Source organism: Suncus etruscus, chromosome 19 (genome assembly GCF_024139225.1).
Source record: "Suncus etruscus isolate mSunEtr1 chromosome 19, mSunEtr1.pri.cur, whole genome shotgun sequence".
Taxonomy (NCBI): Eukaryota; Metazoa; Chordata; class Mammalia; order Eulipotyphla; family Soricidae; genus Suncus; species Suncus etruscus.
Genome location: NC_064866.1, coordinates 29,638,514 through 29,710,602, shown reverse-complemented (window position 1 = coordinate 29,710,602; position 72,089 = coordinate 29,638,514). Strand labels below are relative to the sequence as shown.

The window sequence follows — 72,089 nt, the reverse complement described above, 5'->3', positions numbered from 1 at the left end:
CTGCCCATACTGACATCTGGTTCATCTGGCATCCCAACTCTGTGCGCCATCAGAGGGAGGGTTCTCTTGTCCCCAATATCAAATGATACTCAGAGGGCATCCAATGCTATCATTAATCCCCTTTCTAAGTTGAAACCAGTGGCTGCCTGTCCTGACAACCAGTTCGTTTTCCATCCCAGCACAGGTGAGTTAACAAGAGAGGGATACCCAGTCCCCAATTTCAGTTGGGAGTCTCCAGACTCCAACTGCCATTACAGGTCATCCCTAAGGTGTAGCCTTAATCTGCCACCATAATGACATCCATTTGCTTTTTCAACCCAGCTCAGGTGTATCATCTGAGAGAGGGACCTCCAGTACCAAATTTCAGCTGGGATTTTACAGGCTCCCAGTTCATCATCGGTGCCCCCACCCTCAAGATATAGTCATAGCTGGCTATCTGTTGACATCTGGCCAGTCTACCATCCCAGCCCATGTGCATTTTGCAAGGGAGAGACCTCCATCCCCTGATTTTAATAGGACTTTACAGTCTTCCAGCACCAAAGCTCATTCTCCACATAAGTGCTAGCCTCAACCAGTCATCAGTCCTGACATCTATTCCATTTGCTGTCCCAACTCAGATGTATAATCTGAGGGAAGGACCTTGGTCCACAATTTTACCTGTGATTTCAACTTGGACTCTTCAGGCTTTGCTATTGCCTGCCCTTCCCAAGCTGTTATCCTAGTTGGCCACCCTTCCTGGCATCTGGTCATTTGCTGTCCCAATAAAGATGCATCTTCTGAAAAGGAACACTGGTATGATTACAGCTAGGATTCTCCAGGCTCCCAGCATCACTGCAGGTGCTTCTTCCTGGAAGTTTTAGTCTCATCTGGCTGCCTGTCCTGATATCAGGTTGGTGTCAATCCTAACTCAGGTGCAAAAGGAGGGATATCTGGATTTCAATTGGGACTCTTCAGTCTCCAGTATAACCAATGGTACCCTTCCCACAAGCTGCCTGTTCTTCCCACATTCAGCTTCCCACATTCAGCTGCCTGTTCTAAAATCTAGTCAGTCTACCATCCCAATTTAGGTGTGTGATCCATAGGATGAACTTCTGGTCCCAGATTTCAGTTGGGAGTATCCAGGCTTTTAGCACCATGGCCAGCCTAAATTCCATTTTAGGAGCGAGGGCTTTTTGGTTCCTGGTTTCAACTTGTTCCCTCCAAGTTCTCTCCACAACCACCAGTACCCTCACCAAGGTGTAGCGTCAGCTAGCCACCTGACCTGGTAATTTGGGCCTGTCTGCTGTCCCAACTCAGGTGTGTCATCCAAAAGGGGGACCCCTGGTCCTTGTTTTCAACTTGGACTCTCCGGGCTACCAGTGCCAATGCTGATTGCTCCTCCCCCAAACTGTCACCTCAGCCAGCTACTCGCCCTGACATTCGGTCCATCTGTCCAATTCAGGTGTGTCATCAAGGGAGGGAACTCTAGACTCAATTTGCAAGGGGACTCATAGCTCTCAGTGCCACCATGGTTCTGCCACAAGCTATAGCCTCAGTTAACTGCACATTCTGAGATTGGGTCCTTTTGGCATCTTAACACAGGTGCATCATCTGAGGTAGGGACTTTTGGTCCCAGATTTCAATCGGGACTCTAAAGGTTTCCAGTGCCACAGACACTCCGTCTCCAAGTTGTAGCCACATCTGGCTTCCAATCCTAACATCTGGTTCATTTGCTGTCCCAACTCAATGTATCATCTAAAGGTAGAACCTCAGTTTCCCAATTTCAATTAGGTCTTTCCCTCTGCACTGGTCCCCTCTCCCTCCAAAGTATAGATCAGTTGGCCTCACATTCTTACATCCAGTTCATCTCCATCCCAACTCAGGTGCCTTATCTGAGAGCAGTACTTCAGGACCCCAATTTTAACTGGAATTCTCCAGGTCCCAGCACCATAACAGTTGACGCCAAGGTGTTGTCTCTGAGCCAGCTGTCCTGACATCTATTTTTACTATCATCCCAACTCAGGTGTGTTATCTGAGGGAGGAATCTTCAGTTCTCATTTTCATCTGGGACTCTACAGTCTTCCACGTCCACCACAATTCCCCTGCTTCCAAGCTGTAGCTTCAGCTAGCCGCCCATCCTGACATCTCCTAACTCTGGTGCATCATTTGAGTGGGGGACCTCTGATCCCCAATTTCAAATTGGACTCCAGGATCCCAGTTGTACTGCTCGTGCCCCCACAACTGTAGCCTTATTCAGCTGACCATCCTGACATCCAGTCCATTTGCTCTCTCTTGGATCATTCCAATTTATATCTTCCATTTCCAGGTAGATAGGCTCTAGCACTTCTTTTTATCAGACAATATACAGCCTCAAAACTCAGTCAACCAAATCAATTTATTATTAATGGCTCACCTGCAACTCCATTCAATTCAATAAATGCAAAGAACATGGGGAAACTATGAAGGACAGCTGCAATTGGAGAAATAGAAGTCTGCAATATGCCTGACCTTGTAGATGAGGATGTAATACCAACACTTAATATTATAACACCAGAAACCAAGGAAGTGCTAGCCTGTGAAATTATGCAATATGTAGATAAAAATTTCAATAAACTGAAAAAGAACTTTCATAAGGTGGGAGAATCCATCCAAGTGGAATTGAAGGAACTAAAAAACATGTTAGAATCCAGAGTAGCAGGTTCATAGGTGGAGAACCATATAGATGAACTTGAAGACAAATTATAAGCCAGTATTTGTAAAGAAGTAAAAAGAGACGTAGTGGGGAAAATGTAAGATAATTAATGAACAAAGACAAGAGAAATAATCTCTGAATTTAAAGAGCACCAGAAGGGGTGGAAACGGGAAAATGAAGAAGTGGTGAGAGACATATTAGCAGAGAATTTTCCCACTCTCTAGAAAGGCCACTGTACAAGTCCAAGAGACAAAAAGAGTGGCAAAATGGACCCTTAGAGCACAACACCATGATACATAGCAATCCAAATGACAAGAAATGGAGAGAGATGGACTCTTTAAAGCAGCAAGGGAAAAGAAAATAGTTAAGTATCAAGGAATGAACATAAAAATAATACCAACTCATCCATTTGAAATGACTCAGTCAAGAAAAGAGTGAAATTACATATTAAAATTACTGAAAGAATTTTCAACCTAGACTCCAGTACCCAGAAAATCTCCATTTGTATGAGAGGGAGGGAAAAATATTTTCAGGCAAATAAGGACCTTAACAATCGTGCTAGCCAAACCAATTCTATATGAACTACTCAAAGATGACATATAAATCAAAAGCCCAATGTAATTGCAACCCTACACAATATAATGGTACAGCAACCTTTTTTGTCAATAGTTTTCCTGAAATGTTAGTGGACTAAACTCCCCCCTCAAAATACAGAGAGTACCAGGTTGTATCAAGAACCAAAACCTAACTATTTTCTGCTTGAGAAAATACACTTAAAATCTCAGACACAGGATTAGAGTAAAAGGATGGAAAACAATTATAAAAGCTACGGAAAATTAAAGCTGGGATAGCCATACTATGAGGAAGGGTCTTCCATCCTCAAAATATGTGAATATATTATCTTCTAGTGCACATAGTATGATCTCTAGGGCAGATCACACTTTTTTTTCAAAATGTCAATATTTATTAATATCTAAGTTTTCTTAGCTTGTTTCATTAGCTTGTTGAAAATTGAGTATCTATTCTGTTGTTGTTGACTTTGGGTTTGGTGTTTAAGTCTGATCCTTTTTTATTTCTACTCAATGTTCATGCATCTGTTTGTTTCTGGTATCACCAATTTTCCCTCTCAATTTATGAGGCAGAACAAGATGATTCAAGTTATGTGGTTCTGTTTGAAAAAAAAAAGAAAAGAAAAGAAAAAGCAGAAACAAACAAAAAAAAATCCAGGAGAGTTCATCTACAGGTTATAAATATCAATTTATAAAGAAGAAAGGGGAAAAAAGAAGAAAAAAATTTTAATAAAAAACCAAAACACCAACAAAACAAAACCAATAAATAAACAAAAGACCAAAACTAGCAACTACAGAAAAAGCACCACAGCAACAATTACAACAACCAAAAATAACTATGAGAACAAAAGAAAAAAAAGAAAAGAAAAAAGGAAGGAGGGCTAGTGTGAAAAGCTTTTTTGTTTGTTTGTTTTTATTTTTGCATAGGCACAGATATCAAAAAATTAGAATAGCGGGGAAATTAGGGAATTCTCTTGGCCTAAAAGATACAGGGTTTCTCTGCCCTTGAAATATACTGTCTTGGGAATAACTACAGGCTCTGTACAGGCTCCTTTTTATAGAAGGACTTTTCATGGTGCCAGGAAACTTTCCACTCAGTTGTGGATGATAGAATCAGGCTTCTAACTAGAGATCTTGGTATTTGCACAAGTCATAGGATGAAGCCTAGGATAGAGTTTTTATGATTCCAGCAGTTCTGCTCCATCACTGTTATTGTAATCAGTCTTCAGTAATTGGTAATTGGTCTTGGTTTTGCACAGATCCTAGGACAAAGCCTAGGATAGTCTTTTATTATGTTTCCAGAAGATCTGCTCTGTCACAGTTGTCAAAGTCAGACCTCTGGAATTAGAGATCTAATTATTAGATCTAATTAGAGATCTAATTATGATTATTGTACAAATCCTAGGCTGAAGCCTAGGCTGGGATTAGGGAAGATCACATTCTAAGATGTCAGTCTAACTTAGGAAAAAATTCATGAACATAAGATTCATACTAATGGGGCCAGAGCAATACACAGTGGAAAGGCATTTGCCTTGCATGTGGCTGACTCAGATCAGATCCAGATCTGATTTCTGGCATTGCATATGGTCCCCTGAGCCTGCCAGGAATAGTCTTCTGAGTGCAAAGTCAGGAGTAACCCTGAGCGATGCCAGATGTGCCCACAAAAATCAAACAAAGAAAATTCTTACTAAGCATCCTATCATAACAATGCCACAGAGATAGAGATTGATTGCAAAATTAAGATATGGAGAAACTAATACCTGGAGACTAAACAACATTCTGCATAATACCAGCTGTATCAAAATGAAAATCAAGAGAAAGAAGAGATTTCTTGAGACTAATGATAATGAAGAAACAAATTACCAAATTTATGTGACAAGCAAAAGCTGAAACTCAGAACTATACATGTTTATATCAAAAAAGAAAAAAGATAAAATCAGTAACCTACGGAACATTTTAAATATCTGGGAAATCAACAAAAGAACCCATGGGGCCAGAGTGGTGGCGCAAGCAGTGGGGCATTTGCCTTGCATGTGCTAACCTAAGACAGACCACAGTTTGATCACCTGGCATCCCATATGGTCCTCCAAGACAGGAGTGATTTCTGAGCGCATAGCCAAAAATAGCCTGGCATCACCAGGTAAACCCCCCCCCCAAAAAAGTAACCCAAACAGAAATAGAAGAAAAATAAACAGCAGAAATCAATAATAGAGAAACATAAAAAACAATATAAGAAATTGATTAAACTAGGAGCTGGTTTTTTGAAAGAATAAACAAGACAGAAAAAGAAATGAAAAGATTTAAAAGGGAAACAAGAGAAAATGCTGAAATAAATTGGATCAAAAATGAAAGTGGAGCCCCACTGAGTTTCCAGTCACCTCTGGCCAGAAGACCCTTGTTCCGTCAGCTAAGATGAGCTAGAAGCCCTCTTCATTCCAACCTTGTGATCTTCTTCTGTAGGAGTGGGAGGCAGGGAACCTAAAGGCAGGATTTAAATCTGGACCACATGTAAACACTGTGTCTCCAGCTGCCAGCAGCCAGAAGCCCATACTCCTGCTCAGGACAAGTCAGTAGGATCTGTACACACACACTGTCATAGTCCCACTGTCACACAAACCTCACTAGCACTTTAGTCTATATCAGACAATCCTAGGCAGATCAGGCCCAACTTCTTTCTCCCTTAGGAAATATACAGCCCCCAAACCAGAAGAACAACACAACAAACTAGTTTGCAGTATCTCTACCATACTTGAGTAATCTCACTTACCTAGAATAAATAAATCCTAAAATAAATATACCTCCAACCACCTTATACAGACCAGTTTTTAAAAACACCAGCACCCCAACCCACCTCATGCAAAAAACAATGGGTGAAATAAGGAAGACACCAGCAGCTGGGGATATGGAGAGATATCATAGCAAATTTCCAAGTCCTCCAAAGCACACGAACCCTATAGCTAAGGATCTAAAATCAGTACTTAATGTCTTAGCAATGGAATTCAAAGAATCACTAACCAAAGAAATTAAGAAAACCACAATCAAGCAGTTCAACCAACTCAAGAAGAACTCTATTAGAAGATGAGCGAGTACATACAGATGGAACCAAGGGAACTTAAAAACATGCTATCAAGCCACAGTAGCAGAATTACACACAGAGAGAATCACACGGATGAACTTGAAAACAAAATGCAAGACCGTAACAAGAAAGACGTTAATAAAGAAATGAGAGACAAAATATTGAAAGAAAATGTAAGATACTTAATAAACAAAGACAAAAGAAAGAATCTATGGCTTATTAGAATAGCAGAAAGGAAGGAAAAAAGAAAAGGGGAAGAACAAGTAGTGAGGGAAATAATAGAGAATTTTCTCACTCTCTGGAAAGAGGCTGCTTTATTTAACCCACAGTATTCTGCACTTTGTATGAAACTGACAGCAGTGATGATATCTGCGAATTCAGTGATGATGACAATGTCTATGTTGATACCCTCACATCAGATACAGCTAAAGCTCTGTTTGGATATACAGATGAGGAAGAGGAGAAATCCAGTTTTGAAGGATTTTAACCTTTGTGATTTAGCGTGATTACATGTTAAGCTATAGTTTCCTGCACTTTATTCAAAGTTTTAAAGTTATTATTGCTAGTTTACAGTTTTTCTTTAGCAATAAATATTGAAAAACATTTAACCTACTGATTCCTCAATTATTGTGGTTGTTTTGGGTATATATTTTTATTTTTGAAACTTACCAGTGTCTACTGCATTTTCCACCTTGGCTTATACTTGAGTCACTAAGTTTTTCCAGTTTTTTGTTTGTTTTTGTTTGTTTTGTTTTTGTTTTTGGGTCACACCCGGCAGCGCTCAGGGGCTACTCCTGGCTCTATGCTCAGAAATCACTCCTGCAGGCTCAGGGGACCATATGGGATGCCAGAATTCGAACCACCGTCCTTCAGCTTCTAAGGCAAATGCCCAACCACTGTGCTATCTCTCCGATCCCGTTTTCCTAGTTTTTAGGGTAAAATTGGGGGACAGCTATACTCATATCAGCTTATACTTGAGTATATACGGTACTCAGACATCATTTACACAAAGTAACACCAATTGTAATAAAAATAAGCCTTTACAATGTAACAGCACAACACTCTCTGCCAATAATCTCTTTAAATGTCAGTGGACTAAACCTTTAGTCAATGGACTAAAAGAGCAGAGGGTTGGATTGGGAAGCAAAAACTGGTTATCTGCTATCTGCAGGAAACACAAGTAAAAGATGAGGGATTATGCAGGGTGGAAAACAGCACACCATTATCACCACTAGATGGACCCACTAGGCAGTACACTAGCAAAAGTAAGAGGCCTAAATGAAAAACTAAAAGAACTAGGACTAATCGATCTAAACAGGGCTCTTCATCCCCTGGAAGAGGAATACACATTCTTTTCAAGTACACATGGATCCTTATCTAGGATAGACCACAATTTAGGATACAAACCTAACTTACATAAAGTCACAAATGTAAGAATTATACCAAGTACCCTATCAGACCACAATGCAACAGATATCAAGATTGACTGTAAAAAGATCTGGATATAATCTAACACCTGGAGACTAAGCAACATGCTACTCAACAACAGCTGGATCAAAGAAAAAAAATGGTTCTTAAAATAAAAGACAATGAAGAAACAAATTGTCAAAATTTTGGGGACACCACAGAAGCAGTAATTAAGGGGAAACTCATAATAATACAGGCCTGTGACAGGAAAGAGGAAAATGACAAAATCAACAGTTTACAGGAACACCTTAGGTGTCTAGAAAACCAACAGCAAAGAAACCCAAATACAGGTAGAAGAAAAGAAATAATACAACCAGAGCAGAAATAAACAACAGTGACACAGAAAACAATACAAAAAATCAACGAGACCAGGAGCTGTATTTTGAAAGAATAAACAAAATAGACAAACTGTTGGCAAAACTCACAAGGAAAAAAGGGAAAACACCCAAATAAATCACAAATGAAAGTGGAGAGTTTACAACAAAACCTCAAGAAATACAACACATCATGAAGGCTTATTAATCAGTTAAGTTGAAAACCCTGAAGAAATGGACAGATTCCTGGAAAATATTATTGTCTAAGACTTAATAATGAAGAAGCAGAAACCTTAAACATTCAAATTCAAATGTAATGAATTTGAAGCATTATTAAAAAAACTCCCCAAGAATAAAAGTCCAGAAACCGATGGTTTTACACGTGAATTCTATCAAACATTCAGAGAAGAATTACTAACATTTATCCATAGACCTCCCAAAACATCAAAAGGACAGGAATCTTGCCTAATACTTTTATGAAGCTAATATCATGCTCATTCTCAAAGCTGACAAAGATACCACCAAGAAAGAAAACAACAAAAAAAAATGTTACTAATTAACATGGATGTAAAAATCCTTAAAAAAAATCTTAGCAAATCAAATACAACAGCACATCAAAGATTATTCATCATGACAAAGTGGGTTTCATCCCATGGATACAAGAATGGTTCAACATACGCAAATCAATCATCATACACCACATCAACAAAAAGAAAGATGAAACCCACATAATCATATCAATCGACACAGAGAAGACATTTCACAACACCCATTCATGATGAAAATACTCAGCAAAATAGGGCTGGAAGGAATCTTCCTCAAGATAGTTACAGCTATCTATAAGAAGCCCACAGCCAACATTATCCTTCATGGTGAAAACTGAAAGCATTTCTACTAAGATCAGGTACTAGGCAAGGCTGTTCACTCTCTCCACTATGTCACTAGGTCAACATTGTATTAGAAGTCCCAGAAATAGCAATTGAACAAGAGAAGAGATCCAGAGGAATTTTAATTGGTAAAGAGGAAGTCAAATTATTGCTATTTGCAGATGATATGATGATATATATTGAAAGACCTAAAGATTCCACAGAGAAACTCCTGGAAACAATAAATTAATACAGCAATGTGGTTGGCTACAAAGTCAATAATAAAAGACAGTGCCATTTATATATGCAAATAATGAGACAGAGGATAAAGAGATAAAAGAATCCATCACATTTAAAATAGTATCTAAAAGTATCCAATATCTATCTATCAACCTAATAAGAGAGATGAAAAACCTATACCACAAAAACTTCAAAACACTTCAGAAAGGAATTGAAGAGGACCTAAGGAACTGGAAGAATAGAATCAATATCATCAAAATGACCATCTTAGCTAAACTACTATATAGATTCAATAAAATACGTATTGAAATTTTCTATTCAAATTCAGACATCAATTTTTAAATACATTTTTATTGTGACCAAAGTGCATTACAAATCTTTCACAGCATTATTTATGGTACATAGTGACAATGAATGAGGGACATTCCCACCACCAGTGTTGACATCAATTTTTAAGAACATAGAACATTTATTAAGTTTGTGTGGAACCAAAAAGGATCTAGGTTAGCCAAATCCATATTGAAAAACAAGAAACTGGGTGGCATCTCTTTACCTAACTTGAAGATTTACTATAAATTCATAGTGATTAAAACAGTGATTAAAACTGGAACAAAGACAGGCTCTCACCAATGGATCAGAATGGAACATCTAGTGATATACCCCCAAATATGCAGTCAAATAATATTTGACAAAGGAACCAAGAATTTGAAATGGAACAAAGACAGTCTTGTAAATATTTTAGGGGATTATTATGTTACTGACCCTACCCTGATCGGTGATTGTGCCCTGGTGTGACCTGGCATTCTGCCCCCACCCTAGGGTGGTACCTGATTCTGCTTCCACCATTGGGTGGTATCTGATCCCACCATTGGGTAGTACCTGATTCTGGGGGATAAAAACAAGGGTCTGTGGAAGGCGAGAGGCTTTTGGCTGGAACTTATGCTGAGTCTTTGGACTTCAGTCTTGTCTACCGAATAAAGCTAATATTTCCACAAGCCTGACTGTCTGCGAGCTGTTTACCCGCTGTTTCACCTCAGAACCGTCAGCTGGACAGGTTGGCAGACGCGTGCTTCGAGCTGGAGGGGAAAGACCTCATCCTCCATCCCTCCATCAGTCAACCTCTTCATGGGCTTACTTGCAACGAGTCTTTTCAATAAATAGTGTTGGAACAACTAGTTAACCACATGTAAGAAATTAAACTTTGATCCATACCTCACACTTTACACAAAAGTCAACTCAAAATGTATTAAAGACCTTGAAATCAGACCTGAAACTATAAAGTTTATCGAGGAAAGCATAAATAGAACACTCCAAAACTTATACCTCAAAAAAGTATTTGATGATAGGATACCAAGGGCAAGAGCTATAGAATCAAACCTAAATAATTGGGACAAAATTAAACTAAAATATTTCTGTATGTCAAAAGAAACATGGGCTAAAACTGGAAAACTGCTAATGGAATGGGAAAAACATTTTGTACTTAACACACAGATAATGGTTTGATATCTAGTATTCAAGGATGGTTTAACATATAAATAATCAAATAATATATCATATCAACAAAAAGAAAAATAAAAACCACATGATCATATCAATAGATGCAGAGAAAGCATTCAATAAGGTCCAACACCCATTCTTGACAAAAAAACAAACAAACAAACAAAAAAAAAAACCTCTCATTAAGACAGGAATGGAAGGAGCTTTTCTCAGTATTGTCAAGTCCATCTACCACAAGCTATGGCAAATATTCTCAATAGAGATCAACTAAAAGCCTTTTCTTTAAAATATGGTACTAGACAAGGCTGCCTTTCTCACTACTCCTATTTAACATAATGCTGGAAGTTCTTGCCATAGTAATTAGGTAAAATAAAGATATCAAGGGCATCCAGATAGAAACTGAAGAAATCAAGCTCTTACTGTTTGCAGATGACATGATAGTATATTTATAAAACCTAGGGCCCAGAGAGATAGCACAGCTATCTTGCCTTGCAAGCAGCCGATCCAGGACCAAAGGTGGTTGGTTCGAATCCCGGTGTCCCATATGGTCCCCCGTGCCTGCCAGGAGCTATTTCTGAGCAGACAGCCAGGAGTAACCCCTGAGCACCGCCGGGTGTGACCCAAAAAAAAACCAAAAAACCTAAAGCCTTTACCAGAAAGCTTCTAGAAACAATAGATTCATATAGAAAAGTGGTAGAGTACAAAATTAACAAAAATCAATGGCTTTCTTGTGAAGCAATATGATAGAGAACAAATGGACATTAAAATCAATCCCATTCACATTAGTGTAACACAAACTCAGATTTCTTGGAGTCAAATTAAAGTGGTGAAGAACCTATGCAAAGAAAATTACAAAATCTGGGGCCGGGAAGGTGGCGCTAGAGGTAAGGTGTCTGCCTTGCAAGCGCTAGCGTAGGATTGACCGCGGTTCGATCCCCCGGCGTCCCATATGGTCCCCCCAAGCCAGGAGCGACTTCTGAGCGTATAGCCAGGAGTAACTCCTGAGCACTAAACGGGTGTGGCCCAAAAACCAAAAAAAAAAAAAAAAAAAAAAAAGAAAATTACAAAATCTGTTTTAAGAAATAAAAGAGTAAACAAGGAAATGGAGATACATGCTCATGGATTGGGACAATTAAAATAATTAAATGCCAATACTTCCCAAAATATTATACAGATTTAATGCAATCCCTCTAAAAATACCCATGACATTATTCAAATAAGTGGATCAAACACTCCTGAAATTCATTTGGAACAATAAACACCTGCAAATAGCTGGAGCAATCCTTGGGAATATGGGAGGCATCACTTTCCCCTACTTTAAATTGTATTACAAAGCTATAGTCATTAAAAAAGCTCAGTACTGGAATAAACACAGACCTTCAGATCAGTAGAATAGACTTGAGTATTCAGAAAATATTGCCCAGACATACAAGTAATTAATTTTTGATAAAGGGGCAACAAGTGCAAAATGGACCAAGGAAAGCCTCTTTAATAAGAGTTGTTGGCCTTAACTATATTGAGAAATGTTACTTTAATTCTCATCTTGCTGCAAGTTTTTATCAAGAATGGGTGTTAGAACTTTTCAAATGCTTTCTCTGCATCTATTGATATGATCACATGATTTTTATTTTTCCTGTTGTTGATGTAGTGTATTATATTGATAGATTTATGGATGTTAAACCATCCTTGCATTCCTGGGATGAAACCTACTTGATCTTAGTGAATGATCTTCTTGATGAGGCATTGGATCATATTTGCCAGGAAATTGTTGAGGATCTTTGCATCTGTGTTCATCAGGGATATTGGTCTGTAATTTTCTTTTTTGGCAACATCTCTGTCTGGTTTTGGTATCAAGGTGATGTTGGCTTCATAAAAACTATTTGGAAGTGTACCCATTTTTTCAATTTCATGAAAGAGCCTATCCAGGATTGGAAGTAATTCCTCTTGAAAGGTTTGAAAGAATTCATTAGTGAATCCATCTGGGCCTGGGCTTTTGTATTTGGGCAGACATTTGACTACTGTTTTAACTTCCTCAGTGGTGATGGGGGTGTTTAGATATACTACATCTTCCTTATTCAACCGTATATCATCCTCAATGGAGAAAAACTAAAAGACAACCCTCTAAATTCTGGTACAAGACAGGGATGTCCTCTCTTACCACTGCTATTCAACATAGTACTGGAAGTACTTGCTATAGCGATCAGGCAAGAAAAAGATATCAAGGGAATCCAGTTAGGAAAGGAAGAAGTCAAGCTCTCACTGTTTGCAGATGACATGATACTCTACTTAGAAAACCTTAAAGACTCCACCAAAAAGCTTATAGAAACAACAGATTCATGTAGCAAGGTGGCAGGCTACAAAATTAACACACAAAAATCAATGACCTTTTTATACCAATAATGATAGGGGAAAAAAAGGACATTAAGAAAACAACCCCATTCACATTAGTGCCACACAAGCGCAAATATCTTGAAGTCAACTTGACTAAAGATGTGAAGGAACTATACAAGGAGAACTATAAGACACTGCTCCAAGAAATAAGAGAGGACATGTGGAAATGGAAACATATACCCTGCTCATGGATTGGCAGGATTAACATTATTAAAATGACAATACTCCCCAAAGCATTGTACAGATTTAATACGATTCCTCTAAAGATACCATTGACATTCTTCAAAGAAGTGGATAAAACACTTCTGAAATTCATTTGGAACAATAAACAACCTCGAATAGCTAAAGCACTCCTTGGGAAAAAGAATACTGGAGGCATTACTTTCCCAATTTTAAACTGTATTACAAAGAAATAGTCATCAAAACATCATGCTATTGGAATAAAAAACAGACCCTCAGATCAGTGGAATAGGCTTGAGTACTCAGAGAATGTTCCCCAGATATACAATCAACAAATTTTTGATAAAGGAGTAAGAAATCCTAAATAGAGCAAGGAAAACCTCTTCAACTGGTGGTGTTGGCTCAACTGGTTAAATACTTGCAAAAAGGCGAACTCAGACCCCCCCCAGCTAACACCATGTATGAAGGTAAAATCCAAATGTATTAAAGACCTTGATATCAGACCTGAAATCATAAGGTATATAGAACAACATATAGCTAAAACACTCCATGACATTGAGACTAAAAGCATCTTTAAGGAGGAAACAGTACTCTTTAAGGAGGAAACAAGTGGAAGCAGAGATAAACAGATGGGGATATATTACAATGAGAATCTTCTCCACCTCAAAGGAAATAGTACCCAGGATACAAGAGCCACCAACTGAGTGGTAGAAACTCTTCACCCAATACCCATCATATAAGGGGCTAATATCCAAAATATACAAGGCACTGATAGAACTTTACAAGAAAAAAACATCTAATCCCATCAAAAATGGGGAGAAGAAATACACAGACACTTTGTCAAAGAAGAGATACAAATGTCCAAAAGGCACAAGATAAAAATGTTCCACTAAGATGCCCTTCTACAGACGAATGGCTAAAGAAACTGTGGTGCATATACACAATGGAATATTATGCAGCCGTCAGGAGAGATGAAGTCTTGAAAATTTTCTGTACATGGATGTACATGGAATCTACTATGTTGAGTGAAATACATCAGAGGGAGAGAGATAGACACAAAATCTCACTCATCTGTGGGGTTTAAGAAAAATAAAAGACATTGTAATAAAGCTCAGAGACAATGGAGATGAGGGCTGGAAGGACCAGCTCACAATATGAAGTTCACTACAAAGAGTAGTGAGTGCAGTTAGAGAAATAACTACGCTTAACAGCTCTTGTGACTATGTTAATGAATGAGAGAAGTAGAATGCCTGCCTTGTATATAGCCGGGGGTTGGTTTGGAGACTGGAGACATGGGTAATGGGTATGTTGCACTGTTGAAGAAGGGTATTCTTTTTAAGACTGAAACTCAACTGTAATCATGTTTGTAATCAAGGTGCTTGAAAGCCTCTTCAACAAGTGTTGTTGGCATAACTGGCTAGCCATTTGTAAAAAATTGAACTTAGACCCCCAGTTAATTAACCTCATGTATGAAGGTAAAATCCAAATGGATTAAAGACCTCTATCAGACCCGAAACCATAAGATATATAGAACAACACATAGGCAAAAAACTCCAGGACATTGAGACTGCAGGCATCTCCAAGGAGGAAACTGCACTCTCCAAGCAAGTGAAAGCAGAGATTAACAAATGGGAATATATTAAACTAAGAAGCTTCTGCTTCTCAAAGGAAATAGCACCCGGGATACAAGAGCCACTCACTGAGTGGGAGAAACTATTCACCCAATACCCATCAGATAAGGGGCTAATCTCCGAAATATACAAGGCACTGACAGAACTTTACAAGAAAAAAAAAACATCTAATCCCATCAAAAAATGGGGAGAAGAAATGAACAGACATTTTGACAAAGAAGAAATACAAATGGCCAAAAGACACATGAAAAAATGCTCCACATCACTAATCATCAGAGAGATGTGAATCAAAACAACTATGAGGTACCACCTCATATAACAGAGATTGGCACACATCACAAAGAATGAGAAGAAACAGTGTTGGCAGGGATGTGGAGAGAAAGGAACTCTTATCCAGTGCTGGTGGGAATGCTGTCTAGTTCAACCTTTATGGAAAGCAATCTGTAGATTCTTCCAAAAACTGGAAATCGAGCTCCCATACAATCCAGCTATACCACTCCTAGGAATATACCCTAGGAACACAAAAATACAATACAAAAATCCCTTCCTTACACTTATATTAATTGCAGCACCATTTACCATAGCAAGATTCTGGAAACAACCAAGATGCCCTTCAACAGACGAATGGCTAAAGAAACTGTGGTACATATACACAATGGAATATTACACAGCTGTCAGGAGAGATGAAGTCATGAAATTTTCCTATACATGGATGTACATGGAATCTATTATGCTGAGTGAAATAAGTCAGAGAGAGAGAGAAAAATGCAGAATGGTCTCACTCATCTATGGGTTTTAAGAAAAATGAAAGACAGTCTTGCAATAATAATTTTCAGACACAAAAGAGAGAAGGGCTGGAAGTTCCAGCTCACCTCATGAAGCTCACCACAAACAGGGATGAGTTTTGTTCGAGAAATAACTACATTTTGAACTATCCTAATAATGAGAATGTATAAAGGAAATAGAAAGCTTGTCTAGAGTACAGGCGGGGGTTGGGTGGGGAGCAGGGAGACTTGGGACATTGGTGATGGGTATGTTGCACTGGTGATGGGTGGTGTTCTTTACATGACTGAAACCCAAACAACATAATCATGTATGTAATCAAAGTGTTTAAATAAAAAATATATTTTAAAAAAAAGAAAAACCACAAAAAAGAGTCCTGAAAAAGCTTCTAGAATCAGAAAATAATCAATACATCAAAGTTACTGCTTTCAAAGTCAATACACAAAAAATAGTTAAAAGTTTTTTAAAAAAAAATAATGACTCAGAGGAGAAAGCAATCACAATCTATCCCATTTATAATAGTATCAAAAACCATCAAGCACCTAGGAATCAACTTAACACAAGAGTTGAGAGACTTATACAGAAAACTTCAAAGCACTTAAGTAAGAAATAGAAGAAGACCTAAGAAAATGAAATAACATTCCATGTTCATTGATTGTAAGAATCAATGTTATCAAAATTACTATCTTACCCAAAGTACTATATAGATTAAATGCAATTACTATCCAAATTTAGACAACATTGTTTAAGGACTTAGAACAGTCAAGTATAAAGTTTGTGTGAAATCATTAAATGCCCAGTGCGACCCCCCCTGTCATTGGTGGCAGTGGCGTACCAAAGGTGGTAATTTCTTCATAGAAGGGCTGCTGGGCAGAGTATCAAATCCAGCATTCCCCTTAGGCAGAGTCAGTCAGAAACAGGTCCAGCAGGAATGGTGGGCTGAAGGACTGGAATGGTGGGTGGGTAACACAGAGGTGGCAGGAGGGTTGACAGGCTCTTTTGAGGTGGATGAAGACACAGGGGTGACAGGCTCTTTTGAGGTGGATGAAGACAGGACTGCGGGAGGCTGCGGGAGGTCTATAAGAAAATTGCTTGGCAGGAGGCAAAATGGTTACTTGGGTTTTTTTTTTTTACAATAAAATTTTCCATGAATTTAATTCTTCATATAAAAAATAGGAATTTACTTAGTCTTCTGGCCTTGGTTTACAGGCAGAAGACACTAGCAATTTACATTACACAAATTATTTTTGAATATCACGGGAATGCCTCCTGACTTCTGTCAGACTTCAGCATTCAAAAAATTTTATAATTAACAATCGCCAATTTTTCAAAAACTTTTAAACTGAACCTAAATGATTTTTCTTAAACTTCTTAGTTATTATGTTAAAGCTAGATGCTTCTATCTCTAGCCACATATCCATATTTTTGTGGCCTTAACTTACACATAGCAGGAAAGCTGGGTGATTGCAAAGTCCAGAAATTATCCAGGGAAAATTTATCCCCGATAGCCATTGAGAAATCTGGGGTTTACCATCCCCTACACCTTCTGCTATACTGAAAAACAAGAAACTGGGAGGCAACTCATTACCTAATTTAAAGCTCTGCTACAAATCCATAGTGATATAAACAGCATAGTATTGGAACAAAGTCAGACATTTGGACAAAAGGTAGAATCGGTTATCCAGTGACAAGACCCCTACCTAGTATATGGTCAATCTTTGAAGAGGATCTGAGAACATGAAAATGAATAAAGACAGTCTATTAAAAAATGGTATTGAGAAAATTGGATAACTATTGTTTTAATTATAAAATATAAGCGTCTAAAGTCCTAGTGTTGAGCTGAGGCCTTTCTCTGCAGGACACCTTTACTCCTTCTGCTGGCGGGTCTGGAGAAGGGTAGGGTAGTATTGGTGAAATAATTTCACAGGCAGTCAGTGAAAGTTTCATAGGTGTCAGTTTGGTTTATTCTATGGTCTTATCCACATGTGTAGATTCTGTGCCTTGTCTGCCTAACTCATCTCTCTCTCTCTCTCTCTCTCTCTCTCTCTCTCTCTCTCTCTCTCTCTCTCTCTCTCTCTCTCTCTCTCTCCATGCTTCTTTGCTGCCTTTCTTTCTGCCTCCCTTTCCTCCCAGGCAACACCTTATATTCTTTATTCCAAAACACAGACCCACCCCAGTGTGGGTGGGTCTGACCACCCAGGTGATATTAACATAGGGCATTGGTGGGGGGGTTTAACCTCACAGATAAGCACATCTATGAAATTAAAGATTGATCCATATCTCACACCTTACACAAAAGTGGATCAAAAACATTGAGATTAGACCTAAGTCCATAGAGTTCACTGAGGAAAACAGACTGAATACTCCAAGAACTAAACCTCAATGAAGTCTTCAATAATATGATACTAATGGCAAGGCTTTAAAATCAAATATGAATAAATGGCACTATATCAAAATAAAAAGTTTCTGTCTGGCAAAAGAAACATGGGCAAAAACTGAAAGAAAGCTGGCTGTGAAAAAATATTTTCACTCAATATATCAGATAAAGGTTGATATCTAGGTTATGCAAAGTATTCACAAAGGTTAACCCCACAATACTTAAAATCTCCATTAAAAAATGAGAAGAAATAAACAAACAAACATCTTGCTGAAGAAGATCAACAGCTGACCAAAGGAACATGTCAGTCTTAATTTACCTAATAGTGAGAATACAATATCATGACTCTATTCCTTTGCAATATATTTAAACATTTTTTCATAAACTGAATTTTAGAATTTTAGACGATCTAGAATATTTATATTAATTTCATACTGCCATCACTCAGCTTATTCAAATACCACTTCAATATTTTATAATTTTTATTCATATAAAATATTATATCATTACTTCTCTTGGTTTTCCAAGTTGTATAGCCAGATGCCTTTTTGATGACTTTGGGTTTCTATATAAACACCTTAAAACTGAAACATACTGGGGCTTATAAGTGCATATTTAATTTTTTTTCTTTTTTTTTTCTTGTAAGAATTTATTCAAGAGACAAAATTGATTAACATAATGAGGTAAGCTAACATAACATAATATAGTGACATAACATAACATATACTATAATTGATATAATAATAATACATGTAAGTCAAAGAAAGTTTCTGATTAAAAACCTATTTTTTTCCATAATGGCTTACATATCTTTCACAGTAGTGTTTTAGGTACGTATTAACATTGAATCAGGGGCCGGGCGGTGGCGCTGGAGGTAAGGTGCCTGCCTTGCCTGCGCTAGCCTAGGACGGACCGCGGTTCGATCCCCCGGTGTCCCATATGGTCCCCCAAGAAGCCAGGAGCAACTTCTGAGCGCATAGCCAGGAGTAACCCCTGAGCGGCACAGGGTGTGGCCCAAAAACCAAAAAAAAAAAAAAAAAAAAAAAAAAACATTGAATCTGGGGAATACCCATCACCAACTGTGTCCTCCCCCCATTCCAGTTCCCTTTCTACAACCCATATACACCACCATCACCCCCCGGGCTGCTAGACTAGGTGGACCCCTCTTTGTCTGGCTTATTATTAGTGATCTCATATCTGTTTGGTCCTGGAACCCTCGTTTCCCCTTCTATTTTAGAGGCAGAGCTAGAAAAATCGAAGTATGTGGTTTTGTTTGAAGGCAAGAAAAGCAATAGAATGGGGTACAAAATAAGAGGGGAAAAAAAAGAAATCAAAAGTCAAATATGCTGAAAATGGGCTGAGTCCCTCTAGAGGCTTCCAACCTCAGTTTGAGAGAGGATGTGAAAGAGGTAATTGAAGTACCACAACAATACAGAAAAAAAATTATCGAATTAAATAACCGGTGAGCACTACAACAATAAAGATAGGCACCACACAATAGTCTCGGTTGTGAAATCAACTCATGCTCGAATGCAAAAAGAAAGAGAAAGACAAGACAAAATAAAATAAAATAATATTGGAGACATCAACCGTAATCTCCACACCAAAATAAAAACGTCAAAAAAATCGATCAATCGATAAATAAACATGTGGAAAAATGATTGTTTTGTGCTTTTCCCCCCCTCCTTTTCTTTATCCCCCTGCATAGGCACAGTAACTATTGGGGTTATTGTAGAGGGAATTCCCTTGACCTAGGAGATTCAGGGTTTCTCCACCCCTGAAGTATACTGTCATGGGATTAACTCTAGACTCCTTGCATGATCATTTACTCTCCCCTTGCTGTGGTGTGCGGAAGACTTCTGCTTTGTCTTGGATGGTAAAATCAGACCTCTGTTTCTAGAGATCTTGGTGGCTGTGCAGCTCAGGGAATGGAGTTTATGAAGTCTTTCTTTGTGGTTCTAGCAGTTATGTTTCTTCAGTGTCGTTTTAATCCATCTTCTGTAGTTGGTGTTCTTGGTCGTTATGTTGCTCTTAGACTGGAACCTGGGATAAAGTCTTTCGTTATGTTTCCAGAAGACCCGTTCAGTTGCGGTAGTCTCAGTCAACCTTCTGGAATTGGAGCTCTTGTTTGTTGAACAGATCGTATTCCAAAAGCTAGGCTAGAGCTTTTTGTTGCTGTTGTTGTTGTTGTTGTTGTTGTTGTTGTTCCCTGGATGTGTACTGTTTAGTCTTGGTTGCAACATCCAGTATATAGCGATCTTGGCTTTTGCACATATCAAAGGGTGACTTGTTTTCTGATTTTGTCTTATTGATAGCTGATGAGGGAGGACAACTTGCTCTTAGATCAAGTTGTTCCCATTGTCAGGTTATCAATTTAGGACTGGCTCATGTTGGTGTCAGAGCAGCATTGTAAATGCCCTGGAGGGGATTTGGTTCCTTGAGCTGTTGCTGAGAATTCTGTCATATCTATGTCTGGGATCCAGGAGTTAAGGCTGAACGGTCAGTGTCTAGTTCCCTGGAGCCTAAGTTGTTTCCACATGACATACATTCAGGGTGGGAGATATCCCTGTGTTGTAAACAAGTATGAGTTCTTATCCCTAGTAGATAAGAGCTTGTTTTTATACGTACAATTTCCCCTTTGTTTAATATGTCTTTGCAGAAGGAAGTGGTGCTACATTATATTGCTGGTGGATTTGGGGGGTGGAGAGAAAAGAAACCAGACTCCCGACAAAAACTAAGAATATATATGCTCACACATATCTAAAGGAAAAAAAGTTTCTTAAAAAAAAAAAGGAAGATTAAATAAAAGATGTAATTAAAGGGATAAAGTGGGGCCAGGAGAGATAGCATGGAGATCAGGCATCTGTCCTTTCTGTAGATGGGCAGGGGCTCAGAACCTGGCATCCCAAATGGTCCCCGTGCCCTCCAGGGATGTTCTCCAACCATAGAACCAGGAGCATCTTCCGAGTGCTGCCAGGAGTGACCCAAAAGAAGCAAAAACAAATAAAATCCAATAAAAAAAATTAAAACAAGGCAAAACAAACAAAAGAATCTAACAAGAATAAAAAAGAAAAGACAGATAAAACAGAGAAAAGGGGGAAAAGTGATACAGGAGATCTCTTTACATTTGGGGAGAAACAGGATAAGAGGTAGTGATATATAGGTCTATACTTATGATGAAAGAATAGGATTCCCCCTTGTCTTTTGAGATTTTCTTGTGAGGTGTGGGGTCCAGGCAGGGAGGTCTTGGGTAGAGTTCTTGCAGTGGGGGTCCTTTGGAGCTAGTTCCGATATCAAGCCACAGTCCAAATTAGGGAGAGGTGATTAGGAGTCTGTCAGGGTGTTGGTTTTATTTTCTTGCCGAGAACGAGGTGAGAGCTTGAGTGGGTGTCTCTTCACTTGGGTAGTGGGTACTGGATCGTTGTGGTAGGAGGTCTTTCTTGGTGCCTAGTGGATTAAGAGCTGAGGGTGAAGAGTTAGAGTGTGGTGGGGATATCGGGGGTGGGATTGAGGGATGAAGGGATAATAGGATTTTGGAGGAGGGAGAGGGGATAGTATTTGGGAGGGGTTACATAGGGTATAGGTATGAGTTGTTTGTGGTTTAGGTTTGTCCCTTAAGGAGAATTCCTGTCTCTGTGTGCTTTTGCACACATATAAACATTTAGAAGTTAGCTTAGGTGTATATTAATGTAGAGAGGTGTGGAATGCAAGAGGTGCTCTGAGTACTAAGTATTTACTTGTAAGGAAAGGAAACTTTTAATAGATCAGCTTTTGGGTATGTATAGGTTTTGTGTCTCGAGTACTGCCCATTATGTTAGTGAGGTCTATCTAGGTGTTTACCCTTTTCAGTTTTGTCCACAGCACCCTATGTGTCCGCATTCCTTTCCTATAGAGGAGGTAACCATGTGGTTTTTATTTGACATAGTTTGAGTTGATGATAGTGAGGACGAGAAGGTGGAAGAAGAGGGAGACAAGAAGAGAGAATAGGAAAAACAAGACAAAACAAAACAAACCAACAATCAAACACCCGAAGCAACAAAAATACAAAGTGATGAGAAGAGAGGCTATAAGAGCAAGGCATGTTAGTTTGGTTGAAAGGGTTCGATGCTTGGGCCCTGTGGTAAAAATTCGTAGGTCTTGGTTGTTGCTTTGGTGATTTGGCTGGTCCTGTGCTTCAGGTCCTAAAAGAAGGCATAATCTAGAAATAAAGGGCATGTTAAAGAGTTTTATCTGGCCATTTTTATGCTTCAAGAAGAGTATGGTGCCTCGGGTGACTGAGCCCTGAGGTACCCCCATAGGATGTTCACACTTTGTATCCAGGAACCCCTGGTGCTGCTTCTAAGGACTTCACAGATGCGACAGGGGGGGGGGGCGAAGGCAAAGGGCGCATGTTTAATATTTTAAAAATTTGTCAAACTAGGCTGAGTGATAGCACAGTGAATAGGGCATTTGCCTTGCACCCAGCTGATAAGGGTTTGATCCAAAACCCATATGATTCTCATGAGCCTGCCAGAAGTGATTTCTGAGAACAGATCCAGGAGTAATCCCTAAGAGGTGGTGGCCCAAAACAAATAAAAGCCCAAACAGAAACATTCTAAGATATTCCAAAATTAAATTTAAATCCAATTTTTTGACCCACACCGAGTCTCCTAATTTAGAGATGACAACCCATCATGCATTTCACAGACTAAATTAACTTGTAGTCATGTAATTCTTGATAAATTTATTCACACACTCAATATAGACTAGTGTCTCTACTTTTAAGTATCCCAAATCTGATCACTTTTAATCTCCAGTGCTATTCTGGATTACAAGAGTCCATGGCTAAAGGTATTTCATTTCTTAGTACTCAATACAAAACTTAGTGTAAAAGCTGAGTAGTGATCCAAGATAAGCAAGCCAGGTTAAGCATAACTCTTAATCTTCCCAAATCTACCTCATATACTAATATACTTCACTTTTATTTAAATTTTTAATAAGATGAGTCAGAACAATTTTCTATTGTTAGTTAACTTACTGCTTCATGATTAGAGCCTTTCAGAAAACGAATTTTTTCTATAGATTACCTCTCTGATCTTAGTTCTCTTATTCTCCATTGTTGAAAGTTTACATTATTCATTCAATTTTTGAGCATTTCTGCATTTATTACTTCCCTGCTATAGTTGGGTCTCTTTATTTGTGTTTACTATGGCTTTTCTTTCCTCAATATGGTAGTTGCTATCAATTTACGTGTGCTTGCTTGCACTTTCCACTCTTAATAATAATTCCTCATTTGTCCAAATTAGTGTTCCTCACCTTTTGCCAAATGTGTTTCCTTCGTACATGGTTTCCTTCCCATACACATCCTTACCAGTTAGTCCCTTAATCTCTTGCTATGTGTTCCCTCTCCCCATTTACGTAAGGTTCACCTGACCCCGTTGGATTATTTTGTTTGGATATCCTTGGGATATTGATATAGTCTGTGGTTGAGAAATGCTGCTTTAAATAATAGAAGCTTAGTTTTTCATAGTTCAGGGACTATTTTAATGCTTCACTTTTCATAGCACTTATTGTCATCTATCCTCCAAATCAAAAACATTCAAAAAACATATATGCACATCTATGTTCATTGCAAGCACTGAACAAAATCCAGGATATGGAACATCTCAACTGTCCAACGGCACAAGATACAGTAGTTGTATGTAGACACAAAAGAATGCTACACATCTCCAGCAAAAGATGAAACGTATTATTTGCTGCATCATAGATGGAACTGGAGATTATTTTGCTCAACTAGAATTTGAAAAAAAATAAGTCAGTGGGAGAAGAACAAATATCAGGTGATCACACTTATCAGTGGTAGATAGAGCAATAAGACAGTGCTTCTCAAATAGTGGGCGTGCCTCCCAGGGCAAGTCCTGAGGCTCCATAAAGGGAGGGGGTGCGTTTGACTGTGGCAAACACTGTCATAACAAGCTAAGCCCCGTGCTTATGTCTCTGTATGTCTCTGGAGCTGAGAATTGCTGTGTCCTGCTTTAAACCCCGCTTTGAAAAGCTATGCATTGCAAAACGTGCTCATTGTAGCCATTAATCCAGACATCACCTTTGATTAAAAAATCAGCTCAAATCATTTTATATATTTTTGTTTTGCAGGTTAAAGTTTTTTTTTTAAATAAAGATACTATTTACAGTTGTGTGGGGGGCACAAAATATGTTTTCTTCCTAGGGGGGGCATGACAGAAAATAATTGAGAAACACTGCAATAAGACAACAGAATGGAAAGTATCAAAAGAATGGGCCTTAGTATAAGCATAGAGAATGTCAAGAAAAGTAGTGGGGTGTTGTAGTGGACAGGAGATACCATCAGTGCATTGATTGAGGGTCTTAGACTTTATGATAGTTATATTTTGGGGATAGCAGTGAAGAGAGAAAGACACTGATGCTGGAAGTTTTAAAGCACATTTTTACTCATGATAAATACCAAATTTATCATATAGCAAATATCCAAATATGTGTAGGAGTATTTTATGGTCTTTCAGGTTTCCTAATAACAATCTTCTCATAGTATTAACATCTTTTTGTAAACTTTCTCTTTAGTATAGGTCATATCTTTTAAATTTATTTCTGAGAAATAGAAAATATCAACTGATGTTATGGCTCTTCTGAATTAGTTTGTTTGAAGTACTAAATTATTTCATGGACATCTTGCTATGGAAGAAACAAGCTGCCCCATTATAAAGAAAACTTGTGAAAAGGTTCACAAGACAAGTACTTGAGGCCTACTATAAAAATACTTGGAAGGCCTTACTTGGAAGAAATCTTGGAAAACTATTTTCTCACTGTTATTGTTGCAAGCAGATAGATAAGGGAGGTCCATATAAGGAGTTCTTTTTATTTATTATAAAACAAAGAACTGCATAGTCTCCAGCCCTAAAGTAGACCAAAGGCATGAAAACCACATTCCTTTGAGATGCAAATACTGATCTCTTGGAGATAGAGAAAATTAACAACCACCATGCAAATAGAAAAACTAAGGCTACTCAGAGAAAGCTGAGACCCCTTTAGAAAGGAGAAGTTTCAAGAGGATCTAATGTTCATAATAAAAGGAACATTAGAAGCCCCAGAGTTAATTTGTGGTAATGGCCAGTTAACTTTTATATATGCAGAGAACTCTGGGTCAAGGTAATTTGAAGAAAATTTATATATAACCTACACCTAAAAGGCTCTAAGGCTTTACCTCTCTGAAAACACCTGGGCTCTCTCTTCAATCCATCTGTTCCTATCTCCTCTCATTTTTCTCTAAGTAAATTTTTCTAAATAGATCTACTTTAATTCACAATTTAATCTCCTCCTGAAATTATTTTATGCAAGGGAAGGTGACCATCCTGAAAATGTGCCAAGTTTAGGACAAAATTTTTTTCTCCTACAAAGAGAAACTCCTTACTACTGTGAGAGTTCACGGCACCCTGGGAACTCAGGTGTTGAAGACCAATTCTCAGGCCACGTACATCAAGTATATTTTAGTTATATTTTTACAAATTTTTTGTTGAGCTGGTGGGACACAAGCATTTCATGTCATGTCGGCTCTCAGAGCACATTTTATGAGTCCAAACCCATTCAGGCAGTTACCTGGGTGACTAAAATGGATTGAGCATAAAGATGCATTTACTCTTTTCTTGAAGATACTTCCCTTGCTATCTACCTCATGCAAGTTACCTGCAGCATTTAGTGTGATTGCCAAGAATTGTTGATCTGTAACACTGCTAACTGCTACATGAGAGAATTGGGAAGTTTGAAAGTTTTTCCTAGCTTATGTCTTGAGGGGAGTGTTGTGATAGACCATGAAACAGTAGCACTCAGCTAATTTTTTTTCAGATACATGATTCTCAAAAACTGTGAGATAATATTCTCAGTCAATACTTCTTTAAAGTTTTTATTGAAGCCATTGTAAATTACAAGTCTTTCACAGTTGTAGTTTTGGTGTTTAGTGACAGTGAATTAGGGCCATTCCCACCACCAGTGTTGACTTCCCTTCTCCATAGTTCCCAGCATGCATCCGGTACCTCCACCCTTGGCCCCTTGGACAATAGTGTAACAGGTCCATTTTGTTGTCAGCTAATTATAGTTTGAGACTCTTGATTCTATTGTCATTGACTTTGGCTTAGATACTTAGATCTGACTTTTCTTTTCACTCAATGTTCCCGAGAACAATTGGTCCCTGAACCCCAGACACTTCTTTTTCTTTCTCAATTTGTAGGAAGACATAAAAATATGAGACAGAAAGAAGTGGTTCAAGTTCTATGGCTCTATGGAAAAGCAGGAGCCCCTATCTAGAATATAAGTAAAATTAAAAGAAGAAAATAAAGGAGGAGTAGGTGTGGCTTTTTGTTTGTTTGTTTGTTTGTTTGCTTCGCATCGGCATATTAAGCGTTGGGGAAATTAGGAAGAAAATTCCATTGGCCTAATAGATACAGAATGTCTCCACCCATGAAAAATACTGTCAAAAAATACTGTCAAAACTGCAGGCTCTGGACATGCTGGTTGTCCAATCCGTTCCAATGTCTCTCTTATGGTCTTAGAAAAAGTTCTGCTCAGTTGCAGTTGACGAAGTCAGTCTTCTATAGTTAGAGTTTTTGGTTTTTGTAAAGATCCCAGGATGAAGCCTAGGATAAATCAGTCAATAAGTTTTGAATTGATTTATTTGTATCAATAGTCAACAAACATAATTGGCTTCCTGGCAGGACAATAAATGCTTAACTATGGAAAGTATATTTGGGTTATAAAAATGAAAATGTAGTGATTAAGATAAAAATTATTTATGGAAGAGTTAGAATCTTACATTAGCAAAATCCTATCTGAAAAATAACTGTAATTCTTCTGAATATGTATTATTATTAAAACCACCAGAGATAACATATCCTGCTTAGTTCCCTCCCATGGTTATGTAAATAATGACTAAGAATATGGTTGAAGAACAAATAGAAATCCTAGGGTAATTTCTTCTGGGATAATGTAGTAGGATTAGTCATTAAGGCCCTTTAATAACAAATTTAAATGAAACCTCATAAAAAATTAATGAAACCTCATAATAAAATTTATTCTTTAGGTATAAGAGTTCTCAGTCAAAAGAAAACAGAAGGCTATAATCACGAAACACTGAATTTGATCCCAGAACATCTCTTCTTTTGCTTAATTTGTAGAATAAAATGTTTAACAATGGGAATATACAAAATTTCACATTCCAGGACCACTCTTAGATCTTTTTTTTTTAAATCAGTTTTTCTTGGTGTCTCATATCTGAAAATGTACAGGTAGTAGTCTCTATGTCTTGAGGAATGTGGCTGGTCTTGAGTGAGAGAATAAAGACTTGCTGCCTGAGATGCAAATGACTGGCCAACACCTTCTTTGATGGTTGTATAAACGATGACCAAAGTGGGAAGAGATAGAGGGAAAAAAGACTCCAATCCGGAAGATCATCATTTTGTACTTTATGTTATGGTTGTTTTCGATTTTCAGAGATGAAACAAGTCTCTCCTGCACAATGCAGTAGTAGGTCATAGTCCTAAGGCCTGACTGGTTTTATCAATCTGGCAGTTTAGGGTCAATGCAAAAGACATCCCTAACACCTAGGGGGGAAAATGAAGAAATGTGAGATTTTCATAGAAGATGCCACCTTTCCCACAATCCCCTTATCTTGGCCTCAAAGACATAAAAATGCTCATCAAGCTAACATCCTCTTATTATATTAGATTCCTGCAGGTTTTTTATTGTAGCTTTCCAATGAAAGTGAAGAGATAGTAATATCAAGTGGTAGAGTGTGGAGTTGAGACATTTTAATCTTCATAAGAAAAATAGAATTTCTAATGCTTATATAATGAAGTTTTGCACAGGCACTTCAGACATTGTATGAATGATACATTCATTCATGTATGAACAGATACATTCATTGGATCTAGGCCTTCAGTGTTTTGATTTCTAAATAGAGAATACATCATTTTTTCTGAGCTTCTTGATTTAGTCCTATTTATTTATTTGTTTATGGTTTTGGGGCTACACTAGGAGGTGTTCTGGGTATATTCCTGGAGGGCTTAGGGGACCATATAGGATGCTAGCGATCGAACGCAGGCCGACCGCATGCAAGGCAAATGCCTTACCCACTATGTTATCCCTTGATTTAGTCCTATTTAGTCTGTGACATATTCAGTGCATTTGGGCATATTATGGACAAACTCACATAATATTAAGACCATCACAAGTTGTCATAGCGCTATTTTCATTTAACCTGACTTGTCAAATTAAGCAGAGGAACAAGGACAAAATGGGTTATAAATTTTATCATATAGTTTTTATTTGCATAGAAAGTTAAGTTTTCAGGTGGAATGTTTTATCTGTCACAAGATTTTTTTTTCAGTCCAAAATAGTATTCTCCTGGTGCCAGAAAGAATATAGTGAGAAAACATTCATCTCACATTTGACCATTTGTTGTTAGACCCCTGGAATACCAGATTGTTCTTCAGAAAATCTGGAGTACCTCCAAGAGGTATCCCTGAGCATATAGCCAGGTTCAATCCTGAGCACTACTAAGTATGGCCAAAATGACAATAATAGCAAAACCAGAAAACAAAATAATGTTCTCCTCCATAGCTTTTGTTGTTCTTTTGGAGCCACACCTGGCAATGCTCAGGTCTTTCTCCTGGCTGTAGGCTCAAGGATTACTCCTGGTGGTGTTCAAGAAACCATATGGGATGCTGGGGATCAAATCCTGGTGGCCACATGCAAGGCAAGTACTTTACCAATTGTACTATTGACCCATATCTGATTGGTGTTGTTTCATTTGACTACAAATGCATGTATATATATATATATATATATTAGTTTTTGGGTCACACCCGGCGGTGCTCAGGGGTTACTCCTGGCTGTCTGCTCAGAAATAGCTCCTGGCAGGCACGGGGGACCATATGGGACACCGGGATTCGAACCAACCACCTTTGGTCCTGGATCGGCTGCTTGCAAGGCAAATGCCGCTGTGCTATCTCTCCGGGCCCTGCATGTATATTTTTACATATATACAAATGGATTACATATATCTTACAACTAATTTTCCGTGTGATTTAAATTGATAATCAAATTATTTGTTGCATTTCAACATCATTAAATATGAAGAGCTCATAATTATAGAACATATTCTATATATCCTGGTTTGGGGAAGGGACCATGTGGGATGCTACAGATTGAATCCAGGTCAGTGATAACCACTATGCTATTGCTCCAATAACTAATGTCAAAGTTCTAAAAAAAAAAAATTGTACAAAGTAAAAAACTTGTATAGCTTAATTAATTCAATCATCACAATAGTTCTCTGATTAAACTCTTACCTGAATTACACATACACAGATGGTGATAATTCCAATATATAGGAAATTGGAGTGAAACCACAGTTCAGCTTTCATATAGCAACCCTAGGGAAAAATTACAAATATGAATGATACTGCTACATTATTAAACTTAATTAGAAGACTTATTCAATTTATTTGGAGACTTACATGCCACTTGGAAGGTGGCTTGTATTTTATCTTATGCCAACAGACTTAAATTTGGTATTATATATTAAATATATATATATATCTTGATAAAATATGCCTATATTGAAAAAATGTTAGAAAATGTTTATTAATATACCAATATAGTATGTCTATATTATATTTACATAATATTTAAATAAAATATTAAACTAGAGACTTTTTCTGAAATTGTTATCTTTACAATGGCACCTAATGTCAAATTGTTGTTTTCTGGTTTGGGGCCACACCTGACTGTTCTGTACTGAGGTGTTATTCCTAACTGAACTCAAAAATTATTCCTGACAGGCTTGGGGGATCATGTGGGATGCTGGGGATTAAACCCAGGTCAGTCATGTCTAAGCAAATGTCTTACCCACTGTGCTATCACTCTAGTCTCTACTGTCAAAGATTTTTACACAATGAATTAAAAATAACTTCCAAGAGTGATATCACCAGCAAGCATTTTCTTATTCCTTGAACATTCACTGCTGACCTGTAATTAATGTTAGCTTCTGAATTGGATGTATATTAGGTTTTATAGGATTAATTGAATTTTTGACTTCCAAAAACCAGTACATCTTTCAGAAATTTCTAACCAAAATTTCTAACCAAAATGTGCGAAATAAAGAAAGGGGGGTAAGGGCTTCGCATAGTTAAATATTAGTTTTGCTTCTTTGCTAGGCCTACACTGGAGGTACAAATTAAGTGTGTGGGTTATTTCAGCTGTTTCCCACTATCTCTTTACCAACTCTTCACTATTCACTTATGATTCATTTTCCCAATGGCTTGTGTCCTGTAACATCTAAGAAAGGAAACAGAGGGGAAAATAGGAAGAAAGAGATGGGATAAACAGAAACAGAGAGAGAAAATATTTTTATAATTACTTTACTTAAGCACTGTGGATACAAAGTGTTCATGATTGAGTTTCAGTTATAGAAGTACACCTCTCTTCACTAGTGCATGTTTCCTGCCACCAATGTACCCGCATACCTCACTCCCACCTGCTTCTGGAATAGGCATTTTACTTTTCTCTCTCTCTTTTCCTTTTAGACGTGGTAGTTTGTTGTGTATGTAAATATTTTGGGGGATTACTATGTTGCTCACCCTAATCTGTGCCCTACCCTAGGGTGTGACCTGGCATTCTGCCCCCACCCTAGGGTAGGACCTGATTCTGCTTCCACCATTGGTTGGTATCTGATCCCACCATTGGGTGGGACCTGACTCTGGAGTATAAGAGCAAGGGTCTGTGGAAGGCGAGGGCTTTTTTGCTGGCTGGAACTGAATCGGAGTCTGTGGACTTCAGTTTTGTCCATCCGAATAAAGCAAATATTTCCACGAGCCTGATTGTCTGCGAGCTGTTTACCCGCCGTTTCACCTCAGAACCGTGGGCTAGACAGGGTGGCAGACACGTGCTCCGAGCTGGAAGAAAAGGGCCTCATTCTCCATCCCACCATCAGTCAACCTCTTCAGGGGCTGACCTGCTACAGTAGTTTACACTATTACTAATGAAGTGGTACCATGCATACCATGTTATTCCCTTTCAGCACCCAGCTCTTGTCAATGGTGATGAGTTCCAATTGTCATTGTCATAGTGGACGCTTCTCTAACTGCGTTCACTGCTTTTTTGTGGCATGCTCCCTACCATGAAATCTTTCTCCTGATCCTCATCTCTATTGTCTCTGGATATTATTACCATAATGGCTTTTATTTTTATCATAGCTCACAAAAGAATGCAATTATTCTATGTCTATCCCTCTTCCTTTGACTCATTTCACTCAGCATAATACTCTCCACATCATCTATGAATAAGCATTTTTATGACTTTATTTTATTTCCTAATAGCTGCATCAGATATTCTGTTATGTAGATGTACCAGTTTCTTTAATCACTCATCTGCTATTATTTTAAATTTAATTTTTAATCTTTAAAAAATGTTATTTAAGCACCATGATTAAAAGTGTTGGCAGTTGGGTTTCAGTCATAAAAAGATACACCCACATTCACCAGTGCAACATTCTGACCAACAATGCCCCCTATCTCTCTCTGCCCCACACATTCCCTGTATTTGAGACAGGAATTCTACTTCTCTCACTTATAACCATTGTCATGATAGTTGCTAGTGTAGTTATTTCTCTAATTGCACTCACAACTCTGTGGTAAGCTGCATATGGTGGCCCGGTCCTTCCACCTCTCATCTCTGTTGTACTGAGTATAATTGCAATATAATGTCTTTATTTTTCTTAAATCCTATAGAGGAGTGAGATTATACTGCATCTATCTCTCTCCCTCTGGCTTATTTCACTCAGCATAATAGTTTCCATGTCTAGGAAAATTTCATGAGTTCATTTTTCCTAAAGGCTGCATGGTATTCCATTATGTATATGTATCACAGTTTCTTTAGCCACTCATCTGTTGTCAGGTATCTGGGTTGTTTCCAGATTCTGGCTATTGTAAACAGTGCTTCAATTAATATAGGTGTGCAGAGGTATTTTTATATTGAGTTTTTGTGTTCCTAGGGTGTATCCCGAGGAGTGGTAAAGCTGGATCATATGAAAGCTCAATTTCTAGTTTTTTGAGAAATCTCTCTATTTTTTCTCATAGAAGATAGACTAGAAGGCATTCCAAACAGCAATGAATGAGAATTCCTTTCTCCTCACATCCCCACCAGCACTGATTGTTCTTGTTTCTCTACGATGTGTGCCAGTCTCTATGACGTGAGATGATACCTCATTGTTGCTTTGATTTGCATCTCCCTGGTGATTAGCGATGTGGAGCATTCTATCATGTGCATTTTGGCCATTTGTATTTCTTCTTTGAGGAAATGCCTGTTCATTTCTTCTACCCACTTTTTGATGGGGTTAGATCTTTTTTTTCTTTGTTAAGTTCTGTCAGTACCTTGTATATTTTCTATATTAGCCCCTAATTGGGGGGGGGGGGATTGAGTGAATAGTTTCTCCCGCTCTGTGCATGGCTTTTGTATTTTAGTTACTGTTTGCTTTGAGGTGCAGAAGCCTCTCAGATTAATATAGTTCTAGTTGTTTCTCTCTGCTTCTACTTATTTTGACAGCGATGTTTCTTCCTTTAAGATGACTTAAGTTTCAAAGTCATCGAATATTTTCCCTATGCGCTCTTCTAATACTTTATCGTTTTGGGGTCCAATATCAAGGTTTTTAATACATTTGGATTTGACATTTTTGTACGGTGTCAGATAGAGGTCTAAGTTCACTTTTTAGCATGTGGCTGACCAGTTGTACCATCACAACTTGTTGAAGAGGCTTTCCTTGCTCCTTTTCGCATTTCTTTATTCTTTATCAAAGATGAATAGATTATAAGTATGGGGGACATTTTCTGAATACTCAAGTGTATTCCATTGTTCTGAGAATCTTTATTCCAATACCATGCTGTTTTAATGACTAGTGCTTTGTAGTACAATATAAACTTGGGGAAAGTGATGCCTCCTATATTCCTTTTCCTGAGTTGCTTAAGATATTCATGGATGTTTATGTTCCAATTGAATTTCAGGAGTGTTTGTTTGGGGGGTGTTAGACCACACCCAGTGACACTCAAGGATTACTCCTGGCTATCGCTCAGAAATTGCCCCTGGTTTAGGGGACCATATGTCCCACCGAGGGATCAAACTAGGTTAGTGCATGCAAGGCAAACATCCCACCGCCTGCACCACCACTCTGGCCCCAAATTTCAGGAGTGTTTGATCAACTTCTCTGAAGAATATAATGAATATTTTTAGGGTAATTGTATTAATCTGTACAATGCATTGGAGACTGTTGCCATTCTAGTGATGTTAGTACTCCAAGTCCATGAAGAGGGTATGTGTCTCCATTTCCTTATACTCTCTTCTTTTCTCTCTTTTATTTTTGAAGCAGTGTTTTGTTGTTTTCTTTGTATAGGTATTTCACCTCTTTAGTTAAGTTGACTCCAAGGTATTTTAGTTTCTGTGGCAGTAATATGAAGGGCATTATTTTTTTAATGTCCATTTCTTCTCTATAATTATTTGCATATAAGAAAGCCATTGAGGGACCAAAGAGATAGCATAGTGGTAGGGGGTTTACCTTACATGCACCCAACCCAAAGAGTTCCAGTTTTATTCCTGACATTCCATATGGTCCACCTGCCTGTTAGTGGTGATTTCTGAGTGCAGAGCCAGGAATGACCCTTGAGTGCCACTGGGTGTTGCCCAAACACTAATCAATCAATCAATAAAGAAAGTTTAAGAAATGGATCAAACACTCCTGAAACTCATTTGGAACAATAGACACCCACAAATAGCTAAAGCAATCCTTGGGAAAAGGAATATGGGAGGCATTACATTGCCCAATTTAAAAATTTTTTTTTATTTAAACACCTTGATTACATACATGATTGTGTTTGGGTTTCAGTCATGTAAAGAATACCACCCATCACCAGTGCAACATTCCCATCACCAATGTTCCAATTTTAAATTGTATTAAAAGCAATAGTTATTACAACAGCATAGTATTGGAATAAAGACAGACTCTCAGATCAGTTGAGTAGACTTGAGTATTTAGAAAATGTTCCCCAGACATACAATCAGCTAATCTTTGATAAAGGGGCAAAAATCCAAAATGAAGCAAGGAAAGCCTCTTCAACAAGTGGTGTTGGGATAACTGGTTAACCACTTGCAAAACAGCGAATTCAGACCTCTATTTAACACCACGCACAAAGGTCAATCCAAATGGTTTTAAGACCTTGATATCAAGCCTGAAACCATAAGATATGTAGAATAACATGTAGGTAAAACACTCCATGACATTGAGACTAAAGACATCTTCAGGCAGGAAACAGCACTCTCCAAACAAGTGGAAGAAGACATAAACAAATGGGAATATATTAAGCTGAGAAGCTTCTGCACCTCAAAGAAAATAGTGCCTAGGATACAAAAGCCACTCACAGAATATGAGAAACTACTCACCCAATAACCATTAGATAAGGGGCTAACATTGAAAATATACAAGGTACTGACAGAACTTAATAAGAAAAAAAAACAATCTAACTCTATCAAAAAATGGGGATAAGAAATGAACAGATACTTCCTCAAAGAACAAATATAAATGTCCAAAAGACACATGAAAAATGCTCCACGTCACTAATTATCAGAGAGATGCAAATCAAAACAACAATGAGGTACCATCTTACACCACAAAGACTGGCACATATCACAAAGATCAAGAACAATAAGTGCTGGCAGGAATATGGGGAGAAAGGAACTCTCATTCATTGCTGGTGGAAATGGCATCTAGTTTACCCCTTATGGAAACAATATGGAGATTCTTCCAAAAACTGGAAATTGAGCTCCCATACGATCCAGCTATACCACTCCTAGGGATATACCCTAGGAACACAAAAATGAAATACAAAAATCCCTTCCTCACAACTATATTCATCACAGCAACTATTTAAAATAGCCAGACTCTGGAAATAACCAAGATGCCCTTCAACAGATGAATGGCTAAAGAAACTGTGGTACATATACACAATGGTATATTATGCAGCCATCAGAAGAGAGGAAGTCATGAAATTTTCTTATACATGGATGTACATGGAATTTATCATGCTGAGTGAAATAAGTCAAAGGGAGAGAGATAGACATAGAATTGTCTCATTCATCTTTGGGTTTTAAGAAAAAAATAAGGACATTATTGTAGTAATGTCCAGAAACAATAGAGATGAGGGACAGATAGACCAGATCACAACATGAAGCTCCACAAAGAGTGGTGAATGCAGTTAGGAAAATAACTACACTAACAACTATCATGACAACTTTAATAAGTCAGAGAAGTACCACCAATTAGAAAAGCCAACGACAGCAGAATAGATACCCATTCTACAACAAACTAGACACAAAGGGAATCACTTATACTAGCAGCACAGGGGCAAAGAAGGGGGATATAGAATGCATGCTGAAAACAGGGTTGGGCGGAGGACAACTCTGGAGGTGAGAATGCCCTGGGTTCAATGCTGCTATATACCTAAAATATTGCTATGAAAGATTTGTAATCCACTTTGGTCACAATAAAAATTGTTAAAAAATAATAAGTGAGATAAGTAGAATGCCTGCTTTGAATATAGGCAGGTTTTGGAAAGGAGGGGTGGCATTGGTGGTGGGAATGTTGCACTGGTGAAGGAGGGTGTTCTGTTTATGACTGAAACCCAACTACAATCATGCTTGTAATCATGGTGCTTAAAGATTTTATATTAAAAAAAGTAATAAAGTCTAACAAATTGTTTAAAAGACAAAAGAAGGGGGGCTCGAGGAGTGTTATTGTGGTAAAGTGTTTGCCTTCTATGTGGCTGACCCAGGGTAGACCTTGGTTCAATCCTCCGGTGTCCCATATGGTCTCCCCAAGCCAGGAGCCATTTCTGAGCACATAGCCAGGAGTCAGTGTCACTGGGTGTTGCCCAAAAACCATAAAAAATAATAAAAATAAGGCCATTTATTCTGTGTCAATTTTGTATCTGACACTTTGCTATATGAATTTACTGTTTTTATTAGCTTCTTGGTAGAGTTGTTAGGCTTTTCTAAATATAGTATGTCATCTGCAAACAATAAGAGCTTGAGTTCTTCCTTTCCTATCAGGGTGTCCTTGATATTTTTTTCTTTCCTAATTGCTACAGCAAGTACTTCCAGTACTATTTTTAACAAGAGTGGTGAGAGGGGCATCCTTGTCTTGTACCAGATTTTAGAGGAAAGGCTTTTACTTTATCTCCATTGAGAATAATATTAGGCATTGCCTTGTGGTAGATGGCTTTGAATATATTGAGAAATGTTCCTTCCATTTCCATCTTATAAAGAGTTTTTACTTTGAATTGGTGTTGGACCTTATCAAATGCTTTTCTTCATCTGTTGATATGTTCATATGGTTTTCATTTTTCCTTTTGTCAATATTATATTATGTTGATTGATTTACATATGTTAAACCATCCTTGTATTCCTGGAATTAAACCTACTTGGTCAAGGTGTATGAATTTTTTGATGAAGCATCAGATACTATTTGCCAGGATTTTGTTGAGAATATTTGCATCTGTGTTTTGTTTTCTTTTGGTTTGGCTTTTTTTTTCTTTTCTTTTCTTTTCTTTTCTTTTTTTTTTTTTTTTTTTTTTTTGAGTCACACCTAGTAGTGCTCAGGGGATACTTCTGTTTCTATGCTCAGAAATCGCTCCTGTTCATGAGAGCCGGAAGGTTCTGCCAGCATGGCGTTTGGCAGCCCTCCGCCATGCCAAAGGCCTCTTTAACCAGGCCTAGGAAGGGGTGTGGGACATGGGTCACCCCAACACCCCTCTACCTCCTTCCTCCGGAACTCCAGGGCTTTTCCTGGCCACATGGCTGGGCAGCCAGCGAGGTGGGAATAGCAGCACAATAGGTTCTGGCTTTAGGCCTTACCAGGAAAGTTTCCTTATTAAACCTGTCCATTTTGAAACATAATTGAACATAATGACAAATATTTGGATATCATTGTGTTTTATCTGCTTGTCATAATCTGAAAGCTGTCCAGGAGCTCATTTTATTCCTTTACTCCCTCACTCCCATTTCTTGTTATCCTACATCTAATCATTTTTCTGTACTAATGATTTTTGTTTTGGCCAAGGTGGATTACATATCTTTCACAGTAATTTTTTGGGTGGAGTTTGAAGCTTCAGCAGGTAACACGTCACGGAAAGTTTCCATGCTGTAGGCTTTTTGGCCAAGATAAGGTGAAGATGCAGCCTCGGCTGCCCCCCACAGCCTTCTCTCTCCTTCCTGCCTGTCCCCAGGATTATTCCTGGACACCTGCTCAGGGTCCCAGCAAGTGGGTTCCAGCGAGGTGCAATTTAAAAGAGACCCCAGGCTTCCTTGTTCCTGCAAGGGGCTGGGAGAGGACTGGTGAACTTTCAACTTCCAGCAATTAGGAAGCAAACATCTCTCGGGGAGTTGGAAGCTTCAGCAGGCAAGAAGGGGAGGACATGGCTCCATGTGCTCTTTGCTTGTCCAAATCACAGACCAAAGTGATGTCTTGGAAACACCCCCTCCCTCTTGACTATTTTTAAAACATAAAAGGGACACGTGCATCTCCTTTGTATATCGCAGATGTATTCCCTTAACATCTATAACTCTTTTCGAACATCCTCATAGTGACAATTTTGCCCACTGGATTTGTTATTTGATTGTTTGATTTTCCCCCTTTGAGATCTGTTTTATAAGCAATACTTGTAGAAGAGTATCTCTGTATAGATTTTATGTTTGAACCAAGTTACAGGGAATGTTAGACTTTATTTGTCGGCCCCCAGATGCACCAACAATATCTTGTGGCATTGCTTCTCTTTTGCATAGGCACATTAAAATGAGAAAATAATGCATATGCAAACAAGTTCTTATCTAATAGAGATGGGAACACAAATTTGGTAATGTAATTAGGCCTTTTACCCTGAACATTAGCATAATGATTTGGCTTAGGCCTCAGAAGAATGGGCATCGCCCACACACACCTGAACAATGGATATGATTTATGGAAACAACCACAATTGTCTATAATATTACCAGGATCCAAGCCTCTACCAGAGAAGACCTTTGGCATTGACTTACTCCAAAGAGTACTCCCAACACCCAGGCGACTCAGCAACAGTCTGCATGCAGGGCAGATTGCTCTGCATTTAATGATATGCTGAAACTAGAGGATGCTCCACATCAGCCTGACATCGATGAAAGAAATGCACAGAATCCAGAGTCTTTAAATATAAGAATCTGACACCAACAATACCTAAAGTGTGAAAAAGTTTCACCAGGACCTTGAGAATGACTCGAGTTGGACGGACTGGTATGCCTGGAATCCAGAGTCGATCTTATGCCAATAAACTTCTGGGGTGAGGCCTTTTTGTAATCAGGTCAAGGATTTTTTCCCATTTTCCCTATTTTTCTGGACCTATGCAAACAATGGTGATTGCCACTATCACACCTTTACTATATGTTTTTACTCTTATCCTTTAAGGAAAAAATACAACTTACTGAATTTAAAAACAAATAACTGTAGTAGAATACCTGTCTCGAATACAGGCAGGGGATAGGAAGGGGGAGGGGGTAATGTTGCACTGGTGAAGGGGGGTGTTCTGGTTATGACTGTGACCCAACTATGATCATGTTATTTAAATAATAACATATATATAAAGAAATCGCTCCTGGCAGGCTCAGGGGACCATATGGAATGCCAGGATTTGAACCACCACCCTTCTGCATGCAAGGCAAACAACCTGCCTTCATGCTATCTCTCTGGCCCCTACATCTGTGTTTATCAGAAATATTGTTCTGTAGTTATTCCTTCCTTCCTCCCTCCCTCTCTCTCCCTCCCTCCCTCCCTCTTTTTCTTTCTCTTTCTTTCTTTCTTTCTTTCTTTCTTTCTTTCTTTCTTTCTTTCTTTCTTTCTTTCTTTCTTTCTTTCTTTCTTTCTTTCTTTCTTTCTTTCTTTCTTTCTTTCTTTCTTTCTCTCTCTCTTTCTCTCTCTCCTCTCCTTCTCTCTCTTTCTTTCTTTCTTTCTTTCTTTCTTTCTTTCTTTCTTTCTTTCTTTCTTTCTTTCTTTCTTTCTTTCTTTCTTTCTTTCTTTCTTTCTTTCTTTCTTCTCTCTCTCTCTCTCTTTCTCTCTCTCCTTCTCTCTCCTTCTCTCTCCTTCTCTTTCTTTCTTTCTTTCTTTCTTTCTTTCTTTCTTTCTTTCTTTCTTTCTTTCTTTCTTTCTTTCTTTCTTTCTTTCTTTCTTTCTTTCTTTCTTTCTTTCTTTCTTTCTTTCTTTCTTTCTTTCTTTCTTTCTTTCTTTCTTTCTTTCTTTCTTTCTTTCTCTCTGGTTTAGATCAGGGTGATGTTAGCTTCGTAAAAACTATTAGGGAGTGTTTCTTTTTCTTCAATTCCCTTAAGAGCCTGAAAAGCATTGGTAGTAGTTCCTCTTAAAGGTTTGAAAGAATTTGTTCGTGAATACATCTGGGCCTGGGATTTTTTGGGAAGACTTTTGATTACCATTTAATTTTCTCAATAGTTATGGGTCTGTTTAGATATGTTAGATTAGCCTGGTTTAACCATGGAAGATTACACAAGTCTAAGAATTTATCCATTTCTTCCATGTTCCCTTGTTTTGTGACAGAGAGTTTCTCAAAGTAGTCTCTGTTTACCCTTTGAATTTCGGTATTATCTATAGTGATCTACCCCTTTTCACTTCTAATCCAGTTTATTAAGTTTCTCTCACTCCCTTTGTGAGTTTTGCTAGTGGTTTATCAATCTTATTTAGTCTTTCAAAGACCAACTTTTCTATAGTTGATCACATTGTGTTTTTTGGATTACAATTCATTAATTGTTGCTCTAAGCTTTGCTATTTTCTTCTTCCTACCTATTTTTTTATTTTGTTGATCACTTTTCAATTTTATAAGCTGTGTCATTAAGTTATTTATGTAGGATCCTTCTTCCTTTATGATATGTGCTTGCAAAGCTACTAATTTTTTTCTTAATACCACTTTTGTTGTGTCTCACAAATTCTGATAATTTGTGTCTTCATTTGCATTTGTTTCCAGGAATCATTTAACTTCCTCTTTGATTTCATCTCTGACCCACTGGTTGGGTCATAAGTGAACTGTTTAATTTCCAGGTGTTAAAGTATTTCTTCTGCATCTCTTTGAAATTCTCATTTCTATATTTATTGAATTGTGATTTGAAAATGTAGTCTGTAAAATTTCTCTCCTCTTGATTTTATGGAGGTATGTATTATGGGACAGTATATGGTATCTTGGAAAATGACCCATGTGGATTGGAGAAGAATGTGAATCCAGTTTTCAGGGGTGGAGTGCCCTATATTTTTTTCTAGGCCACTTTATTCCATTTCTTCTTTCCAAGCTAATATATTCTTGTGGGTTTCAGCCTGTTGACCATCAAGGGTTGGCAGGGCCATGTTTAAGTAACTCCCACTATTATTTTGTTTCTACTGCTGTCTTCTTTCAGATTTGTCAACAATTGTATTAAATAATTTGCTGGTCCCTCCTTGGGTGCATATATGTTTAGGGATGATATTTCTTCCTGTTGTACATATCTGTTAATTATTACAAAATGTTCATCTTTGTCCCTTATAACTTTTCTACATCTGAAGTTTTTTTATCTGATATTAATATGGCTACTCAAGCTTTTTAAGGCAGTTGTTTGCTTATTAAATTGTTCTCTAACTGTTGATTTTGAGTATATGTTTATTCTGATTATTTAGAAGTGTTTCTTATAGGCAGCAGAGTTTTGGATTCAGTTTTTGGATCCATTTTGCCACTCTGTGTCTCTTAAGTGTTGTGTTTCATCCACTGATATTGAGAGATAATTGTCATGGGATTTAGTGCCATCTTTGTGAGAAATTTGGTGTTTCTATTAGTATATCTTGCCTTAAATAGACTTTTCCGTTTGTCTTGTAAGGCTGGTTTTGACTCTGTAAAGTTTCTGGCCTGTTGTTTATCTGTGAAGCTACGTATATGTCCTTCAAACCTGAATGTGAGTCTGGCTGGGTGCAGTATTCTGGGCAAAGCATTCATTTCATTGAGTGTTGTCAATATGTCCCACCACTTTCTTTTGGCCTTGAGGGTTTCTTGTGACAGGTCTGCTGTAAATCATAAGGATGCTCCTTTGAATGTAATTTCCCTTTTTGATCATGTTGCTTTAAGAATTCTATTCCTATCTGTGGGATTCACCATTGTGACTAGGATGTGTCTTGGCATGCTTTTCTTTGTGTCTCTTTTATCTGGTACTCTTCAGGCATGCAGGATTTGGTTGCATGCAGTCTTTAGATTTGTAAGTTTCTCTGCAATGATGTCCTTGACTGTTGATTCTTTTTGGGGATTTTCTTCCTGAGTTTCTGGGACTCCAATGAGTCTTCTGCTGTTTCTGTTGAGTTTATTGAAGACTTCTATTTTTTTGTCTGTTTACAGCTTTGAGTATTGTTTCCATCGTCTAATCATTTGCTTTAAGGATTTTTTCCAATCTCTCCTATTTTATAGGAGATTATATTATGATTATATTATATATAATATATAGAATATATTATATTATTATTATATATAGGAAATTATATATAGATCTTTCAGCTCACTGATTCTGTCCTCAGCTGCTACTACCCTGTTGGAGAAGCTTTCCAGTGAAGTTTTCATTTTGCCTGTCATGTTTTCAGTCCTATTATTTTAGTTTTGAGTTCTCTTATTTACACTTTTATATCCTTTTTTTTCTTACTTGTGATTTGTTCACTTCATCCATGCTTTATTTGAGTTCTATGCTTATCTTTCATATTCTCTAAAAATCTTAGAAGCTAAATAGGTGGTTGGCACTTTTTATTTCATTAGAGCACCTTTGTTTTCTATGCATGATGTTGTCCTGTGTTGTTTCTCCAGTATCACACTTGTAGTGTGGTCTTTTCTATGTGTTATGCTGTAGTTCATTAGGGTAGATGATGTGTACCGCTGCAAATGGAAGCCGAGAGGTCTCATTACTATGGATCCACCCTTCATAGGCAGAGATATCCTACCTCTGGTGATGTGCCCTTCAGAAGATCTTCTCTGCTGTGCCCTCAACAGCTTTTCTGGGTGGAGTGGTTAGGCCACCTCACAGAGCAGAACAGAGGCCTTGTAAAATGCCTTCTATTTGTCAAAGCACATGGAGGAGTCCTACTTTTCTGTTCTTGGGCACTTGGGTTGTTTCCAGATTCTGGATATTGTAAATAGCACTGCATAAATATAGGGATGCAGAGGGCTTTTCTGAATGATGTTTTTGGTTTTCTAGGTTTTATCTCAAGAAGTGGCACTGTTGGATCATATGGGAGCTCAGTTATTTGTTTCGTGAGGAATATCCATATTATTTTCCAACAAAGTTGAACCAGCCTATATTCCCACTAGCAGTGAATAAGAGTCCCTTTATCTCCACATCCACTTCAGCTCTGGTTGTTCTTACTCTTTGTGAGGTGATATATCATTTTTTTTGTTTTGTTTTTTTTTGTTTTGCATCTCCCTGATGATTAGTGATGTTGAGAAATTTTCATGTGCCTTTTGGCCATCTGTTTTTCTTCCTTGAGGAAACATCTGTTTACTTCTTTTCCCATTTTTAAATAGTAACCCTATTTTCTTGCTAAGTCCTACTAACAACTTGGATATTACTCCTTTATCAGATGCATATTATATGAATAATTTCTTCCATTCTGTGGTACTCTTTGTGTCCTTGTAACCATTTCCTGTGAGGTACAGAAGCTTCCTAGGTTAATTTAGTCCCAATTGTTTGTCTTTGCTTTTACTTGCTTGGCCAATGGTGTTTTCTCCTTGGCAACACCTTTTGCTTCAATGTTATGGATTGTTATTTGTTTTTATCTGTGTACCTTATGGTTTCAGATCTGAAATCAAGGTCTTTGATCCATTTTTATTTGACTTTGTGCACAGTGTTAAAGAGAAGTCTGAACTCACTTTTCTGCATGTAGTTAACCAGTTTTCCCAACACCACTTGTTAAAACGGCTTTTATCTGGATGCACTTGATTTATTTTTTGTCTAGTTACTATGATAAGTAATTCCAGTAGTAAATTGACTAGAAGTGGTGACAGGCAGCAACCTTTTCTTACACCAGATCTTAGAGAAAGGGCTTTTAGTTTGTCCCCATTGAGTATATTGCTTGCCTTGTGCTAAATGGCTTTGTCTATAATGAGAAATGTTCTTTCAATTCCCATTTTGTTGAGAGTTTTTATTATGAATGGGTACTTGAACTTATCTAGTGCTCTCTCTCCAGTTATTGACATAAACACATAATTTTTATATTTTCTCTTTTGATATGGTTTATTATATTGATTGACTTGTATATGTTAAATCAATTTATCCTTAAATGAGAAAATATTTTTAACAAACAACCTTACAAACATCACTTGCAGCCAAAGGAGCAATCATCCTTGCTCAAGAATATCTATACATATTCCTCTGGCACACTTGCTTCCTTTCATAATAATTTTAATAAAAATTTTATTTATGATATCTCTAATCCAAATGAACTTGTTCACACTTATTATTTGTCTTGTTACCTTGGCAATCTTTCTGGTTTCTATTTATTCAAGGGTTTATATTCCCACTTGGAAAGTATAGTTTATAAGGAAATTAAAAATTAATCATATTGTCTAGTAATAGTAAAGTTTCCCGAAAATTACCTTAACTTGTGGATCTGAAGGGCAAGATGATGGTGGACCTTTAGGCCAATCACTTGTACCATTTATACCACAACATTGTAGCTAAAAGTTAAAAGACAAAAAAAAAAGTATGATAATTAGGTAGTCAACATAAATAAAACTGCAGGCCTTGGAGAAAAACATTTAGATATATTACATTAGATATACTTTAGATATAATTACATTGGAAAAAATTAAAACTAATTTGACTGAATTTTCTGCAACTAGAAATTATTATACTGTTCTATTCATATAGCTATTAAGGCATATATCATTTATTCATATACTACACATAAAAAATTTTACATCCATGGAATTTTATAATAGAAGGCTATTCAATTTAAAAAGTCTAGGATATAGGGGCCTGAGTGGTGGTGCAAGCGGTAAGGCATTTGCCTTGTATGTGCTAACCTAGGAAAGACCATGGTTTGATTCCCTGGCATCACATATGGTTCCTCAAGCCAGGAGCGATGTCTGAGCACATAGCCAGGAGTAAGCCCTGAGTGTCACCAGGTGTGGCCCGGAAAAAGGCAAAAAAAAAAAATCTAGGCTTTTTGGGGCCTGAGAGATAGCACAGCAGTTGGGCATTTGCCTTGTAGGCAGTTGATCCAGGATGGACAGTGATTCGAAACCCAGCATCTCATATGGTTCCCTGTGCCTGCCAGGAGCAATTTCTGAGTGCAGAGCCAGGCATAACCCTGAGTGCTGCTGGGTGTAACTCAAAAAAAAAAAAAATCTAGGCTCCTTAAACACTCCAACGATGATAAGAAGTAGAATAATCATAGGAGGTCAGGCACTAGCCTTGCATATGGCTTAACAATATCCAGCACCACATATGGTCCAATGCTCAACAAGGATTCCCCTCTGAACACCCCTAAATTGACCCAAATACTTCCCCCCCATTTTGGATAAATATATATAAAATAATTTAGTATGGTATATTTGTGTCTCCCTTACATCTTAGTAGTGTTTAAATAATAAGCCTTATTGAGTTGGAGGCAGGAAGAAAGAATTTAGAGAACTTCATACTAATAATCTATATTCTTATACTCTCTTATTTATGATTATTATAGAGTCATTGCTATTAGGCTGTACACATTAGATTCTCAAATAAATGAAGCCTTTTCCAGTCCTTGGGGACTGAAGTTGGGAGATGTTTGGGCTGAAATGAGTATTATATCTATACTTACATATGACTGGATGGAATCCCATGCTGTCCTGGTGCTGTTGTCTAACTGGTAATTCTGTATGCTGTCAGTCAGGCCCTCAGCCACATACTTGTTCAGCTAGACAAGGCACAATTCAGAAAAAAAAAAAAGTCATTATAAAAGGCAGGTGATGGGGCCGGAGAGATAGCATGGAGGCAGGGTGTTTGCCTTGCATACAGAAGGACAGTGGTTCGAATCCCAGCATCAGATATGGTTCCCCGAGCCTGCTAGGAGCGATTTCTGAGCACAGAGCCAGGAGTAACCCCTGAGCATTTGCTGGGTGTGACCCAAAACAAACAAACGAAAGAAAGCAATTGATGTATAGAATATTGATTTTTAATATAGGTTATTGGTTCAGTTTTCTCCTTTCTTCCACTTGAGCTCCCCAGAGCTGAAGAGGTGAGAAATAGATTTTACATATTAGCAAAAAATGTAAATGATGAGATAGTGTACAAGAAAGAGCTACGCAGTATTCTTTCTTTTTTTAAATTCTAAGTTTATAAAAAGAAAAGATAAAGAACAAAGTATGGATTCTCTTTAGACATCAAGCAGATATTGCCTAATTCAAAACACATGGAATAATGGAGGAGGATAATAAATTTATTATTTTCCCATGCATCTTTCAAGGAGTCATCAGATAAAACGTCTGTACTGTTATTTTTCTTTTCTAAATGATAACAGTGTTTGGCTCCATTCTTCCATTTATCATTTATTTTTTTTTCTTTTCTCAACATATTTATTTCCAACCAGTTTCCAACATACAAATCATCAATCCTCAAGAAACCTACATAGATTATTAAAAAAATGAGAAGGGGGCTATATTCTTCAAAAATACAATTTTCATAATATTAAGCATCATCAATCACCTAGAATTTTTTTAAAATGCAAAGAAAGGCTGTGAAAATGTCCACATTGAAGAAAGATAAAGGGATGAAAGAAAACTGGCAACATTTAGTTTTTAACTGCTGCTTACTTGGCCTGGATTGGAAAGGGAAATGTGCTAAGGGTGCCAAAACTGTAGGCGAGTGCCATAGGGGACTCAGGACAGAGGACTGGGACAGAGGACTTTTTTCTACCCAGTTGATTGAGGGAAAGAACCAGCTCCAGGCTGATGACCAGAGAAAGTTTATTCCCTTCCAACAATGCTTCTTTAGGACAATAGGAACTAGGATACCTGAAGGATAACAGAGAGCCAGGGACTTAGGAATGACCCTGGAGCAACACAGTGTTGATATTATTTCCTTTAACCAGAGCTCTCCTTGAGTGAGAAAGAACAGCATAGAGTCAAGCCCAATTAAGAGTCATTAATCAAGGATGGTGGTGGGGATGGCACCCCTCTTTCTGCTGTCTTTCCCCATCTCTGGCGCAATGGTGTCTTCAAAGCTTTCATCTGCAAGGATAATCTCCTGAATGATTGCTCTATGCGGTCCCCTAGAACAAATATCTATAAGAATTTTGACTACCAGGCCGTTTGGGAACAACATTACAGAGGATATCCAACACTATGAAGGGCATTACTGCATCAACTGTCTAGGAATCTAGACAAAACTTGAATATGGAGATAAATTAGACATTAGGCAAAGCACTGCCTCCATGTTACTACATTTACTAAGGTGGCTCATTATTCGGTGGTCATTTAAGAGAATCTCCCTGTTCTTTGGACTAAACATTCACATATTAAAAGATAAAAGATCAAGATGTATGTACCTGATTCTCAAATGGCTCAAAAAATTATATTGATGAAAATAAAGAACAAATGAGAAAGTAAAGTAAGTGTAATGATTTTAATAAATGAATTTTGGGTTGAGTAAATAGTACAGAGATCAAGGTATCTACTCAGTTTTCACCTGTATCTCTTGTTTCACCTGTCCCCTGCCATCTCACTGGGTGAGAGGGAAGCCCAAGACAAAAGCTGTGCTAGGGTTGTCCTGGTGGTCCCTGGACCAAGCAGCAGTTATTCCTCAAGGCCTAGCACTAAATAAGCCTGCTTTGAAATTAACTGGAAATTTTTTGTTTTATTTGTTTTTGTGATTTGTTTCTGTCTTATTTCATAGTATATTTGGTTTGTTTTCCTTTGTGGAAGGGACTTCCCAAGCAGTAGTTATAGATTAAACTTGGGTTGACCAAATACAAGGCAAGTGCCTTCCTTATTAGGCTGTACAATCTTTCTGGCTCCAAACTTTCTTTCTTTTTTTTCTTGTAAGAATTTATTCAAGAGACAAAATTGATTAGCATAATGAGGTAAACCAACATAACATAATATAGTGACATAACATAACATATAATATAATTGATAAAATAATAAAATAATAATACATGTAAGTCAAAGAAAGTTTCTGATTAAAAACATATTTTTCCATAATGGCTCACATATCTTTCACAGTAGTATTTTAGGTACATATTAACATTGAGTCAGGGGAATACCCATCACCAACTATGTCCTCCCCCCATTCCAGTTCCCTTTCTACAACCCATATACCCCACTATAACCCCCCAGGCTTCTAGAGTAGGTGGACCCCTCTTTGTCTGGCTTACTATTAGTGATCACATATCTGTTTGGTCCTGGAACCCTTCCTTGTTTCCCCCTCTATTTAAGAGGTAGAGCTAGAAAAATTGAGGTATGTGGTTTTGTTTGAAGGCAAGAAAAGCAATAAAATGGGGTACAAAATAAGAGGAAAAAAAAGAAGTCAAAAGTCAAATACGCTGAAAATGGGCTGAGTCCCTCTAGAGGCTCAGTTTAAGAGAGGATGTGAAAAAGGTAATTGAAATACCACAACAATACAGAAAAAATATCGAATTAAATAACCGATGAGCACTACAGCAATAAAGACAGGCACCACACAATAGTCTCGGTTCTGAAATCAAATCATGCTCGAGTGCAAAAAGAAAGAGAAAGACAAGACAAAATAAAATAAAATAATATTGGAGACATCAACCGTAATCTCCACACCAAAATAAAGACGTCAAAAAAATTGATCAATCGGTAAATAAACATGTGGAAAAATGATTGTTTTGTGCTTTTTTTCCCCTCCTTTTCTTTATCCCCCTGCATAGGCACAGGAACTATTGGGGATATTGTAGAGGGAATTCCCTTGACCTAGGAGATACAGGGTTTCTCCACCCCTAAAGTATACTGTCATGGGATTAACTCTAGACTCCTTGCATGATCATTTACTCTCCCCTTGCTGCTTTCATGGTGTGTGGAAGACTTCTGCTTTGTCTTGGATGGTAAAATCAGACCTCTGTTTCTAGAGATCTTGGTGGCTGTGCAGCTTAGGGAATGGAGTTTATGAAGTCTTTCTTTGTGGTTCTAGCAGTTATGTTTCTTCAGTGTCATTTTAATCCATCTTCTGTAGTTGGTGTTCTTGGTCGTTATGTTGCTCCTAGACTGGAGCCTCGGATAAAGTCTTTCGTTATGTTTCTGGAAGACCCGTTCAGTTGCGGTTATCTCAGTCAAACTTCTGGAATTGGAGCTCTTGTTTGTTGAACAGATCGTATACCAAAAGCTAGGCTAGAGCTTTTTGTTGCTGTTGTTGTTGTTGTTGGTCCCTGGATGCGTACTGTCCAGTCTTGGTTGCAACAACCAGTATATAGCGATCTTGGCTTTTGCACATATCAAAGGGTGACCTGTTTTCTGATTTTGTCTTATTGATAGCTGATGAGGGAAGACAACTTGCTCTTAGATCAAGTTGTTCCCATTGTCAGGTTATCAATTTAGGACTGGCTCATGTTGGTGTCAGAGCAGCATTGTAAATGCCCTGGAGGGGATTTGGTTCCTTGAGCTGTTGCAGAGAACTCTGTCATATCTATGTCTGGGATTCAGGAGTTAAGGCTGAACGGTCAGTGTCTAGTTCCCTGGAGCCTAAGTTGTTTCCACATGACATACATTCAGTGTGGGAGATATCCCTGTGTTGTAAACAAGTATGAGTTCTTATCCCTAGTAGATAAGAGCTTGTTTTTATAAGTACAATTTCCCCTTTGTTTAATATGTCTTTGCAGGAGGAAGTGGTGCTACATTATATTGCTGGTGGATTTGGGGGGTGAAGAGAAAAGAAACCAGACTCCCGACAAAAACTAAGAATATATATGCTCACACATATCTAAAGGAAAAAAGTTTCTTAAAAAAAAAAAAGAAGATTAAATAAAGATGTAATTAAAGGGATAAAGTGGGGCCAGGAGAGATAGCATGGAGATCAGGCATCTGTCCTTTCTGTAGAAGGGCAGTGGCTCAGAACCTGGCATCCCAAATGGTCCCCCGTGCCCTCAAGGGACGTTCTCCAAGCATAGAGCCAGGAGCACCCTCCGAGTGCTGTCAGGAGTGACCCAAAAGAAGCAAAAACAAATCAAATCCAATAAACTAAATCCAAAAATCAAATCCAAAAAACTAAAACAAGGAAGGCAAAAAAAAAAAAAAAAAGAAAGAAACTAACAAGAATAAAAAAGAAAAGAGAAAAAAAAAACAAAGAAAAAGAGGAGAAAGTGATACAAGAGATCACTTTACATTTGGGAGAAACAGGATAAGAGGTAGTGTTATATAGGTCTATACTTATGATGAAAGAATAGGGTTCACCCTTGTCTTTTGAGATTTCCTTGTGAGGTGTGGGATCCAGGCAGGAAAGTCTTGGGTAGAGTCCTTGCAGTGGGGGTCCTTTGGAGCTAGTTCCAGTATCAAGCCACAGCCCACACTAGGGAGAGGTGATTAGGAGGGCCACACTACATGAGTCTGTCAGGGTGTTGGTTTTGTTTTCTTGCCGGGAACGAGGTGATAGCTTGAGTGGGTGTCTCTTCACTTGAGTAGTGGGTACTGGCTCGTGGTAGGAGGTCTTTCTTGGTGCCTAGTGGATTAAGAGCTGAGGGTGAAGAGTTAGAGTGTGGTGGGAATATCGGGGGTGGGATTGAGGGGTGAAGGGATAATCGGATTTCTGGAGGAGGGAGAGGGGATAGTATATGGGAGGGGTTACATTGGGTATAGGTATGAGTTGTTTGTGGTTTTGGTTTGTCCCTTAAGGAGAATTCCTGTCTCTGTGTGCTCCTGCACACATATAAACATATAGAAGTTAGCTTAGGTGTATGTTAATGTAGAGAGGTGTGGAATGCAAGAGGTGCACTGAGTACTAAGTATAGTACTTTTAAGGAAAGGAAACATTTAATAGATCAACTTTTGGGTATGTATAGGTTTTGTGTCTCGAGTACTGAGCATTATGTTAGTGAGGTCTATCTATCTAGGTGTTTACAATTTTCAGTTTTGTCCCCAGCACCCTATATGTCAGCATTCCTTTCCTATAGAGGAGGTAACCATGTGGTTTTTATTTGACATAAATTGAATTGATGATAGTGAGGAGGAGAAGGTGGAAGAAGAGGAAATGGAAGACAAGAAGAGCGAATAGGAAAAACTAGACAAAACGAAACAAACCAGCAATCAAACATCAAAAGCAACAAAAATATGAAGTAATGAGAAGAGAGGCTATAAGAGAAAGGGCATGTTAGTTTGGTTGAAAGGGTTCGATGCTTAGGCCCTGTGTTAAAAATCCGTAGGTCTCGGTTGTTGCTTCTGTGATCTGGCTGGTCCTGTGCTTTAGGTCCTAAAAGAAGGCATAATCTAGAGATAAAGGGTATGTTAAAGAGTTTTATCTGGCCACTTTCATGCTTCAAGCAGAGTATGGTGCCTCGTGTGACTGAGCACCGAGGTACCACCATAGGATGTCACACTTTGTATCCAGGAACCCCTATGGACAGAAAAACTGAGAGGTTATTTTAAAAGTGGTAAGGATAAGTCATTCAAATATATTTTTTTGAAGTGTTTCCATCGGACTCAGTAAGTTCCTGTCGTAATCTTTACCTGTAATTTTGTATATGATCCCTAGTAAATTATTATGGCCTTTGTAGTAAAACGATAATTACCTATCTGTTTTCTCTATGCTGTTGTTTCTGTTGTTTCTCATTTTTTTATGATATAATGTGTAGTTGGGCTTTGTGTTGTTTCTGTCCCCTTTGTTTTGGGTTATACTCCCCAGTATATGGTGATTATTACTGTGTTTGAGGTTCCTATCCTGTTACACCCTGTTACTTAATTGTGGGGTATTGGATGTATATCTGGTGTATATTCTAGGTACTTCAGAATAGTGCTATCATTCTGTGTTTATCTTTCATCTTCTGGCTTGCTTCATTTAACATATGTTCTATGTCCATCCACGTTGCTGCAAAGTCTGTGATTGTATCATTTCTGACTGCCATGTAGTATTCCATTGTGTATAGATACCACATCTTAATAATCCACTCATCTGTTGTTGGACATTGAGGTTGGTTCCAAGACTTGGCTATTATACTGAGTGCTGTGATAAATAGTGAGGTTCACACATACTTTGGAATGAATGTCCCTCCAACTTGGGGGTAGATACCTAGGAGAGCAATTGCTGGGTCAAATGGGAGCTCAATTCTGAGCTCCTTGAGCACTCTTCAGACTGTTCTCCATAGGTGTTGGACTAGGGGGCATTCCCACCAGCAGTGGATGAGAGTGCCTTTCATACTGCATCCCCACCAACACAGATTGTTCCCATTATTTTTGATGTGGGCCATTCTCACTGGTGTAAGGTGGTACCTCATTGTTGTCTTGTATTGGATTTCCCTAATGCTGAGTGAAGGTGAGCATGTTTTCATGTGTTTGTTGGCCATCTTTTGGTCTTCCTCGGAGAATTGTCTATTCATTTCATCTCCTCATTTTTTATGGCTTCATTTGGTTTTGGGGGACTCAGCTTTCTGAGTGCTTTGTATATTCTGGTTATCAGCCCTTTATCTGATGTGTTAAGTGCGAAAAATTTTTCCCATTCAGTTAGCTATCTTCTTGTCTTGAGTTGGGTTTCCTTCACCATGCAGAAGCTTCTTAGTTTGATGTAATCCCATTTGTTTATGTTTGATGCTAAAATTCTTGCCATTGGTGTTCCATCCTCAAAAACTTTTTTAATATATAGGTCTTCGAGTGTTCTGCCTATTTTTTCCTCAATAAACTTTAAAGATTCAAGTCTGATTTCGAGGTCTTTGATCCATTTTGAGTTGACTTTTGTATAAGGAGTGAGGTATGGGTCAATTTTCAGTTTCTTACAGGTGGTTTTCCAGTTGTACCAACACCATTTGTTGAAGAGACTTACTTTGTTCCATTTCAAGTTCTGGGCTCTATTGTCAAATATTAGTTGACTGTATATCTGGGGATTTATTTCTGGAAATTCTGTTCTAACCCACTGGTCTGAGGCTCCCTTTTTGTTCCAGTACCATGCTGTTTTGATCACTATGGCTTTATAGTATACCTTAGATTAGGTAAAGAAATGCCACCCATCTTCTTGATTTTAGTATCTGTTTGGCTATTCTGGGTCTTTTGTGGTTCCAGATGAATTTTATGATTGATTGTTCTAAGTATTGAAAGAATGATGCATGGATTTGGATGGGGATTGCATTAAATCTATATAGAAGTTTGGGTAGGATCGTCATTTTCATTATGTTGATTCTACCTATGATTCTACCCATGAGCATGGGATGTTCTTCCATTTCTTAGATCTTCTTCAATTTCTTTCTGAAGTGTTTTGAAATTTCTCTGATATAAATTCTTCACTTCCCTTGTAAGGTTGATTCCTAGGTACTTGATATTTTTTGAAACTATTTTAAATGGAATTGTATTTTTAATCTCTGTCTCCTCAGCTTTGTTGTTTGTATAGAGAAACACTACTGTCTTTTGTGTATTGACTTTGTAACCAGCCACTTTGCTATAATGGTTAATTGTTTCTAGGAGTTTTACTGTGGACTCTTTAGGGTTTTCCATGTATATCATCATATCATCTGCAAAAAGAGATAGTTTGAGTTCCTCTTTCCCAATTTGGATCCCTTAGATTCCCTTCTCTTGTCTAATTGCTATTGCAAGGACTTCTAAGATTATATTGAATAAGAGTGAAGAGAATGGACAGCCTTGCCTAGTTCCTGACCTTAGAGGAAATGCTTCTAGTTTTTTGCCATTAAGGATAATGTTGGTTGTGGGCTTTTCATAGATTGCTGCAATTATCTTGAGGAAGGTTCCTTCTAACCCTATTTTGCTAAGTGTCTTCAATATGAAAGGGTGTTGGATTTTGTCAAACATCTTCTCTCCATCGATTGATATGATCATGTGGTTTTTTATTTTTTTGTTGTTGATGTGATGTATGATGTTGATTGATTTGCGTATGTTGAACCAACCTTGCATTCCTGGGATAAAACCCACTTGTTGGTTTCCTGGTCATTTTTGATTTGCAGTTTTCCTTCAAGTACTACTATGTGCTTCTCCATGTCTGTGATTCTGCTTGTCTGGCTTTTTACAGTGTCTGTTAATTCCTTTAATTGCTTTTGTATGGAGTCTCTCATATTCTGTATCAGATCTTCTTTAATTTGGCTAATTTGTTCCTCCATGGATTTCTTGTACTCAGTGGCTAGAGATTCTCTCATTTCCTGTACCATGGCTTGCATTTCCTTTCTCATGGCTGCTTTTAAATCTTCATCTCTTGGATCTGTGCGTTTTGGTGGACTTGGGAACTTAGTAGGAGTTCTCTCTGTATCTCCAGCTGGTGTGGCTTGGAGAGCAGTGTCTTCTGATTTTGGCCTGCTTTTGCTCCCTGAGATGTTGGGCTGGGTCCCTTCTCTGGATTGCAGCTCTGAGTGGGACTGTTGGGTGGGCTGGCTGAAGTTTGGCCTCTAGTGTGCCCTTTAGCGGGAGCCTGATTAGTGTTCCCTGCTCTTGCTGCCAGCCAGTGCAGTACCACTTCGAGCTACAGTGGTGGGGGGTGTTGTTGAGCCTGGTTCCTTTGCCTTCTCCTTGCCCTCCCCTACCTGGAAGTCAGTAGAGCTCCGCCACTTTCAGGCCTCTGTCGAAAAACCCTCTTGTCTATGGTTCCTAGCCTGTCCCAGCTTGGGGGCGCTAGAGACCTCAGAGATGCGACGAGGAGGGAGGGGCAGAGGCAGTGGGAAGTCCCCTGGCAACTGCTGCCCCAGGAGACCTCACAGCCAGGACATGGGGAGGGGTGGAGGCAAAGGACGGTCTCCTACCTGGTGCCACCTCTGAAACCTCACAGACGCGACAGGGGGAAGGGCGAACACAAAGGACGGTCTCCCACCTGGTGCCGCCTCTGGAACCTCACAGACGCAACTAATATTTATTTTTATTATAGGTCTTACTTCTTCCTCTTTCTCAAGAATGTGGAAATGAGAGCCAGAGCAATAGTATAGTGGGAAGGGCATTTGTCTTTCATGTAACTTATCTGGGTTCAATCCCCAGGTTCAATAGGTCCCCTGAGCCTACTTGTGATTTCTGAGCACAGAACCAGTTGTAGGACCTAAACATTGTCTGGTATAGGTCCCCAAAACCAAAAAATAAAAAAGAAATATGAAAATGAGTTATATTTTTTTACCACTTACCTTCTGTTCATACAGGAAGAGTAAGATAGCCAAGGTCACCTCAGCAAGAAGGATAATCAAAAGTAAAACAAAGAACTAGGGAAAATAAAAAAAAAACATGATTATAGAGTTAATTTGTTCTTCCCAATCCCACTACACTTTAGGGAGGTTTAGACATTACTTTTCACATGTGCAGAGGTGTTTGTTCCTGTTTTCTTAGTTCTTTATAAATCTTATCTTATTTTGTAATGAATGTGTTATAATACTACAACTAAACAGCAAGTATCTACAGATATCAATTTTCTACCAATGTTGATCTTTCCCATTGTTCCTATTGAACTTTATGTAGCCTATTAGACTTTAAATAGATGCATATAAATATGAAGAATCAATAAAAACAATTTAATATTAGCCTCTTGAAACAATTTATGAAAAGGAAAAGTAAACTAAACTATGTGAAAATCTTATGTAGCTTTGTGACAGAGAAGCATCATATGCATTTATGGAGGTCATTGTAATTAAAATATTTAGAAATTAAATTTTCTACCACTAAGAAATCTAAGTCACATCATTAAAATTCATATTAGTGGAAGAGGAATTTAGTCAAATTAATGATATTTTGTTTCAAACACATATGAAGAATTAAAATACTACAATTTGAAATTATAAGAGTGAGAGTACTTTTAGCAGTTTAAAATGAATGCTAAGGAGGACTTACACCTGAAACTCCACTCAAAAGAACAATAGTGTTGGACATACTTGACTGACCAAAATGACCAATCCTACATTCCTATGATTTCCGTAAACCCATGGTGGGCTGCTAAGAAACATCTTACCTATGACTTAAGACATTGTATAATCCCACTTAGGACACTACATGTGTATCTCAGGACTCACCGACATAAGTAAGCACTTGTTCTCTTTGATGGAGCCCATACAGGCAAGGAAGGCAACCACCATGATAATGGAGCCCACGATGATAAGCACATTACCCAGTGTGAGGAAGGGGAGTTTATGGAAGAGTACTCCGAAGTTGTTGTGGACCATAAAGTAGATCCCAAAACCCAAAATGCAGCAGCCACAGAACTGAAATAAAGAATTTAATAATATTTTGAATTATGATGTGGGTGTTTAATAGCTCCTATTGTCTCACTTATTTGATATGATAATGATTTTCCTCTATTTGTTCTATATAGGCTTATATTTTCTATTTTTTTTTTACCCAGTTTCTCTCAAAAGTCCTGTGAAGTGCCGCTCACTCTACATTTCATCAATTAGATACCAGGAGAAAGGCTGAAGAGTTGGCTAAAAGAACTGAGCAAATGCCTTCTATGCAAGAAGCATAGGTTCAGTTATTAGCATCACATAGTCCACTAAACACTCCAGGAGTAACTATTGAGCACATGTTGAGGAGTAGTGTTTAGTGTTTAGAGTGTTATCACAAAACAAATGAAATCACAAAACAAGCATATTCCTGTGGTAACACAGTAACTTTATGCTTCCTATTTCTGGGTTATTGTTTCCCCATGTACTTACACATAAATTTCCCTTTGTAAACTGCAATGACATAGGAGTGATGTTATTTATTGAAGTTTTAGGGCTTCCTTTGATGGTGCTTAGGGAACTATCATGTTACTTGGGATGGAACCAGGATTGGCCACATGCAAGGAAATTACCTTAACTTCATTAAGACTATTCTATACACATAACTATCCATTCAACACCTGAAATCCATTGGTTGAATTTGATATGCGAATCATCACCAGAAAAGGCAACTGATTTGCCTTTCATGTAACTGTTCCCCCTTTTCAGGAATAAGTGGGAGGCAACAGTAATTTGATACACAGAATTTAGTCATGTTTATCATTCAGAGATGTCATCTAGGAACAATAGAAGCCCATATCTACCAGTTTCTCCATAAATAATTACACATGTAGCTTTCAATTTTTGAATATGTACAAGAATGAGAAGGAAATTATTACCTTATTCTGAGCTTATGCCTCACATACTCCAGGTACACAGGATCTGTACCCCATGTCAGTATTTTCAGTGGAAAGAAGCAAAATATAGTTGAAATGTGAGTTTACCCATAATCAGAAGAGATATACTTACCCAAAAAAGCAAATTGAAGACAAATAGGACATACTTCAGCAATTTCAAGCTACTCATTCCCATGATGACCTAAGAAAAGTAGAAGAAATGAAAGATAATAACTTAATCTTCAGGTTATTAACAGAGTTCAATGACTTCAGTTGTTTAGAATTTAGGAATTTTCATTATTGATTTGATATTTTGGACAAAGAGAATCTACATCAGGTGATGCTCAGTACCTATTCCTGAAGCTGTGCTCAGGAGTCACTTTTGGCTATATATAGAGCACCATATTTGTTGCTGGGACTTGGATGGTTGTTGGCCATGTTAAGGCCATGTTAGGGCAAGAGCCTTAACCTGGTAATATTTCTCAGGACCTCCAGCATCAATGAGGAATTAAACTGTGGCTCTCCGTTGTGAAATGTTCCTAAATACTGTGTTCTCTTAATCTCTGAAACTAGATCCTGATCATCTTGTCTTGGACACTCAATTTAGTTTCAGTTTAGCAGTCCAAAAATGTTAACACTGATTTAAGACTCTAGAAGAAAGCAACATAGCCATTTACAAAAAAAAATAAAAAAAAGGATGAGTCACAGTGAGAGGCAATAGTTGAGTCAGTACTTAGGAATGATGACAACTTTAGAGCTAAAGTGAAGGCTGTGCTCATCAGTCATATGTGGAGGTCATTTTCCGTAAGCAGTTCCTCAAATTGCTTGCAAACAATTCCTTAAATTTCCATTGTTACATTTGTATTATAAATGTCTTCAAGTGAAAGGGCAGGGACGAGGGACATGTCTTTGTTTCATTATAGTTTACTGAGAAACAAATACAGTATATAGTGTCAATCCTGTGGGAAATGCCAACATAACTAAGCAAACAGTCCAGCACTCAATAACTGGAATACATAATGATCTAATTTTTAAAAATTGCTTATTTATTAAAAATTAATACTAACTTGAATGTTTTACATGATTCTATACATTGAATCTAGTATCTCCTAGACTAAGATGTGTTTATTATTAACCTTATTTTTATAACAATTCTTAAAAATTAATTTAACTCTTAGAATATGATAGTTATCATTATCTTTAAATTCTTGAAAATTCTTACAAAATCTTTTCATCCCAAAGAACAGTATCAAGTGTCATGAAAATATAAAGATTTTTCATAGGAACAATTAAACAATATTTATTGATGAGGTGTCATTAAAGGTTACATATTCAAATGAATGCAGAACAGCTATATACCAATTCAATAGCTAGGTTTACAGTTTACAGAAACATTAAAAATGGGAGAGAGGAGATGAGCAATGAATTTCCTGAATAGCATATATGGTCAGTCAGTAGATATATGAAAAGGTATCATCATCACTGGCTATTAGTAAAATGCAACTAGTGAAAATGAAATATATAAAAAGACAAGAAATAGTCACTGTTGGAGATGTGGTAAGAATGTAGCCTTCATTCACTGTCGGTAGTAATGTCATGTGGTTCTAAAATACTATAGGTATTCCCCCCCAAATAAAAGTAAAATTAGGGCCAGATAAATAGTTCAGTTGGTTAGGCATTTGCTTAGCACTTCACCCTGGATTGACATCCCAGGCAATGTATATGGCCTCCTGAGAACCACCAGGAGTGCTGCTCCAAGCACATAGCCAGAAGTAAGTCTGAGCATGGTTGGGTTTGACCCACAAAACAAATCAAAAAAGAGCTCACTGGGAGCGGAGGGAAAAAAAAAAGAGCTCACGTACAACCTAGTAATCCCACTTTTTGGCATCCACACACCAAAAAGAGAAACATAAGCAGATAAATGCACACCTGTATTCACTGCAGCACTTTGTACAGTATCAGGATAGAAAAGCACCCCAAATGTCCAAATACAGATGCATGCATCAAGAAGTTGTAGTATGTGTTTGGAAATCTACAGCTCTGTAAGAAAAGATGATATCATGCAATGTGGATAAAATTGGAAGGTATAATGAGTGAAACAAGTCAGAGGGGGGACAAATACTGGATGATGACTTTTATCAGTAGAATATTGAAATTAAAAATACACACCACAAGAAAAACCCAAAAGACAATGGGAAAAACTGTACTTCCAACATAGGCATAAAACCTGTAATACACCACCTCTTTACCTGCTCTCCCCCAAATGTAAGGTAGTCCTCTGTACCACTTTGGTTCCTTAAAAACTTCGCTAACTTATTTTATTTTTATTTATTTTTCTTTTTTTTTGTTGTTTTGTTTTTTGTTTTTGTTTTGTTTTGTTTTTAATTATTTATCTTTTTTAAATGATTGTCCTATATATATATTGGTGAGCACATACTTTTTTAATTCCTTTTTTTTTCTTTTTTCCCTCGTTTTTGGGTATGTGACCTGTTACGGTTATCCCATCAATCCACCCACAAATATACAGACATTATAATGTAACACCACTTCCCCCTGCAAAGGCACACTAAGTAAAGGGGAAATCTTACATAAAAAAAAAAAAAAAGAGCTCCTATCTACTAGAGATAGGAACTCATAGTTGTTTATAATATGGGGATATCTCCTGCCTTGAAAATATGTCATGTGGGGCCCGGAGAGATAGCACAGCGGTGTTTGCCTTGCAAGCAGCCAATCCAGGACCAAAGGTGGTTGGTTCGAATCCCGGTGTCCCATATGGTCCCCCGTGCCTGCCAGGAGCTATTTCTGAGCAGAGAACCAGGAGTAACCCCTGAGCACCGCCGAGTGTGGCCCAAAAAACCAAAAAAAAAAAAAAAGAAAATATGTCATGTGGAATCAACTTAGACCTCAGGTGATTAGATACCATTCATTCAGCCTTGAACCCTTGATCCCCGACATAGAAAGGGCACAGCTCTTCACAACAGCTGCAGGAAACAAACTTTATCCGGGACAGCCTTGATACGGCGGGACTAACAACAAGGCCCAGCTCTAACATGATATCCTGACAACGAGGAAAATGCGAACATCTTGACCTTAGAGCAGACTAGCCTACCTTACCAACTAATGAGAAGACAAAACCAGAAGTCTTGGCACCCTTTGGTAAGTCCAAAAACCAAGATCGGGATTTGCAGATGACTGGCTGCAAGAACCACGACCAGACTGTATACATCTTGGGATCAATAAAAAAGCCCTAGTTTAGGGCTTGAACTATGACCTGCACAATAATCATGATCCCCAGTCCCAAAGGTCCGGCAGAGACAATTGTAACGGAATGGGGCTTTTGGAAGCACAAAGAAAGACACTATCCTAGGTGCCACCCTAGGTTCAGTGCAAAGACCAAGATCACCAACCACAGAAGATGGATTAAAATGACACTGAGGTAACAGAACCTCTAGAACCACAAAGACTGACTTCATCATAAGTCCCTCCTCAGGATCTGTGCAGATACTGAGACCTCTAAACATAGAGCAGAAGTCTTCCACACACCAAAAAAAAAAAAAAAAAAAAAACACCATCGGGAAAGTAAAGGATCCTGATCATGAGCAAAGTCTAGAGTTGATCCCATGACAGTATGCTCCAAGGACAGAGAAACCCCATATCTCTTAGGCCAAGTGAATTCCTTTTCGAATGACCCCAATATTTACTGTACCAGGGAAGGAGGGAAAAAACAAATACAAAAAGCACAAAATCTTGGTTATTTTTTATATAAATATATATATATATATTACCTTTATTTATTGTTATTATTATTTTTGATTTATTTATCTATTTTGGTCGATTTTTCTGTTTGGGTGCGATTATTGAAAGTGTTGTCCCCAATTATATTTTTTTTTTCTTTCTTCCTTTTTTCTCTTTCGTTATGTGCTATACCATGTTTCTTAATTCAAGACCATGGCGTGATTTTTGTTTGTTTGTTTTAGTTTTTTTTGTTGTTGTTGGTTTGTTTGTTTTGTCTGTTCTTTGAGGTGCTTATTGATATAGCTGGAGTCCTCAATTCATGGGAGGACTGCCCTGGTTTGTCTCTAAGGAGGCGAGATTGGGGAACAGGTGACTGGGCTGCTAGAGCAGTTCACATGATCTGTGGTGGTTATTCATTGAAAATGTACCTCATTATATCTGCTTTTGCTTTCCTTGGGCAGCCCTGTAAGCCAACCCACCAGCTGTTAAGCAGTTTACAAGTAAATGCAATTTTTTTTTGTTGTGGGGTTTTGGTATTTTTTATATTTTATATTACATATTGTTTAAAGTCCTATGAATGTATATGTGTGATTAAAATGGCTTTTTCTGTTTGAAAAAAAAATAAAAACCATTACTTTAAAAAAAAATACAGGAATAGATATTACCCAACAATGACAAATGCTTGGTATTGGATTATAAAACAAAATACAAACAGTCCAGGTATCAAAGGATGGGGAAGGTTTGGAATAAAAGCAGATTACAAGAATTGTAGGAATAATTGAAAGGGTATACCCACTATGGGGGTATGTAAAGGGTTGTAGTTATCTTGTATCCTGATCTGAACACTGTTATACCAAACTAACGAAAATAAAAATAACTATTAAAACAAATAGAACTAACTAACCCTTTTTAAAATTTTTAATTATGAGAACAATGATGCAAAGAGAAGGTAAAGTTACAGTGGAAGGACAATCGCCCATAAACAGAATTATCAAAAAAATCCCCTTGCTGACACCTAAATATTGAACTTACAAAGAAAATTAAGAAAAATAAGGCAGAACCCATGTTCAATTACTTTGTCCACAAGTCCCCCGGTTGTAGTACATTATAGCATTTCTTAGCAATACACAAGCAATCTAAAGCCATGAGATTTATGTGACTCCTTAAACATTGAAGACATAGTATTTTTTATATTCTCATGCACATGCATATTAGTTTAAGTTAACATCAAAAGTTTAAGGGTTTTTTTTTTTAAGGATTAGAGTCAAAAGAGCACAGTAAAAATGGTGTGGCAAATATTGTTTGCATAGGCCCATCAAAATATGGGGACATGGAAAGGAAAAGCCTTGGTCAAAATACAAGGAGACCCTACCCCTGAAGTTTCCTGTCATGAGACCAATTCTAGGCTCCAGGCAAACTAGTTTATTCAATTCAAGTCATTGTCTGTAGTGCCAGTAAAGTTTTATTTTTCACGCAGTCTCTATTGTTAGCATCAGGTTTCTGTATTAAAGATCCTGGAATCTGCACATCCTACGTTGAAGTCAGTCTGGTGTGGAGTATCCACTAGTTTCACCTCACAATTAAGGGGCAATACAGAAAGCCCTGTCTCGTAAGCAGGTCATTGTTGTTGTTAAATCTTCTCAGTGTTAAGGGAAGTCTCTTTTGAGTAGGTCGATGTCAGAGCAGCAGTAGGGTCTTCCCTGGTAGAGGATTGCCTCCAGGTGATGTTATAGACAACCTTGGATGTTTTGTAGATGTCTTCCCTAGATCAGGGGTGAATGGAGAATGCCCATTCTTCTGAGGCCTGTGGCAGGTCTTTATGTCAATAGAACTAACTAACCTTAATGCTTCTCTATACATTAAAGCTCTGCCATGGATATTGAGCATAAGAAATATGATCAAATATAGTGCTGGAAGTTCTTGCCATAGTGATTAGGTAAAAAAAAAGATATCAAGGGCATCCAGATAAGAAAGGAAGAAGTCAAGATATTATTGTTTGCAGATGACATGATACTATATTTAGAAAATTCAAAAGACACTACCAAAAAACCTCTAGAAAAAATAGATTCATATAGCAAAGTGGCAGGCTACAAAATTGACACACAAAAATCAATGGCCTTCTTATATGCCAATAATGATAGAGAAGAAATGGATATAAAAAAACACAAGCCCATTTACATTCGTGCCACACAAACTCAAATATCTTGGAGTTAACTAAACTTAACTACTTAACTAAAGTTGTGAAGGACTTATACAAAAAAACTACAAAACTTTGCTTTAAGAAATAAAAGAGGATACGTGGAAATTGAGGCATATACCCTGCTCATGGATTGGGAGGATTAATATCATCAAAATTGCAATATTCCCCCAAGGTATTGTGCAGATTTAATGCAATTTTGCTAACTATACCCATGACATTCTTCAAAGAAGTTGATCAAACACTCCTGAAATTCATCTGAAACAATAAACATCCAAGAATAGCTAGAGCAATCCTTGGGAAAAGGAATATGGGAGGCATCACTTTTCCCAACTTTAAATTGTATTACAAAGCAATAGTCATTAAAACAGCATGGTATTGGAATAAAGACAGACCTTCAGATCAGTGGAATAGGCTATTCAGAGACTGCTCCCCAGATATACAATCAATTAATATTTGTTAAAGGGGCAAGAAATGCAAAATGGAGCAAGGAAAGCCTCTTCGACAAGTGGTGTTGGGACAACTAGTCAGCCACTTGCAAAAAAACGAACTCAGACCTCCAACTAACACCGTGCACCAAGATCAAATGCAAATGGATTAAAGCCCTTGATATAGACCTGAAACTATAGGTATATAGAACAACACATAGGTAAAACACTCCAGGACATTGAAACTAAAGGCAACTTCAAGGAAGAAACAGTGCTCTCCAGACAAGTCAAAGCAGAAATACACAAATGGGACTATATTAAGCTGAGAAGTTTCTGCATCTTAAAGGAAATAATACCTAGGATACAAAAGCCACAAAGGGGAGAAACTATTCACACAATACGCATCAGATAAGGGGCTAATATTCAAAATATACAAGTCACTGATGGAACTTTACAAGAAAAAAAAAACATCTAACCCCATCAAAAAATGGGGGGAGAAAAAATGAACAGACACTTTGTCAAAGAAGAAATACAAATGCCCAAAGGGCACATGAAAAAAATACTCCAGATCACTAATCATCAGGGAGGTGCAAATCAAAACAACAATGAGGTACCATCTCACACCACAGAGACTGGCACATATCACAAAGATCAAGAGCAATCAGTGCAGGTGGATGTGGGGAAAAAGGAATTTTCATTCACTGCTGGTGAGAATGCTGTCTAGACCAGCCCTTATGGAAAACAATTTGGAGATTTCTCAAAAAACTGGAAATTGAGCTCCCATTTAATCCACCTATACCACTCTTAGGGATATACCCTAGGAACACAGAAATCCAATTTAAAAAATCCCTTCCTCACACCTATATTCATCACAGCACTTTTTACAATAGCTAGACTCTGGAAACAACCAAGATGCCCTTCAACAGATGAATGGCTAAAGAAACTGTGGTACATATACACAATGGAATACTATCTGGCCAGCAGGAGAGATGAAGTCATGAAATTTTACTATATATAAATGTACATGAAATCTATTATGCTGAGTGAAATTGGTCAGAGGGAGAAAGCCACATAATAGTCTAACACTCATCTGTGGGTTTTTCTTTTTTTATTCCTCCCTCCCTCCCTCATCTATGGGTTTTAAGAAAAATTAAAGACATTGAAATAATCTCTAGAGATGAGGGCCTGAAGGACTGACTCAAGATATGAAGCTCACCACAAAGAGTGGTGAGTACAGTTAGAGAAATAATTATGTTGAGAACTATCATAAAAATGTCAGTGAGTGAGGGATGTAGAAAGCTTGTCTTGAATACGGGCAGGGGGTGGGGGAGGGAAGAGTTGGGGGCAATGGTGATGGGAAGGTTGCATGGTGAAGGAGGGTGTTCTTGTTATGATTGAAATCCAACTACAATTATGTAAGTAATCATGGTGTTTAAATAAATAATTAGAAAAGGAAATATGATCAATATGTTAATATATCTTCTAAGTATAAAAGTTAAACTTTGTAATCAAAATCATAAATATAATTTTATAGTAAATATTGATATAATAATACTTTGTGTATGATGGTAATATTTTATATTACTTTGTATTAATCACTTCATAATGCTTTGTAATATTTTGTATATAATGATATTTACTAAAATATTCCATTGTTTTCACTTAGGTTTCTTAACGTGAAAATATAAAATCACATTGCAAAAGATATTGGCAAAGATAAATTAAACAATTATACTTTATCAACAAAAAGACCCAAAAATACATAAATGATAAAATGACTTTAAACATTCAACAACAGATGATAAAAGAAAGTGAGTCATCTTTGAGATATGGGAAGCAAATGACGTAAATTCTGATGGTTTTAGTTGATCACATTGACATTGACAAAGAGGAGAGTCTAATAAGGTACTTAAATTGAAGAGACACTCTTACTGAGATTTAGAATACAAGGCATATGGGATTCACTGAACAAAATAATTGAGAAGAGATTGCTGTACAGAGAGAAAACCACAAAGCTCTACAGAAGTTTTTTAAAAAAACTGAAGTTAGAAAGCTAAATTGTATTTTATTTATTTTATTTATTTTTTAGTGCCACTGAAGCAAATTACCACAATTTTATTGTCTCAATACAGCATAGATTGTTTTTTACAATTCTGAAAGCAATTAGGTCAAATTTAACGCACAGGCAGGGGTGCATTTATTCTGATATATTCCAGGAAATAATCTTCGTTTGCTTTAGTTAGTTTTTAGAAGTCATACTTACACTTTTTATCCTTTTTTTACAACTTTTTTCTAACTTCTTTTGTCTATCACAACCTCTAATTTGTATTTTAGTCATAGTTATTTATTATAAGGGCATATGTAATTATATGAGTCTATTCAGATCATCTAGTATGATCTTTATATCTTAAAATGTTTAATAAGTATCATATCAAGTTCCTATTTGACCTATAAAGTACACAAACATATTTATGGGCTCACTATTTAGCCAGAATTTGATATGTTGATTAGTACATGCATGTAAAGGAATAATTCAGAGTTGAACATATGAACAGTGACTACCATTGATACAGAGTTGGGGTTATAGTCCCTTCTAATCAATAGGAGTGATTATTCAAAGTATACAGATAAATCATGTAAAAAGTAAATGATTCCAAACTGAACACTGTTCCAGATTCATCTATATCAAAGCAAGACATAAAAGCATCAAACATTATTCGAGTACCTTATATGTATTCCCAAGAAAATTTAAATATATAGGCAATGGGAAAGCAACACAGAGCCTCACCATGTTTAATGAATGAGAATGGTGTTCTAAAGAACTACCATTTTATTTTCAAAGAACAAACTCATTAATCTTTTGGGTTGTTTACAGATGTCCAGTTCCTTCATTTCTGCACTAAGTTTTATTATTTCCTTCCTTCAAATAGTATCTGACACTTATATATCCTCTGTGATAAGGACTTTAGAGAGAAAATTATGATGTTCAATTAAATAAAATAAACCCTGAAAAGGACAGTCAATTAGACTCAAGACGATATGAAAGAAGAAATGGGAAAACTTCAAACAAAAATGACAAAACTGAAAAAAAAAACTTGGTAGGCAAAATGAAAAAAAATCTCACTGGAAGGCTTCACCAACAGAGTAAGAACCGCTGATGACAAAGATCAGTGAGCTCAAAACTAAACTGTATAGCAGCTCCATTTCTTAATAATTTGGGATGTATACAATAGTAATCACATTCTTCAACATATATGTAACCAATAAAGGGACAGAAAAATACTTTAAAATTGCTAATAGACTTAAGGAAAGACATCAATAACAACATAGTAGTCAGAGCTATCAACATCACTCTGTCACCTCTTGATAAAGTAACCAGGCTAAAACTCCACAAGGAAATCCTGGCTTTGAAGGAAGAAATGAAAGTTAGGTTCTTTGTAGATATATATGGATTTCATTCTAAAAAAGCTGTATACACATTTCATTCCAATCCACATGGAGCATTGTTCAAGACAAACCACATATGTGCCACAAAATTTAGCTCCATCTAATCAAGAGGATAGAAGTTGTATCAACTAACTTCTCAGAACTTGCTCTTAAAATAGAAGTGAATTACTAACTGAAAGAAAGAAAAAAACATTAACAGCTGGAAATTAAACAGCTCTCTTCTAGAAATCAGTGAGTCAGAGAGGGAAATCATAGAGAAAATAAAAATATTCTTGGAAACCAATGAGAGTGAAGACAGGCATTGTCAGAATTTGTGGGACAGCAAGATGTTATTAAGAGGAAAATTTATAGCTTTGCAAGCATTCATTAGGAAGAAAGGGCCTAATGAATAACCTAAAGTTACAGCTTAAGAAATTGTAAAATGATCAACAAAATGAGCTGAACTCAGGCAGGAGGAAGGAAATAATAAAGCTTAGTGCAGAAATGAATGAACTGGACACCTGTAAACAACCCAAACGATCAGTGAAAGAGTTTTTGAGTTTGTTCTTTGAAAATAAATAACAAGATTGATAAATCATTAGCAAGTCTCAGAGAGAGAGAGAGAGAGAGAGAGAGAGAGAGAGAGAGATCAAAGAAATGAACCAGAAATTAAATGGGAATGTTACAACAGATACTAAAGAAATTCAAAGGATAACCTGAGATTAGTTTGAGAATTGTTATTCCACAAAACAAGAGACTAAAAGAAATTGATATACTTATATACTCGAGTATAAGCCGACCTGAGTATAAGCTGACATCCCTCCCAGTTTTAACCCAAAAATTGGAAAAACTTAGTGACTTGAGTGTAAGCCAAGGTGGAAAATGCAAGCAGCCACTGATAAATTACAAAACTAAAAATATATGCCCAAAACAATTACAATAATTGAGGAATCAGTAAGTAAATAAATAAATATACATGATTACATTTATAATACATGATTGTTTGATATACTGTATACCATTAACATGCCACATTAACCCATAGTATACAATGGCAACTTTAATAAAGTGAATAAACCATTCAAGACAGTAAAGCATTGTAAATAAATGGTTAAAAATTCTGAATCCTAATACTACAAACCCCCTGACTATAAGGATTCAGGATTTATAACATTTTATTTACACGACTTTACTGCCTTAAATGTGTTTCTTAATAAAATGTGCCACTGAATATTGTGAGTTAAATAGTTCAGTGGCATACAGTTCAGTTCAGCCACGACTTGTGGACTCAGCTGAAGCACCACCCCCTCCAGCAGACAGATGGCAGAAGATGACTAGAAACTACATGCATCTGTTTTGTTGCTTGTGCAGCACATATACTAAAATTGGAACAATACAGAGAATATTAGCATGTCCCCTGCATAAAAATAAAACACAAATTCGTGAAGCGTTTTGTATTTTCTAAAAAGAGAAAAAGGAAAAAAACCTGTATGACCCGAGTATAAGCTGAGTTTGGGTTTTGGGGCACAAATTTTGTGTCAGAGAAACTCAGCTTATCCTCTCTAGACCAGGGGTCTCAAACTCGCGGCCCACAGGCTGTTTGCGGCACTCCGTACAACATTTTGTGGCCCGCGGCCGGCCTTCAAATATTGCAGTATTCGCGATTATTCACTTACCGAATAATCTCAATAAAAATCGCATTAGTAAGAAAAAAATAGCATTAAACATTCACATACCCCGAGCAGTTCCGTTCAGGGTATGCAAATGTTTAATGCGATTTTTTTGCGATTTTTTTGCGATTTTTTTCTTACTAATGCCATTTTTTATTGTGAATATTCGCAAATAATCACGAATACTTTGCGCCTAGTGCAGACGTCATTTCTGCTGCTCCTGCCCACTGTCCCTTACATTATTGGAGGCCTAAGGGACAGAAGGGAAAGAAGTTTATTACAGAATTAGATTTTGTCATACCTTCATCATGACTTCATCAAAGCCTGCAGTGAAGAGAAAAATTGATGACAGCACAGACAATTTCAGGAAAAGTGGGAGATGCAGTATTTCTTTGTTGAGCACAGGGGCATCACCACATGTTTTATTTGCTCAGAGAAAGTTGCAGTTCACAAGGAATACAACTTGAAATGCCATTATTCAACTAAACATGGTGAGGAATGTGCAAAATATCAAGGAAATGAGAGAGCCAAGCGGGTTGCCAGTCTTAAAGCATGTCTAATGAGGCAACAAGATTTCTTCAAGAAAGCAACCAAAGAGAATGTTGCATCAGTTGAAGCTAGGTACATGGTTAGTGAAATGATTGCTAAGGCAGGAAACCATTCACAGAAGGAGAGTTTGTTTAAAAAAAAAAAAAGCATGTTACAGGCTGCAAGTATTATCTGTCCGAAAAAGAAAGGTCAGTTTAGCAAAATCAGCCTTTCTGCCAACACTGTGGCAGAGCACATTTCTGACATGTCAAGTGACATTAATCATCAACTGTGTGAGAAAGCAAATGTTTTGATGCATACTCAGTTGCTCTTGATGAGGGCACAGATATAACAGACACTGCACAGCTCAAAATTTATGTCCATGGTATTGATTGAAATTTTGAATTGACAGAGGAGCTGCTCACAATAATTCCAATGCATGGCTAGACCACCACTAATGAGATATTTTGGCATCTGTGTGATGCCATTGAGAATGCAGGTTTGCCATGAAAGAGGTTTGTTGGAATAATAACCGATGGAGCGCCATCAATGACAGGGAGGAAAATGGACTGGTGGCACGTGTTCAAAAAATCTTGAAGAGGGGGGTGTAGAGAAGGCCACTGCTTTTCACTGCATTATCCATCAGCAGGCCCTTTGCAGTAAATGCCTGCCATGTGGCAATGTGATGTCTGTTGTTGTGAACTGCATCAACCAAATCAGATCCAGGGGCTTAAAACACAGGAGGTTCCATGCTTTTTTAGAGGAAATGGAATCAGAATATGGAGATGTTCTGTATTTCACCGAGGTACATTGGCTCAACAGGGGAATGTCCTGAAAAGATTTTTTGAGTCGAGAGAAGTGAAAGCCTTTGTGGAGAAGGATGGGAATGCTGTTTCTGAGTTGAGTGATCACAAATGGCTCATGGACTTAGCTTTTCTTGTTGACATCACACATAAGCTGTATGTATTAAACAAAATGTTACAAGGCCCGGGTCAGCTTATCAGTGCTGCCTATGACAACGTGAGAGCATTCTCCACAAAACTTGTATTATGAAAATGCCAGCTCTCTCAGACAAACCTTTGCCATTTCCCAGCATGCAAGGAACTTGTGGATGCAGGCATACCATTCAGTGGTGAGAAATGTGTTGATGCTATTTTTAAGCTAGAGAAAGAATTTGATCACAGATTTGCAGACTTCAAAAAGCACAGAGCCACTTTCCAAATTTTTGTGGACTCCTTTTCCTTTGATGTGCAAGATGCTCCTCCTGTGCTTCAAATGGAGCTCATTGACCTGCAATGGAACTCTGATCTCAAAGCCAAGTTCAGGGAGATCAGTGGAAAAGCAGACATGCATGGGCAATTTTTGAGAGAATTGCCCCCCAGCTTCCCTGAGCTTTCTCGAATGTTCAAGCTCACTATGTGCCTTTTTGGGAGCACATATTTGTGTGAAAAGTTATTCTTCACATTGAACTTCAATAAGTCAAAGTACAGGTCTAGACTTAATGATGATCATCTTCAAGCCATACTGAGGGTCTCAACTGCTTCCTCCCTAAAGCCAAATTGGTTCAGATTTGTGAGAAGAAGCGCTGCCAAGTTTCTGGCAGCAAGGAATAGGCAAAAGATGCCATGTTCAGAAGAACTGTTCATGATCTTCACTCAATGTTCTATTCATGTTCAGAAGAAATAATTAAAACTGTTAATAATGACGTTTGAGGACTTTTTTTTGTGAAATCCCTTATGCAGCCCTGTCTCACCCCAACTTTGCCTCCTGTGGCCCCCAGGTAAATTGAGTTTGAGACCCCTGTTCTAGACAGTATTCTTGGACTCCTATAAAATCCAAGGTCAAATAAAGATGATGTAGAATACCTGAACACATCTATCACTATTGAAGAAATTGAAATGATAATCAAAAGGCTTCCCCAAAAGAAAAGCCCAGATCCTGGGGCCAGAGCAGTGGCGCAAGCTGTAGGCATCTGCCTTGTGCGCACTAGTTTGACTCCCTGGTGTCCCATATGGTACCCCAAGCTAGGGGCGACTTCTGAGCGCATAGCCAGGAGTAACCCCTGAGCATCACCCAGTGTGGCTGAAAAACAAAAACAAAAAAAAAGCCCAGATCTAAATGTATTCATAGTGAATTCTTTCAAACCTTTAAAGAGAACCTACTGCTAATCCCTTTCAGGCTCTTACAGGTAACTAAGGAAACAGAAATGCTCCCAAGAAGTTTCTAAAAAGCTACATACTGATACAAAAAGCATTTATAGACACTACAAAAAAGGAAACTCACAGGCTGATAGTTTTAATAAACTTGAATTCCAAACTCTGCAATAAAATTCCAACAAATATAACCCAATAATTCATTAAAAATGTCATATATATGACCAAGTAGGATTCATTCCAGAGATGCAGGATGAATAAATACATTCATGCCTGCCAGTATAATATACCATATCAATTAAAGAAAAATGAAAATTATATTATTATAGCAACAGATGGCAAAGAAATTATTTGACAAGATCCAGCACCCATTCATAATAAAAACTGTCACAGGATGGGTATCAAAGGAAACTTCCTCAATATATTCAAAGCTATTTACCATAAATCCACAGCAAACATTATGCTTATAGGTATTTTTTTCCTCTAAGATCTGACACAAGACAAGCTTGTCCACTCTTACCACTTTTATTCAATATAGTACTGTACTGGAAGTATTTGTCATGGCAACAAGACAGGAAAAATATATCATGGACATCCATATATGAAGGGAAGATGTCAAAGTCTCATTGTTTGCAGATGACATGATACTATGTTTCAAAATCCTAAAGACTATAAAAAAACAAAGCTTTATAGTGTAGATTGGCAGAAAACAAAATTAAGATAAAAATTATGGTTTTTCTATATAAAATAGTGAAAGATGAAAGATAACAAAAAACAATCACAATCATTACTGTGCCTCAGAAAATCAAGTACCTTAAAAATTATCTTAGCTAAAGGGTTAAATACCAATACAAAAAATGTACAAAACACTATTTCAAGATAAAAGAGGAATAAAGTAAAAGTAAAATTATTAAATAAATAAAAATAAAATCAAAGAGGACACAAGAAAATGGAAATACAACTCCTCTCATGAAGGATTAACATCATTAAAATGGCAATACTTCCCAATGTACTGTACATAATTAATGCAACCTTTATTTGAATACCCATGACATTTTTCAAAGAAACAGATCAAATACTCCTGAAATTCAGAGGAAAAACAAACCCCCATAAATAGCTAAAAACAATCCTTAAGAAAAAGAAGATGGTATGCATAACTATACTATAAGGCAGTGGTCTTTAAAACAGCATAGTACTGAAATAAAGACAGACCCTCAGGCCCTCAGGTATTTTATCAATTAATCTTTGAAAATGGGGCAAGAAATGGAGCAAGGAAAGCCTCTCCAGTAACTATTATTGGGAAAACTGATCAATTACATGCAAAAAGTTAACCCATACCTGTCTATAATACTATGCAGAAAAGTCAAATCAAAATGGATTATACATAGTCCTTAACCCATAAGGTACATTAAAAAAATGTAGGCAAAACACACCATGTTTTTGAAGTTAAAGGCATCTTCAAGGGTGAAACATCACTAGCGAAGCAAGTGAAAGCAAAGATAAAGAAATGGAACTACATTAAACTAAGAGGCTCTGTACTTCAAAAG

At 37.5% G+C, this 72,089-nt stretch overlaps 1 protein-coding gene and 1 non-coding gene across 2 annotated transcripts; one reads left to right on the top strand and one right to left on the bottom strand.

Annotated features, from left to right (window-relative positions):
- Positions 1 to 27,385: 27,385 nt before the first annotated feature.
- Positions 27,386 to 56,601, bottom strand: CD53 (CD53 molecule). The gene is made up of 5 exons (XM_049765852.1): positions 56,539 to 56,601; positions 55,324 to 55,512; positions 54,448 to 54,522; positions 29,417 to 29,500; positions 27,386 to 27,667 (listed from the first exon to the last, which is right to left on the bottom strand). The coding sequence occupies exons 1-5, from the start codon at positions 56,599 to 56,601 to the stop codon at positions 27,596 to 27,598; spliced, it is 483 nt and encodes a 160-aa protein (XP_049621809.1). The 3' UTR covers positions 27,386 to 27,595.
- Positions 56,602 to 67,550: 10,949 nt separating this feature from the next.
- On the top strand, positions 67,551 to 67,653 carry LOC125997720 (U6 spliceosomal RNA). Its single transcript, XR_007491752.1, has one exon. It is a non-coding gene; the product is annotated as a U6 spliceosomal RNA (small nuclear RNA).
- The last annotated feature ends 4,436 nt before the right edge of the window (positions 67,654 to 72,089 follow it).

Bases quoted from the DNA above. Each gene is read 5' to 3' on its own strand.
- CD53 (XM_049765852.1), bottom strand. From the start codon at position 56,601: ATGGGAATGAGTAGCTTGAAATTGCTGAAGTATGTCCTATTTGTCTTC. The intron at 55,513-56,538 runs GTAAGTATATCT...TCTTTATTTCAG, and splicing joins TCTTCAATTTGCTTTTTTGG to TTCTGTGGCTGCTGCATTTT. The intron at 27,668-29,416 runs GTAAGAGTTTAA...TTTCCCCCCTAG, and splicing joins TCTGTGTATGTGTAATTCAG to GTGTTAGGGATGTCTTTTGC.